The 72,089-nt window shown below is 33.1% G+C and overlaps 7 protein-coding genes across 8 annotated transcripts; 3 read left to right on the top strand and 4 right to left on the bottom strand.

Annotated features, from left to right (window-relative positions):
- The first annotated feature begins 4,421 nt into the window (after positions 1 to 4,421).
- On the top strand, positions 4,422 to 5,413 carry LOC133038539 (uncharacterized). 2 transcript variants are annotated; one of them, XR_009688059.1, is made up of 3 exons: positions 4,422 to 4,782; positions 4,870 to 5,259; positions 5,343 to 5,413. XR_009688059.1 is itself a non-coding variant. In XM_061116704.1 (2 exons), exons 1-2 carry the CDS (start codon positions 4,501 to 4,503, stop codon positions 5,095 to 5,097), a joined length of 510 nt encoding a protein of 169 aa, XP_060972687.1. In that variant the 5' UTR covers positions 4,422 to 4,500; the 3' UTR covers positions 5,098 to 5,410. The 2 variants fall into 2 exon arrangements, 1 of the variants encoding a protein (XP_060972687.1); XM_061116704.1 differs by having other exon boundaries at positions 4,870 to 5,410.
- An 867-nt stretch (positions 5,414 to 6,280) lies between these two features.
- On the top strand, positions 6,281 to 7,557 carry LOC133038538 (uncharacterized). The gene is made up of 3 exons (XM_061116703.1): positions 6,281 to 6,835; positions 6,916 to 7,104; positions 7,206 to 7,557. Exons 1-3 carry the CDS (start codon positions 6,582 to 6,584, stop codon positions 7,309 to 7,311), a joined length of 549 nt encoding a protein of 182 aa, XP_060972686.1. The 5' UTR covers positions 6,281 to 6,581; the 3' UTR covers positions 7,312 to 7,557.
- An 8,666-nt stretch (positions 7,558 to 16,223) lies between these two features.
- On the bottom strand, positions 16,224 to 17,528 carry LOC133038124 (uncharacterized). Its single transcript, XM_061116176.1, has one exon. The coding sequence runs from the start codon at positions 17,526 to 17,528 to the stop codon at positions 16,224 to 16,226; it is 1,305 nt and encodes a 434-aa protein (XP_060972159.1).
- An 8,374-nt stretch (positions 17,529 to 25,902) lies between these two features.
- LOC115717311 (S-type anion channel SLAH2) lies at positions 25,903 to 28,899 on the top strand. Its single transcript, XM_030646280.2, has 6 exons — positions 25,903 to 26,068; positions 26,406 to 26,629; positions 26,728 to 27,189; positions 27,272 to 28,042; positions 28,136 to 28,167; positions 28,264 to 28,899. The coding sequence occupies exons 2-6, from the start codon at positions 26,435 to 26,437 to the stop codon at positions 28,640 to 28,642; spliced, it is 1,839 nt and encodes a 612-aa protein (XP_030502140.2). The 5' UTR covers positions 25,903 to 26,068; positions 26,406 to 26,434; the 3' UTR covers positions 28,643 to 28,899.
- LOC115717516 (uncharacterized) lies at positions 28,869 to 40,426 on the bottom strand. Its single transcript, XM_061116175.1, has 6 exons — positions 40,041 to 40,426; positions 39,471 to 39,993; positions 34,785 to 34,961; positions 31,608 to 31,695; positions 29,101 to 29,778; positions 28,869 to 28,873 (listed from the first exon to the last, which is right to left on the bottom strand). The coding sequence occupies exons 1-6, from the start codon at positions 40,424 to 40,426 to the stop codon at positions 28,869 to 28,871; spliced, it is 1,857 nt and encodes a 618-aa protein (XP_060972158.1).
- A 208-nt stretch (positions 40,427 to 40,634) lies between these two features.
- Positions 40,635 to 42,475, bottom strand: LOC133038123 (uncharacterized). The gene is made up of 3 exons (XM_061116174.1): positions 41,766 to 42,475; positions 41,433 to 41,674; positions 40,635 to 41,275 (listed from the first exon to the last, which is right to left on the bottom strand). The coding sequence occupies exons 1-3, from the start codon at positions 42,473 to 42,475 to the stop codon at positions 40,635 to 40,637; spliced, it is 1,593 nt and encodes a 530-aa protein (XP_060972157.1).
- A 25,061-nt stretch (positions 42,476 to 67,536) lies between these two features.
- On the bottom strand, positions 67,537 to 69,086 carry LOC115715706 (probable membrane-associated kinase regulator 6). Its single transcript, XM_030644368.2, has 2 exons — positions 68,035 to 69,086; positions 67,537 to 67,945 (listed from the first exon to the last, which is right to left on the bottom strand). Exons 1-2 carry the CDS (start codon positions 68,741 to 68,743, stop codon positions 67,938 to 67,940), a joined length of 717 nt encoding a protein of 238 aa, XP_030500228.2. The 5' UTR covers positions 68,744 to 69,086; the 3' UTR covers positions 67,537 to 67,937.
- Between the last annotated feature and the right edge of the window lie 3,003 nt (positions 69,087 to 72,089).

The raw sequence follows: 72,089 nt of genomic DNA, 5'->3' as shown, positions 1-72,089 counted from the left end.
TATAAATAGAAGGCAAAGGCTTCAGAGTTGAACAGAACTGTACAACCTTTTCACAACATTATTCTGAAAGAATTTTCTCTCAGAAAATTCTCTCTGAGCCGCCACCCTCTCTCTCTCTCTCTTCCTTCACTGTTTCGAAAAGTATAAGTGCTAGAGTAGTGCCCACACACATCAAGTAATACCTCAATCATAGTGAGGAAGGCTGTGTAGAATTCAGAAATAACAAAGAAGGACTATCGGGCTCAGATCTTGATTATACTCTGCTACAGAAAGGAATCAAGGGTTAGAGATCTGAGTGGGAGGAGACATATATTCCGCTGCAATCACTGTAAGATTTCTGATACTCTTATGTGTTTAATTTCCTATCGTTTTAGAAGTTCATATTTAGGTTGTTAAATCAACATACTTGTGAGTAGATCTAAGATCCTGGTAAAATAACTTCCAACAATTATAACATAGTGATAAGGAATTTAGGTCACATAAAAAATAATAATATTCACATTTATGTAAACTTTTTAATTTTACCAACATTCTAATCAACTAAACAACCTAATAACATGATGAACTAATCTAAAACGAAAATTTGAGTAATTTATAAATTAATATGAATAAATTGTGTGAGAAACTTAGTTAGTTACATTGTGTAATTAGTAACTAGCTATAATTAGTTACTAAATACATTAACAAAATAAACATATAAAATCCTTCTTTTTTTATTTTTTTTTTCTTTCATTTGAGAGGTTCAATGTGGATTTTTATTTTTCAAAGAAAATAAAGAGCAAAAGTTAATTAAAAGGGGAAAATATTAGTTAATACCCTTATTGCTTTACCAAAAACTTTTCCCCTCAACTTTTTTTATTAAAAATATTTAACATTTTACCAACATTCTAATCAACAAAACAACCTAATAATATGAACTAAACGAGAATTTGAGTAATTTATAAATTAATATGAATAAATTGTGAGAAACTTAGTTAGTTACATTGTGTAATTAGTAACTAGCTATAATTAGTTACTAAATACTGAATTTTTTTGGATAGGATTTTTGTTATGGATAAATCATGGATGCGTGAGGAGAGAGACACACTGCGATTTCAAGTAGGGTTCGATGCAGTTTTAGAGTTTGCCTTAAAGAATTCTAAAAATTACGATCGTATTCATTGTCCGTGTGTAGATTGTTGTAATGTATCTAAAGGGAATATTACAATGATTAAGGACCATGTGTATTTACGAGGTTTCAATAGAAGTTATACTAATTGGTATTACCATGGCGAACATTTACCTAATGATCCATATCCATTAGGAAAGCGGGGGGTAGATGATATCGAGGGTAATGATTTCGATGATTATCCATTGGACTTGCTTAACGAAGCACAGGAGGAATTTCTTAATGATCCTGAGAAATTCGATAATTTTCTTAGTGATGCTGATAAACCTCTGTTCGATGGTTGTAAAAAACTAAGATTACCAACAATGGTAAAGTTTTACAACATAAAAGCAGAAAATGGAGTGAGCGATAAATGTTTTACTCAATTTTTAGCTGCTTTTAAAGATATCTTACTATTTGCCAACTGCTTCCCAGAATCTACTTATGAAGTGAAAAAAACGTTAAATTCTATAGGATTGAAGTATGAAAAAATTCATGCATGTCTGAACGATTGCATTTTATATCGTAAGGAATATGCAGACATGAATTATTGCCCGACTTGCGGTTTATCCCGCCATAAAGTAAACAAGAGTAAGGAGAATAGGAAACTTATCCCCCAAAAAGTGATGTGGTACATGCCTTTGATTCCGCGACTGAAACGATTATATCGTAGTGCAAAACATTCTGAAAATTTGATTTGGCATGAGACCAAGAGAGTGAAATATGGAAAACTCAGACATCCTGCAAATCCTGAATTCAAATCTGAACCAAGACACATTCATCTTGGTCTGTCTGCGGATGGAGTAAATTCACATAGATCTCTAAGTAGTCGTCATAGTTCATGGCCTGTCTTCCTAGTTATGTACAATCTTCCTCCCTGGTTAGTGATGAAGAGGAAATTTAACATGCTTTCTTTAATGATATCAGGCCCGCAACAACCTGGACATAATATCGATGTATATTTGGAACCATTGATTGACGATTTAATAGAATTGTATGAGAACGGGGTTCAGGTCTATGATGGTTTTAAAAAAGAATTCTTTAATCTGAAAGCTGTGTTGTTGTGGGTATCGGTGATTTCCCTGCTTATAGTAATTTATCAGGCTTAAGCACAAAAGGTTACGAAGGTTGTCCGATTTGTTGCACTAACACATCGGCTTGTCGCTTGGCAAATGGACACAAGATGTGTTATATGGGTCACAGACGATACTTGCCTGCAAATCATCTTGATAGACGGAAGAAGAAAGTATTCGATGGTACTGAAGAGGGTGATATGGCTCCTTTGCCACTGTCTGGGGAACAAATTCTCCAACAAGTTCAACTTGTAGATTTTAAGTATGGAAAGACGCAAAAAAATAAAAAAAAAAACTAATGGTTGTTTTCAAAGAAAGTCAATCTTCTTTCGTCTTCCATATTGGAAAGGTTTACTAGTTCGACATTGTTTGGATGTCATGCATATTGAAAAAAATGTGTGTGAGAGTATTATTGGTACCTTACTTGATATTCCCGGCAAAGCTAAGGACGATCTAAATAGTCGTTTAGATCTCGTTGAAATGGGTATACGACGATCTCCGGCACCTGAGAAGAAAGGTGAACGATTATATTTGCCTCCTGCTTGTTTCACTTTGTCCAAAAAAGAGAAACAAACAGTTTGCAAATCACTTGCAAATATGAAAGTACCCGATGGTTACTCGTCTAACATCAAAATTTTGGTGAATGAGACTGAATTGAAACTAATGGGTCTGAAATCACATGATTGTCATGCGTTAATGCAACATCTACTTCCAATTGCCATTAGATCAGTCTTGCCAAAAAATGTTCGAGAGTGTTTGACACATGTTTGCATTTTCTTTAATAGGCTGTGCGGGAAGGAATTAGAATTGGATAAGTTAGATGCATTAAATGAACATGTAGTCAAAACATTGTGCAACCTGGAAAAGTTTTTTCCGCCATCTTTTTTCGACATCATGATCCATTTAATGGTTCATCTAGTGAGAGAAGCAAGGCTGTGTGGGCCGGTGTGGGCGAGATGGAGGTATCCATTTGAAAGAAATATGAAGGTACTTAAAAGTTATGTGCGTAACCACTATCGGCCAGAAGCATGTATGGTTGAGTGCTACATATCTGAAGAGGCTGTGGAATTTTATTCAGAGTACATGGCTGGAGTTGAGGCAATAGGAATTAGCAAACCAAGAACTGACCCAGATGATGTTGATAGAGGATTAAGGGGGAAAGGGACAATGGTGATAGTGTCCAAGCTTGACCTAGATCAAGCTCAATTAGTCGTGATGAACAATAACGCAGAGGTTCAACCATATATAACGTAAGTACCCTTTTTTTTTATTAACATTACTTAAGTCACGATGAACAATAACTTGATTTACCTTACTTGTTTACAGTGACCATATGGAGCTGTTACAATCAATGGTTCCAAGAAATCAAAAAAATAAACAAAAATGGGTTGCAGACCAACATCGTCAAACTTTCATTGGGTGGTTAAGGAATACTATTATATCAAAGTTGAACGAACCGAATCATGGAGTATCTGATGTGTTGAGTCGTATTGCCCTTGGACCAACTTTTGCGGTTGCAAAGCATGAAGCGTACATTGTAAGGGGTAAACGTTTTCATACAAAGTCAAGAGATGATGCTCGAGAGGTTCAAAATAGTGGTATACGTATCGTCGCAGAAACTATGCACTTTGCAAGTGCAAAAGATAGAAACCATGTTTTAGGTAATATGACGTATTACGGGGTCATTGAAGAAATATGGGAGCTCAATTATTTTGGGTTCCGAATTCCACTTTTTAAATGTTCTTGGGTTGACAACAACGTTGGAGTAAAAACTGACAAGCTTGGTTTTACTTTGGTTGATTTAAGTAAGAGAGGAAGCAAGAATGATCCATTCATCATGGCTAGCCAAGCAGCTCAAGTTTCTTACATTTTTGATCCGACTAATGATAAATGGTCTATTGTTTTATCGACACCAGAGAGGAGGTTCTTAGAGACTGAAGAGGATGAGGAGAATGCTGACTTATGTTACGATGACTTCATTGTTGGACAACCAATTCATGAGCAACTTATGGGAATTGATTGTAACATTGAGGAAGACGACGTTGAATACATTATAAACGATATCAATGAGGGAATATGGGTCAATTGTGATTCAGGCAAACATAAACAAAAAAAGAAAAGAAAACATGTCTAATTGGTAACTTGATATATAGCTTACTTTATATTGTGGTTGTGAATGCTCCTGAAAACTTAACAATTTGTTTATGCTTTTAATATTTCATATACACTACTTGTTATATATATAGCTAACTTTAAAGTTTGTTTGTTAATGGTGTAGACATGGCGAACTCGGAATCAGGATCTCATTCGGGCGCAGAAAATGAGTGTCCAACCACAATACCTACACGAGGGCCGACGCAAATGAATGAAATATCCAAACTCATGGATCAGGGCAAAAGAGCGGCCCTCGAGGTTAATGACAAAGGTCAATACTGTGGAAAAAGCTATGCGAAGCTCGTATCCACTCTAGGAGTCAAATGTCGGCAGACAATAGGGTTGGCCTATAAAAACTGGAAAGAAGTCAACCCGACTCTGAAAAATAAAGTTTGGAAAGACATACAGGTAAGCTGTTATTTGTTAGAATTTTGATTTGTTTTTCTATTACTTCAAATGTTGACTCTGGCAAGTGTTTGTTTTCCTTCAAAATAGACGGGGTTCATTGTGCCGGACTCCTTCAAACATGATTGTCTCATCCTAGCTGGGAAGTTAATGAAAGACTTCAAGAATAGGATGACAAAAGACATCATAATGCCCGCGTTGAAAGAGAATGATCTGGGACGACTGGCACAAGTCCCTGAAAAAGACCCCGAGATCGACGCTGCTGATTGGTGCAAATTTGTTGAAAGTCGACTAACTCCTGAATTTTTGGTACGCTAATTATATTAACACTAAGATAAACTCTTAAATACAAGTACATGTATCTAATGTATTTTTTTGGCATTGTAGGAATTGAGTAAGGTGCAACGTGAACGTTCCTCAAAAATTCAATCCAGACATCGAAGTGGTCGGAGTGGAATGGTGAACGTACGGGAAGTTGTGGTAAGTAATGCTTAAAATTTAATGTGCTATAATGTGCTATACAATTTAATTGGTACTCATTTCATTGTTATAACGTTATGTAGAAAAAGGACCTCGAAGTTGCAGATCCCCCCCGCCACCGTGTTTGGATTAAATCTCGCACCAAGAGTAGAAAACTTGTCACGGATTACCACAAGGAAATTGCAGAGAAGATAGTAAGTATATATTAATCCTTAATTGAGTTCTACTCATGAGTTAGTGTATATAATTCATATACTAATTGCTTGAATATATGCGTGCATTAGGCTCAATTAGAGGAGAAGCTTAGTCAGGGACAAATTCAGGTCCAGGGCCAAAACGATATCCTGACGCAGGCGCTCGGGACACCAGAGCATCCTGAACGTGTCAGGGCTGCTGGGTATGCTATTACTTGAAATGTTATTTATTTAGTTACACAAATAAAATCGTTGCTAATTTTCATTTTATGATTTGTAGGTTCCTGACCAGGGCATCTCAACTGTTCGGCAGGAAGAAAAGGGAAGTGTCTGATGTTGTGGCTCGGCAAGCGAAGGAGATTGAAAAATTAAAAGCCGAAGTCCAATCCCTTAAGCTGCAGAGAAACGCTGCCGAACAAGAGGAAGAAGGAGAGGTGGCTGGTGAGGCGTATGTTCCACAACCATACGCTCATCAGGATGAGGTACAACCACAAACTTATGCTGAGGAGTTTATTTCCCTCAACGACTAAGGTATCCTGTACAATTTGGATGACCATGCGGCCCTTAATCAGCAAGTACATCTCTGCTCTGACAACATCGACAACATTGTGGCCCGAGGGTATTTGTACGAGCATGTTGGTATAATCCAAGTTCACTGCCAGAACTACGATGATTCACATGCCCGAATTATGGTTTCGGAAATCCTGCAAGAGGACGCTGAAATCCCAGTCCCAATTGAAGAGTGCAGATATGTTAGGGACGTATACCAGATGTTCCTTCCTTGGCCTAAGCACTTAATTTTAACAACCGAGGTAACTTCTCAACTTAAATTAATTATTAATGATTAGTGGAGTTTGAATATCTTCAATATTCATCCGTAGGGAAGTAGGTTCTGCGAATATATGTGTTGCGGTGGGATGGATGAACAAACTACTGTTATATATGTGTTATTTGTCGTTATACAGCCATGTTCAAAATTTTTGGGGTCATTCAATTACAACCGTTATGCTGCCGAAATTTCGGTAGAATTTGGATAAAATTTGATATATATATATTATGTTCTGTTTTGTTTAGGGTCCACTCGCTCAACCGCCCTCAAGACGTGATGCGTCAAAGGGGAAAGCTCCGATGCTTTCTCCACAAGGCCGTGGTGCACGGGAAGATGACTTGTTCACGGAAGAGAAGATGGCGTTGATCCCTAATTCGCTAAAATGGATGATTCATGAATTCCTGAGGCTCAAAGATAAACGTGATATAATCACAATTCCTGTCCCCCGAGGATTCATTGCACCGCGTACCCATATCACGTTATCTGGAGAGGATTTGCAGCAGGTTGCTACGTGTGACTACATCGGCAACCAGGGAATGCTGTTTGGAATGATGTATACTCTTCTTTAATCTAATTAACCTTATATCAAATTATAGTTAAATTATTATAAGACACTAACACTTTTTTTGGCAGGCACATATGGGAGAGCATCAACGGTCTGAGAAAATTTTTCAAGTTTTACGACCCAGAGCTTCTCATAGTGCATGGGATCAACGATGAAGAAAAGAGTCAGTCTTTTGACGATGCGGCAAGACGATTGGCTAATTGGTTATCATTAATGAACAACAACCACCAAATGTTCTTTATTCCTTGGAATATCGGGTAAACTTTATTAAATTCTTTAGTGCTAATTGTTCATTTCTATATTATGTCTTCAAATTATTTTTATACTATCTTACTTATATTCCAATATAATTTTCTAGGATGCATTGGACGCTAGTGGTGGTTACGCCAAGGAAAATTATCCATTTAAACCCTTTAAGTGGCCGCCCAATTCCCGAAGTAATAGAACAAATGATCGAAAGGTAATAATTTAATGACTTCTTATGTAACGAATTTAAATTAACTAACGAATTGAAATGCTAATATAATTTTCCAAAATAGGGCATTCATGTATATAGGGAACGCACATGAGTATCTTGGCCCGTGGCAAGGAATTAACCAAGAAAACTGTCCAAGACAACCTAAAAGCCAAGAATGCGGTTTTTATGTTTTGAAATATATCACTGACATCGTCACACGTGCCAACCCCAGCCGTTACATACAAGATCAAAAAGCTTTAAGTTTTAATTATTGATTATAGTATATAAATTCTATAATAACAAATATATAATATACATATACATAAAGTAATATAAATTTTTAATTTTTTTAACAGTTTGGGGGTAAGAAGCAATACGATCCAAAAACAGAATTATTACCACTACAGCGAAAGTGGATCGAACAATTGATGGCGGTGATTCACGGTGACGATTGAGGTTGAAAGGTCGAAGAATTTTTCTTCATTATGTAATTTTTATAGATTAACTTGTAGTTAGATTTATTAACTTATTAATATTTTGAACTAATTTTACATTAGTGTTTGTGTAATATTTAATTACTTTTATGAAATTAAATTATGTATTTTACCCAAATTTAAATAATATTTAATTTACATTTTAAAAAATAAATATGTAATTTAAATTAAATAAAATAATATATAAATTAATAAATATATAATTAAAATTTAATTAAAATTATATAATTAAATTAAAAAAAATGAAAAAACTGAAATTCGCGTACCTATGGCGTCGGTTGCTACGCCACATATGGCGTCGTTTATTGGCTAGGAATTGATGCCATAGGTACCCCTATGGCGTCGGTTCCCAGCTAATAACCGACGCCATAGGGGTACATATGGCGTCGGTTCATATAAACCCTTTAGCGTCGCCCTGATCACCGTCGGTAGCGAATTTCGCAAAAACCGACGCTGAAAGGGCTTAAAAACCGCCTCTAAAGGGGGTTTTTGTTGTAGTGAGTGAGTTGTGGTCTTGTTCAGACCATGTATGAGCTGTCAATAAGGTGCATATTGATTATAAATATACCATATAGTAGCTAGGTCATGTATCTCTTTCATACACTTTGACTTGTATTCATTTCTTAAGAAAAGAGTGTCTTTGTTTTGTAGAGAAGAGAGTGTTGAATCTGTATCCAAGTCTGCAAAAAAAAAAAAGAACAATAGTGCTACCTTCGGGAGAAGGTTTTACAAAACTTTCGGGATATTACTTTTCAAGTCTTGCCTCAGGAGGAAGCAAGCACTCTTCAAGGAGATCGAAGGGAGTTTGAGCACTTGAAGTTTCAACAAGATTCGATTAGAAGGTGGAATACATCAAGCTTGCGGCATACAATAAGAGGGAGTCTATTTATGCATAAGTCAATTACATAATATTTTTGAGATCTATCTAATAAATCTTATTTTCGGGTGTGGCCCCGTGGACTAGTAACAATCTAGAAGGATTGTTGAAATCACGTACAAAAACCTTGTCTATTTTTACTTTTATGCACTGTTTGTTTTTTTGGTTTATTCTAGAGTTACAGAGCTGTCTGTTGTAGCTATAGAAAAGCTGTTTTAGTGCCAGTTTTATTATTTTGCTATTAAATAAAGAATTTTAATTGGTATGATCAGAGCGAGTTACTAAACTCTTAGAGAGATCTTGAGATTATTTTATTTCGTATAATATGTTTTATGTGAGATGTCGTTGTTTACAGAAGGAAGCTTCATTACTCAACCACCTCTGTTGAATGATTCGAATTATCCATATTGGAAGGTCAGAATGAGAGCATTCATTAAGTCACAAGATGAGAAGGCTTGGAGAGCTATACTTACAGGTTGGTCACGACCTACTGAAAATGACGATGAAAGTAATACTAAGGTAAAACCTGAACTTAATTGGACTACTGAAGATGAAAAATTATATGGTGACAATAATAACGCTTTACATGCTATTTTTAATGGTGTTGGTGAAGGCTTTATTAAATTAATACCATCTTGTGAATCTACAAATGACGAGTGGGAAATCCTTCAAACTCAGTTTGAGGGTACCACTGATGTAAAAAGACCATGTTTTACCATGTTGCAAACTATTTTTGATGAATTGAGAATGTTAAAAACTGAAACTTTGTCTGAATTTTATGAAAGATTATCTGATATCTCTAATGAGTTTTTTTTGCCTTGGGAGAAAAATTAGATGAATCTGTGTAAGTTCTGAAAATTATTCGTGTGCTTCCTGATAGATTTGACACAAAATTACTTATTATGGAGGAGGCAAAGATTTTAGCAAAATGAAGGTTGAAGAACTCATGGGTTCTTTAAGAACTTTTGAGTTAAATCAACAAATCAAGAAAAAGAATAAGCAAAGCGTCTCGAGTGAGAAAAGCAAAGGTATTGCTTTTAAAGTTTCTGAAATTAATATTTATGATGATGAAATGCCCTTGTTGATAAAGAATTTTCAAAAATACATGAAATCTGTTGGAAATAAAAGGATTTATTCAAAAACTCCAAGAGGTATCAACCCTTCTAAACCTTTTGTCTAACAATAAAAAAGGTATTCAATGCAGAGAATGTGAAGGGTATGGTCATATTTAATCTTATTGTGCTAATACCTTGAAGAAAAATAAAAAGGATTTTAATGTTACTTCGAGTGATGACTTTGAAAGTAGTGAGGATGAAAATGAAAAAAATTACTTTAACAAGTGTTTTGTCAAGTGGTTTGTAGGAAAAAGGAATGTTCATATGTTTGAATAACACTTTGACTGATGACAAAGGGAAAAAAGATGGATCAAATTTAGATGAGTCAGAACTTGATGAAAACTCTTTGGCTGAATCTTACAAGGTAATGTTTGGTAAGTGGTTAGAAATTTGTGCTGAAAATCGTTCCTCGATTAAGTGAATAAAGATTTATGTCAACATCAAAGATCTTGAAGAGAAAAATAAATGTTGTGAATCTGATTTGATTTTAAAAGATTATGAAATTATCTCTTTCATTGAGGAACTCGAAAATCTTAAAAGAAATATCAAAATGCTAAATCCAAGTTCCAATATTTTTGAAAAGATTCAAAATTCAAGTCAAATGAGTCATGCTAGTTTAGGTTTTGTTTCGACTCAATCAACATCTAATACCAAATTTGTTAAATCTGATGTTTTTGTTTTTGGAAGTTATGTCTCTACCTTACAGGAATCTGTTAATTCAAGAAAGGACAGTACTGCTGATACAGAAAAGAAATAGCACGGTATCAGTTTTATAATTTTAAAGGGAATTCACTTCTATTTGCCATTTTTTTAGAATAAAAGGCCACATTTAACCTGAATGTGTTACTATACAAAATATATTTAAATCTAATTATTTTGGAAATAAGTATGTTTCTCGAAAACAAAAATGAGTTGTTAAAAATAAATGCTTAGTAGGGGTGTGCAGAAAGTCATCCAATCCAATTCCAACCGACCGATACAATCCTAACCGATCCAATAGAATCGGATATCCAATCATAATTGGATCGGATCGGATGCAAATTTTAAAAATCCAATTGGATCGGATCGGATATTGGATGAGACATCCGATCCAATGGATAACCGATCTAATCCAATCCAATATCATCGAATGTCCATCCAATCATTTTTAATATTTATAATTTTATATATATTTAATTATTTTATTTAATATTTTATATATTATTTTATTATCTATGTTAGATTATTAGGTTTTAAATTATATTTTTTCATATATATATATATTTTAATGAAATTAGCCTAAATAGTGGTTAAAATGGATTGGATTCATCCATGGGATCCATTGGATGGATCCAATCCAATCTAATAAAAAACCAGTTAAAGCATCCAATGGATGGAACCGATCCAATCCAATACATCCATTGGATCGGATCGGATCGGATGACTCAATTCAATTGGATTGGATCGGATGGGTCCAAATCCATTAGATGTGATCCAATGAACACCCCTAATGCTTAGTAGGCTTTTCATATTTTAAAACTACTACTTCTCACTTGTGGTATTTTGACAGTGGTTGTTCTAGACACATGACAAGGGAAAAAGATTATCTTGACAACATTAGACCAATGCATTGTGGAGAAGTTACCTTCAGTAACGGTCTTGTTAAAAAAGTCATATGAATGGGACTCTTAATTTTGAAGGTCTTCCTAGACTGAAGAATGTCATATTGGTTGAAGGACTAAAAGTTAATCTTCTTAGCATTAGTCAAATTTGTGATTAGGGTTATACTGTTAGCTTTGATGGTAACGATTGTTATGTTTATAATATTCTTGATGAAATTGTCTTGCAAGGGCTCAGATCTAGTGACAATTGTTACACTCTCACCACTTATGCTATTTGTCATTCTACCATTAATAATACTACTGATTTATGACATGAAAAACTTGGTCATATTCATTTCAAAAATCTAAAAAGATTGTCAAGTGCAAGAATTGTTCGAAGATTACTTAAATTGGGTAAGGAATATGTGGGAAAATGTGGACCATGTCAGCTTGGTAAGCAACTCAAAATTTCTCACAAAAGTGTTCCTAATGTGAATACTTCCAGAGTCCTCGAACTTCTTCACATGGATCTAATGGGTCCAATCCAGGTTGAAAGCTTGTATGGTAAGAGATTTATTTTTATGTGTGTTGATGATTTTTCTTGTTTTTCACTACAAGAAAAATGAGGATTACTGAGGACAAATTTCGTTGGTAAAAACCCCTGTTTTCGTCAGTATTGCGCATCAATGAGGACATTTCGTTGGTAAAAAATCGTTGGGAATACTTCGTTGGAAAAAACAATTATCAACAACGACTTTTTAAGTCGTTGGGAATAAAAATTATCAACAACGACAATGTCTTTGGGAATAATATTTATTTTCTTTTTTTTTTTTAGATCTGAGTGCATCAACAACGACATTGTCGTTATTGATATTATTATCAATGACGACAATGTCGTTATTGAAGATCTTCTACGAAAAAAAATAAAAAATTATATTAAAATTATTTGTAATTAATTATTTATATATATTATTATATTAAAATTATTAATTTAAATTTTAATTTTTTTTTAATTATTTAATTAATTAATATATAAAATTATTGAATTAATTAAGATATAAAATCATTTAACTAAAAAAAAAAATATTTAGAGTCACTAATATTACAATAAGAGTAAGTCATAAACATTATAGTACTGCCTACCTAAATATAAATTAGTGTTCATAAAATATTAACAAACATATTAGACCGATAGTTCGTAAAATTAAAATAGATATTCTAAAAGAAGTTTGCAGTAGCATCGTCCTCATCACTAGCATCTCGAGGAACATCCGACCCTGGAACATCCGGCATCTGTGAGTAGTATGGCGGCATTTGCGAGCTGGTCATCATCTGAGATGTCTGCTGCCCATGTAGTGTCGGCATCATTTGAGATGTCTGCTGCCCTTGTTGTGTCGGCATCATCTGAGAAGTCTGTTGTCCTAGATGTGTCGGCATCATTTGAGATGTCTGCTCCCATGGTTGTGTCGGCATCGTCTGCGATGTGTTCTGATATTGCTGCCCTTGTGTCGACATCTGAACATTTTGCGGCATCTGTGACATTTGTGGCATCCGAGGCTCTGACACATGAGACGTCTGAGGCAACTACGTCATCATATTCAACAATACTTGCGAATTGTTTGGCGACTGAAACACAAACTGCAAGTATGACTGGTACATTTGACTGTGAAATTGCTCAGGACTTAACATTCCAGGCGAAGGAACAAGAGGTTGTTGTAGTAGAGGCTGTTGTAGCAGTTGCTGAAACGAAGTAGGAGTCTGATGCGGCTGTTGAAAACCCATTGGGTTAAAACCCATTTGAGAGCGAGACGGTTGAGGACGTATGGGTTGGGCTGGAGCTGCATCATTAATCTCAACATCCATTGGTTCCCGACGTTCACGTGACATTTGTTGAGTCAACGTCTGTATTTGTTTCTGTAACTCAACAACTGTTTCCCGTAAGTCCGGTTGATCAGCAGTTGCAGGTTGTGAGCGTCGTCCTGATGATTGGCCTTTCAACTTGCGACCCACTCCTCGTTGATGGCCACGCCTCTCTCCAAGTGTTTTCCGAAGAATCTCAAGTTCTGAAACTTGTGAAGATTCAGGAGCACTATTTCGAGTTGTCAACATCTCTTCCTATAATATAAATAAGTTAGAAATCAAGCAAAGTTACAATTATTTGAAAATATTTAAAAGTTATTATTTTATATATCTTACATATTTATTTTTGGCAGCCTCATTGATGAAGGTGTTGGTGTCTTTCTTAGTATGACATTCTTTCCAAGTCTCAATGTAACCCTTTCCTTGCTGATAAATATAACTTGTTAGAAAATTATATATAAAGTAAACTTTGTAAAATAGAAATTTAATATATTAACTTACTTTTTGACGAAGAATCTCAGCCATAGTTACCGACCCTGTTGTTGAAGAGAATTTCATCTTCTGTCGATTGATAGAGTTTTGCTTCGACCGTTGAATGAAATCAGGAGTTGTGAACAATTCACATATTATTCGCCATTCGTCTTCATTAAGTTCATTGGGAGGGTTCTTCACTGCATTTTCAAAGTCTTCTGGGTTTTTGTAATATTCTCTGAAGTGTTGCAATCTAATATTCTTTCGTGTTTTGTACTTTTCGGCCATCTCAGCTATCGAAATAGCTACTAACTTTGGATGACTGTCCAACTGGTAATAATGTTGCATATGACAAAAATAAATTAAAATAACATGGTAATAATCACATTTATTAGTGTAGATAAATTAATAATTATTTACCCGAAGCTTGGTTAAGATGAGGTGTTCGTACTGCTTCGGGACATTTGCCCAACTTGGATGATGTCCAGGCACATGCAGTGCAACCTCTCGCCCTACCAATCGAGGAAAAGCTTTACTCTCCAAGCCTACTATTTTGATGAGTTTGTGTCATGTACAACATCAACATCATCTCTCTCATTAGAAGCATCCAAAATATTTTCCCAAACTTGGCGGTGATGGACATTATGAACAACTCTCCAATTACGACCTCTAACTAGATCATCCACAAAGAAAACTTGCTTAGCTTGACTGGCAAGAATGTATGGATCATCTTTGTACCATACACCACTAACATTTATGCTAGTGATATTATTTTCGATAATGATTTTTTTCTTTCTCGGATCTGTGTCGAACCACTTACACCGAAATAATACAACTGAATATGCACCACTAAAGGACAAATGCAATATTTCTTGAAGTTCCCCAAAATAGTCAAAACCTTCTGTCCCTGCAACGGACACCCCACTATTTTGAGTATTACGGTCTTTATCTCGACTGTGTACAACAAATCGAACTCCATTCACTATACATGCCGGATATGAATACACAACGAGATCAGAGCCAGCTGCTAAAGCTAGCAATTCATCACTGTGTTCTAAAGACCCGAGCTTATACAAATCAAAAATCTGAAAAAACACGCATAACAATCAAGATTTGAGAGAGTTGATAATTTAGATTAAGTAAATAGTACGAAAAGGAATACTTGCACACCTTCTTATGAAACCACGAAGGAAATTCTTTTTTGTGTAAAAGATTATGGTTGCCATTCGGGTCCCTCTGTGCGATTATTTCAAGGTGCTCTCTATTAAAAGAAAAAAAATTATTACAAATTTAGCTAGATAGAATAATATAAATTATTCATTAAGCATTATGTAATAATTTTGATTAACTTACGTCATATAAGGGTCGATCTCGCTAGAATTCTGCAATATGTACCACTCAGCTCTTTTGCGAGTCTTCTCATCGAGAGCTGTTATTGTTTGCTTACCGAGTGGACGACATTGAGATTTATACACTGTTAAATAGCGAGATACACTAGGAGCATCTTCATTGCGCTCAGGACAGTTGAATTTTGTATGCACACCTTTGAAGTACATGGAACAAAATGTCAAAGCCTCATCTATAACGTATCCTTCAGCAATAGATCCTTCCGGCCTTGCTTTGTTCCTAACATAATTTTTCAACTTTTTCATATACCTCTCAAAAGGGTACATCCACCTCATAAAAACTGGCCCGCCCAATTTTGTTTTTTTGGGTAAATGGATCACCAAATGTATCATGATATCAAAAAACGCTAGAGGATAAATTCTCTCCATTTTGCACAAAATGTGAATAAGGTCTCCCTGGGCCTTCTCCATGTCTTTTACGTTCAATGTCCTTGAACATAAAATTCTGAAAAAATTGCACAATTCTATAATGGTGCTTGATACTTCCTTCGACAAAAACTTGCCAATACAAACTGGAAGTAACCTTTGCATTATGACATGACAATCATGGGATTTCAATCCAACAATATTGTCATTAGTTACTTTCTTCTTCAAGTTCGAACAAAATCCATCTGACAATTTAACGTCCTTCAAAAATTTACAAAACAATTGCTTATCATTAGCAGTTAACACATAAGGGGCATGTGGTTTTAGCAATCTTTTACGAGCATCTTCGAAAATCCATAAGGATTGACGAATTCTCATATTTTTCAAATCTTGTCTTGCATTAGTGGTGTCTTTAGACTTGTCATTATCCAAGAGAGTGCCAAGGATACTATCACAAACATTCTTCTCAACATGCATAACATCAATGTTGTGTTTCAACTCATTTGCACTCCAATACTCAAGTTCATAAAAAATACTTTTTTTCCTCCAGTTATTTTCAGTTTCGCCTCTTTTTCGTTTCCCCGGAGCACGTTCAGATAGAGCATTCACTTGTTCTAATATTTCAGAACAAGTAAATCGTCTTGGCGGAGGTCTCTTCTCAACATTTCCATCAAATTCACGGTCTTTTCTCATACGATGATTGCATGGCAAGAAACGTCTATGACCAACATAAGATGTCTTACCAATCACTCAAATAGAAGTAGTATCCTCGTTGCATGTAGGACAGGCTTTATATCCCTGTCCACTCCATCCGGACAAGCTACTACAGGCAGGAAAATCATTAATTGTCCAAAGAAGAGTTGCGCGCATGTTGAACATTGAGTTGGTTGTAGCATCTCTTGTTTCAACACCCTGAGTCCACAATGCGTTCAGCTCGTCCACCAATGGCCTTAAAAAGACATCCATGTCCTTACCAGGTGACTTCGGTCTGGGAATAAGGAGACTCAACATGAAATTGTTATCCTTCATACACATCCAAGGTGGCAAATTGTAATTCACCAACACTACAGGCCACATACTATACGAGAGGCTCATGTTGCCAAAAGGATTAAATCCATCAGCAGCTAAGCCTAGGCGAACATTCCGAGGATCTCTTGCAAAATCAGGATGTCTGGAGTCAAAGTCTTTCCACGCGGCAGAATCAACAGGATGACGCATAACACCATTTTCTCTCACACGACCAGTACGATGCCATACCATCTCTTTGGATGTATGTCTTGAACTGTATAATCTTTTCAATCGAGGAGTCAGCGAAAAGTAGCGCATCACTTTATGCGCTACTTTTTTTCTGCTTGTCTCCTCATTAATCCATCTACTGGTCCCGCACGCCGGGCAAAAATCTTTCGAGGCATGCTCATTGTGAAACAAACAACAATTGTTCACGCACACGTGGATTGATTTGTACCCTAATCCTAATTTTCCTAATTTCTTCTTCGCCTCATAGTGTGTTGCAGGAATTTTATTCTCCTTCGGAAATGCAAACTTCAACAACTTCAACAATTCATCAAAGATATAATTTGGTATTTTTCCCAAATTTTTCAAGTGCATCAACTTTGCTATAAAGTTGAGGGAGGATATCCAATCGCAACCAGGATACAACTGTGCCTCAATCTCCTCAAACATGTCATCATAATACTGACCCCTCTGCATTTCATCATCACCAGCTCTTTCGTCGTCATCTATAGGAGGGAAGAAATCTTCAATGACACCAGCCATCTCATCCGCATCGACATTGATGTTAGCCTCGACAGGTTCATCTGGCTCCCCATGGTAAATCCACCTCTCATAGCTGCTCTCGAAACCCTTTGTAAAGATGTGTGCCTCCACAGTATTCAAAGGATGCAATCTAGTATTCTTGCATTTAACACAAGGACAGAAAATTCTTCCGTCACAATCCTTGTGTTTAGACGCAAGTTCCATAAAGACTTGGAGACCTTCCCAGTAAGCTGGATCCTTACGATTTCTCATGGTCACCCAAGTCTTATCGATTGCCATCTACCAAAAAAATTACGTTGACTACATTATAATCAAATTGACTACTGTCACACGAATTTGGTAATTTTGACTGTGTAGTTGAACTAAGGCTAATCTTATATCATTTTATGAAACTTTTTTTTAACTTTTATATTAAACTATACTTACATTAAATATTATAGTATTTATCAAATTATTTGTTAATTTTTTTTATTACAATGATTTATTAATTATAAAATTTATCACTTATTCAATTATTAATTATTTTTATTCAACTAATTAAAGTTATTTATAATTATTTAATTATTTATTATTATTTTTTATGAATATACAAAAAATCTTTTAAATTCAATTACTTAATTTTAGGATTTATTTCACTAATTTTGTTAAATAAATTTTAATTTAAATAATTGTCCATTTAAAAAATAACTTGTTACTAGTTTTATAAGACACTATTAACTTATTATAAATTATTAAAATAAAAATTTTTTTATTATCTCAAAATTTTACCCGAAATTCTTTTATTTAAATTATTTTTATTTAATAAAATATTATATTTTTTTATTAATATAATTATTTATTAATATTTTTTATTGTAAGAATTTTTTCAATATTAAATTCATTACTTATTCAATTATTAATTATCTATTCTCAACTAATAAAAATTAGTTATTAAATATTTAATTATTTATTATTATTTTTTAAACAAAATACAAATTTCATTTACTTAAATTACTTAATTTTAACATTAATTTCATTAATTTTTATGAATAATTATTAACTTATAATATTTCTTTCTAAATATCACTTTAATATTTTTTTATAAAAAAATTACTAATTTATTAAAATTTATTAAGTTAACCTAATTTTTTTTATTATCTCAAAATTTTGTTAAAATTTGGGCAGAATAACATTTATATTTTAAACTATACCCAAAAATTTAATAACCTAATTTGTACAATCTCAACAACTTTTAAATACATTACAAATTTTTAAATATTACTAATTTTCAAAATAAATCAAAAATTTATTACAATACAAAAAATAACAAAAAAAAAACACATATAAACACACATACTATTTTTGGAATATTATCTAAAAAAAAAATTCAGATTATTCACATAAATATTAAAAAGAAAAAAAAAAGTTACAATCACTTATAACAACAAAATACATACATTGTTAAAAATACATACATATATCACAAATACATATATACTTAAGCATATATCTGAAATAAATACAAATGTTTACACAATAAAATTATATCTAAACATATAAACACATATATAAATATAAAACAAACTATACATATTTAAAATGGAGTATACCTCAAAAATGGCTGCCGGAGGTGGGCTGACGAACGGTGTTGGGCTGACGCGCGTGGCTTCAGGCAGAGGGAGGTGGCCGGACTGCCACCACATTCACAAACAAACACATAAAATTTATTATAATCACAACTTCACAATAATAAATAAAAAAAATAATAACATAATCTGTTTAAAAAAATTAAAAAACATAATATATTTATTTTTTTTGTAAAAAACCGTATATGACATAGATTATTTTTCTTTTTTTCTTTATGATATAATATATATATATTTTCAATCTTTTTAAACTAAAAATAATTTAAAGAAAATACCAGTCGAAGGTTGTGGTGGTGGTAGTCGAACGTCCGGCTCCACTCCAGTCGACGACGACGACCGGTGACGACGGGCGACTGAGGATGGGCGGAGAGGTTGACTGATTAGGGGAAGAGGGCTGAGTGAAAACCCAGAAAATTGGGTTTCAGCTGATTAGGGGAAGAGAGGCGAGATGAAATGAGGGTTTCAGCTGCAATTTTTTTTTATACAGTGTTGTCCCCAACGACATGCCTCCAACGACTATGTCGTTGGGGACAGTTTTGGGGGAAAAATTGCCGCCCAATTCAACGGCTTCTTTTCAAAAACCTCTCCCACATTCCCAACGACAATGTCGTTATTGAAAAAAAGAGTCGTTTTTAATAAATATTTTTTTTTTAAAAAAAAAAATTGAATTGCTTTCCCAACGACATTAAAATGTCGTTATTGATACCTTCATTTTTAATAATGACTTTTAGGCGTTGGTAATAGTGGCGTTGGTATTGCCCATAATTCTTGTAGTGTTTCATGGGTAGACTTTCTAAGAGAAAAATCTGATACTTTTGAGGCCTTTAAATCTGTGTTTGAAATTAAGAGTTGAAAGAGATTGCAACATTGGTAAGATTGTTCGCATTAGGATTGATCATTGAAAAGACTTTAAAAATACTGTTTATGATGAGTTTTGTAAATCTAATGGTATTTCTCATGAATTTTTTACTCTTAAAACTCGTGAACAAAATAGAGTGGTTGAAAGAAAGAATCGAACTCTAACAGAAATGGCTAGAGTAATTTTCTGATCTTCATGTTTTGGAGATACTTTAGTGTCTTGGCCATCCAAGAAACAGACAGTGGTTTCGAGATTAAGCACAAAGTCAAAGTATAGAGCTTTAGCTCATGTAACAGCTGAGATTATCTGGCTTGAGTCTTTACTCAGTGAGATTAAGTTTCCATTATCCGCAACTTTTGTGGTTTGGTGTGATAACATGAGTGCAAGTGCATTAGCTACAAATCAAGTTTACCATGCTTGAACAAAACTGAACTCGATCTTCACTTTGTAAGAGACAGAGTACAGCAGAAAAAGCGCAACATTCAATATGTGCCTTCCTCAAATCAAATTGTCGATTGCTTCACCAAAGAATTATCTCACTCAAGATTTCAGTTTCTAGTTGACAAGCTTGGTGTAACACAATCACCCTCTCGCTTGAGGGGTGGTGTTAAGAAACCTGTCATTAAGTAATATTTACTTAGTATACTAATTACTCTGTATTTGCTCTATATTGGTTGTTTCACTTTGTAGCTGTGTAATGTGGTCCCAAGCATGAGTGTGTGTGTCCGTTGGACAATTCTGTTATTCCATCTTTTCATGTATGTGGTCATAGAGTCTCTATCCGAGAGACAAGTGTCCTCCTTCTACCTTTTGTACTCTGCATCTTTCCTATTAAAGGATGGCCAATACCTCAACTTGAGCTGAGTTTTATCACTTAAAGCAAAAGGTTATGTTTCTCTCCATAAGAATGTACACGTTAAAGGCTGAAGATTATTAACTAAGAAATTAACGTATCTCATTCAGGGCCGCCCTTGAGGTGAGACGAAGGAGGCGGCCGCCTTAGGCCCCCACCGCTCAAGGCCCCATTTTGAAAAAAAAAAATTAAAATATAATTAGTAATAAAATAAATAATAATACTTTTAATGTTAAATATGTATTATAACCTAGTGGTAATTTGATTAGTTTAATAACTAAAAGCTCGAGAGTATAAATCCCAATAGTCTCACTCCCCAATTTTTATTTTTGCACATAGGGACGGCCATGATCTCATTTATAATAAAATATTGACGAAAAATATTTTTATTATTACAAAATTTACTTAAATATTAATCTGTAACTGGAAAATAAATTTTAATATTTAGGTCACAAATAACTGAACAAAGAATAAATAAGCAATGTTGGGAGAACATACTAAAACTACCAACATTTAATTTGTTCTATTATTGTACGACAAAGGGTTGAACCCTAACTTTGGTAGTTTATTTATTTATTTATTTATTTATTTTTTACGTCAGAAGCCATTTTCATAGAAAATTTTGTATTGAACCTAAACGTGAGAATTGATACACTTTCCATTAATATCACAGGAACAAATACATCACAGTCCACCACGTACAACCACAAACTCAATTCTCTGATCACTATTGATTAAAGTAGAGTGTCACAAAATTAGGTTCTATGTCATAATCCCATTATTCACTTCTCAAATTTTATTATAATGGTCCATTAAAAAAAATATAATAGAGTATTATAAATGTGATGTGTATATATATATTTTTGGAATTAGTTGTGAACTATTAATTTTTATTACACATTAATTAAATATAATTATAAAATAATTTTAATTGATAAATATTCTCTTTTATAATCAAAGTACCAAATATAACATCATATAAGTTATTAAAATTAAAATTCTTAACTCACATAATGAGATCATAAAATTGAGTATAAATTAAAGAGTAATAAAAGAAAGATAAAAATTAAAATAAAAAATGAAAAGTAAGTATATCGTATAATTCTCTCTATATCTTTTAGTCTGTGCATGTTCATAAAATTGAACTTTATGGTAGTGTATAATATGATTTAAATTTAAAATTATGTGAAATTTAATATAAAATAATTAGACCAAATTTTACCGGACAATACATATATTTTTTGTAATTTACTGTTTTAACACTTAATTAATAACTTTTAATATTTTTATTTATATATTTAATATAATTTTTATTTATAACTTTAATAAAAATTTAATATTTTATTGATTTTTTTAAAATCTTTTTATAAAATAAAATTCCTTTTACTTTTAGTGTATTGAAGTATAATTATAAAACTGTTTCAAAAAAAAAAAAAAGTATAATTATAAAATATAGGGTAAATATAATTTATATTTTAAGCTAAATTTAGCATAAAAATTTATGGATTAGAGGGGTTCTTATAGTATTTCCAAGTTGCTGATATAAATAACATATTTATTGATATTGGTGGTGGGTAGCTAGAAGGAAGTTTTATTATTTTAATATTAAAATTGTAAAAAGTAAAAAAGTTAGAATTAATAGGAATAGTCTCTATACCAGATTTCAATATTGGGTGCTTTGTTCAACATTATATTTCTATTCAGTAAAAATGTCAAGGAGGTTCAAACTAGTCGGCTTCAAATTATAACAGAATTAAACCCCAATTATATACATATAACTTAATACTTACAAAAATAGCTCTTAATTAATTTACCAATTTAAGACTTTAACTGTAATGCATATATATATACACACACACTAACAAACAGAGATCAATTTAGTATAAAAAGCTAGCTTGATAATTTTTTCTCTGTTAAATAAATAATAAAAAAGGAGAAAAACAAAACCCAGAAAATTAAAATAGTCTAAATTATGAAAATGCAAGAATAATTTTCCAAACAAGAATGTGGGCATTAAGGCTGAAGATTATTAACAAGGTATTATTATTTTTCTTTCTTAATTATTTTTTCACTTTGATATGAATTATTATTTATTTTCATTTCTCTGTTTAGGTTTTTTAGATGATGAATTTATATTCATGTTATTTTAATTTGAAAATATAAATAGTTTTGGATGGTCTCCCACATAATGGATTTGGCTGATGAGATATTATTTTCCAATAAGTACATGATGTTCCCACAAGCTTTCCATAACTCTTTTGTTCTTTTCCTATACTGGCTGTATTACCTAATTATTCTCCAGTAATATATGCATTTATATATACTAGGTGAATGTACGTGCCGAGCCACGTATTGCTAGTTTTATTTAAGATTTTGGTCTTTTTAAAATTTTGAATGTATTTTATTTTTAAAGATTACAATTTTTTTTTTTGAAAAAATTAAATATTTATATTTGAAATATTATTTAATAATGTATTAAAAATAATATTAGTGTAATTATAAAATTGTAAATAAATTTATTATTGGAGTAGTAAATTATTCTATTTAGTTCTTTTTTTAATATTCTCCCAAGATATGTTTGTTAGAGAGATATGTGGCTAAGATGATTTTTTTAATTTAAAAAGAGATTATTAATATTTAAAAGATTGTTTAATTTTTTGGTTTAATTATTGGGTTTATTTGTTAACGGGAGATCAAACCTAATCGTTAAATTTAACAGAATATTCTTTTATTTTTAAGTATATTCTGTTAAACCAAGAATTGCCGTTAAATAAGCACTTTTAATATATAAAGATATATATATAGTATTTAAATGCATGAAATTATATGCTCAGAACTATTATTGTCAAAGGCTTAAATTTAAAGAAATAGAATTTGTGAGACAATTATGGTTTAGATTAAAAAGAGATGAGAACATTCCCAGAAACTAGCCTGCATGCATATTATTGGATCGATAATAATAGAAGAAATACCATATGTATACATGTATTTATAAAAATATAAATTCTACAATATTATTTTTCATTATAATTTATAATTATATTATATTTAAATGCGGTGCTAAATATAGTATTTTCTTTTTATGTCTTTTATAAAAAAATAAAATTAAAAATACTATATTACAGCGAGCTTTCTATTATAAATTAGTGCAAGCTAAGGTATATATATTTTGAGTAATTATATTAAATATTAGTCATTAATATTTTTCAATAGGGATGATATATCATTTTTTTTACTCTTAATTGATTAGTTGAGATTATTAAAATAATAATATATATAATTTAAGTGTGTCTTAGTTATTATATTATATTTTTTTATCATAAATTTGGGTAAGATATTGAAATAAGATGCATTTTACTAGTTTTTTGTTTTAATAATCTATCTTACTGTTTTCTTACATAAAAAAAAAAATCATGAGAGACGTGATGTACTAAAATTGATTGTGTAAATAAAGAATAAATATGGTACATATAAATGCCATAGCTGTATTTGTGGGGACTCGATCACGATAGTACTGCAACTTGTCAAATAGTTACAAACAAAAATCAATTTTTATATAATATATTGTACAATTTTTCATTTTTAATTTGACTTCTAATAATTCTGTATCACATGTATTTTCTCCTATATATATTTATTTATTTTTCAGTATATTCCACACTGGTGGTGGCATTATTTCCAAACTCAAATCCCACATATAATAAATTACAACATCATCTCAATTTTATTGAATATTTTTTACTCATATATAAGCATATTCGATCCTATCATAAAGTTAAAATAATATATGAAGAAAATAGGTGTGCTACTTGCTTGTTTTCATTTGTTTCAAATGTATATATTTTAAGTTTAGATAGCAACATAATTTTTTCTTTTAGGTAATTTTAAAATTAAGAGACAAAGTTATTTGATTTGTAATGACAAAGAAAGTGTTGAATTTAATCTTTGTTTTACAATATCTTTTGTTGTTATGCAATTACTATATACTTTTTAGTTGAACAACAATTCAAAATTTCATATCAAAATTGGACTTAATTAATCATGTTATTTTGCTGGCATTATATGATTATGACTTACCATATATTATATATATTATGTTTATTTTGCCAAACATTTCTTTTTTCGTTTTGACTTTAATAGTTTTTAATATTTGTACGGCTGTTTTCTTATATGTTTAACAACTATTCAAGTTTATCTATCATTTGTATCATCACAATAAAATAAAATAAAATAATAATAAAAAATTAATGATATTTATGAATGTTACGATTCCATACAAATCAAAATAAATTGACTGCGTGATTATTTTAATTTTTAAACCTTGAGATATTGTTTTTTTTCTTTTCCTTTTGATGTTCAAAATTTAATTTGTTGTGTCACTTTCATATATATTTGGACCATTAATTAATATTTCTTCAATCACATTCATTATTTACAAATTTATTTATTCTTGCATTCAATTCAATTTTGTTTTGAGAGAAAGCATTCAATTCAATTTTATTTTTCAAAAAATGATTTATTATTAAATAAAATTTTAATCATTTTGCATTTAGACAGCCATTATTTAATGAATTAATATTTTTTTTTATGATAGAAAAGAAGAAGACAGAGTGTTACTGGGCTCGATTATTCTCTTCCAAATTCTAGGCACTTTCTTTTAGAAATAAGGAATCAAAAAGTAGGTATTGTACCATGATATCCCATTTCTTTTTTTCTTTATATTTTTATAAAACAAATGTGATTATTGTAATTTATATATTAGTTTTTACAGAGTCAAACCTAATTTTCCTATCTCAAAGAATTGAAAATGGAAAAAAAAAAATGGTAGAGGAAGATGACAAATCAAACAAAAAGCTGTCTTTAACTTTTGTGTTTGTTCATACATTTTATATATAGATATATAAAAACACCTACCTAATTAATTAGAGCATTACTATTAGGCGTGTCTAACACTTTCTCGACATGTAACGTTACGATTGGCTAACGATACTCCCTAAAAATTATTATATTAAATTATGTGAGACCCGATATTTAATTGGACCAACAACAATACTTACACATAAGAAGGTGCTAGACACCACTGGTACCCTTTAGCATTTCTCAATTAAATTATTCATAATTTAAGAGGAAGAATCCTAGAATTGCATGCTTACTTATGCATAGTAGTATTGTTGTCTACGGTGTCTCATTGCATGAACGCGTCACCTTAAAGTAAAGTAGCCGTAGTCACTAATAATATTATTATCAAAAATCTTAATACATTAATCCTTGTCAACTACTGCACTGTCTTTTCTCATGGGACTATAAATTAGCTGTTTTTATAACTCTATAACGTGTCTCTCCTTGACTTATTTTCATCATCTTCTTCTCTCTCTCTTTCTCACCATATTAATTCTATTTCCTCTGCTCTGTCTGTCACTTCAATATACCACTCTGTTTTTTCATCTGGGTTTTCATCAATTTCATTGTTGAACATCTAAAGGTTAGCTCTTTTTCTTTTTCCGAAAATGTTGTTGAAAAATGGAATGTTGTTTGGATTTGTTATTAGTAGTTTGAAAAAGGGGTTGTAGAAAATCAACAGTATGTATACAATGTAATGGTAATGATGAGAAAATGTTACTTTACAATGAATAATATGTTATTGATTTGACTTGTTTGTCAGATATTTGACTGACTCAAATGAGTCAGAAATTGTCGGCGCTGATTAGCCTTTGTCCCATTTTTTTCTCCTTCTTCTGATTATGAATAATAACAAATCAAAGTAAATCTCAACATTTGTGCTCATTTTTCTCTTCTGGTTTTCTTTGATGCGTTTTCAGAATCAGAAGCTGGTTTTTTAATTTTCATTATGGAACCCAACAACAACAACAACAAGAATGTTGTGGAGGAATTTACAGATCAAAAAAGCCCTGAAACTCCATCACTCATCAAATACATTTCATCAAACCAAGTCTCTGGCTTTGATAACACTACGTATAAGCCAAGCCGGTTAAGCAATGTTCAATATCCACAACAAGAACAGCTTAATTATCTGCAATCTAAAGTGAGTTAAATGCAACAAAAATTCAATCTTTGAATTGAATCATCCTTTTTTTTTTCTAATTATTTATTTATCACTTTAACTTTAATTGTTTAAACCAGGAGATTGAAATTCCTATTGTTGAAATCCCAAGTCCTGAATTAGAGCCAAATCAAACTCATAAAAGGATTCACTCTGTTTCAATAAGCATGCCACCATCTCCTATTCAAGCTCATGTGAACAGCACCAAGAAGGTTCTCTTTGATGAAGTGACTGATTCAAATGGTGCAGCCAAGAGTGCCAGCTGCGAGTTGCCTAAACCAGCTAAGTTTCATTCCCAGCCAATGGACATAAAAACCGCGCCTATGCTGCCGGTTAACCCGAGTGCTAGAACAATTGATAGGAGGTTTGATTCTTTCAAAACATGGTCTGGAAAACTGGAGAGGCAGATCACAAACCTGCGTGGAAAGCCTCAAAGAGAAAGCCAGCCAGATGATGTTGTGTTGAAGAGTTCTGAGATTGATAATTTGCCAGTTGACCGATATTTCGATGCATTGGAAGGGCCAGAACTTGAGACTCTTAGGGTAACTTTCTTTCTTTCCTTCTTTTCTCATCTTATGGTGTTTTTTTCTTTATCTAATTTTCTTTGTATTGATAAAATCTCAGGCTTCAGAGGAAATACTACTTCCTGATGACAAGAGATGGCCATTTCTTCTAAGGTTTCCCATCTCTTCATTTGGTATATGCCTTGGTGTGACTAGCCAAGCCATTTTGTGGAAAACTTTGGCCAGTTCTTCCTCCACAAAATTTCTCCATATAAGCCTAATGATCAACCTTATTCTGTGGTGCATTTCTGTGTCTCTTGTCATTTTAGTCTTCTTCTTCTATTCCTTGAAATGTCTACTCTACTTCGAAGCAGTTCGTCGCGAATACTATCATCCTATTCGTGTAAACTTCTTCTTTGCACCATGGATTTCACTCTTGTTCTTAGCTATTGGAGTTCCACCTTCACTTACTAAGTACCTTCATCCTGCTCTTTGGTACATTTTGATGACTCCATTCTTCTGTCTTGAGCTTAAGATTTATGGACAGTGGATGTCAGGAGGCCAAAGAAGACTCTCCAAAGTGGCTAATCCTTCAAACCATCTCTCAGTTGTTGGAAACTTTGTTGGGGCTTTATTAGGTGCCTCAATGGGACTAGTTGAAGGTCCTATCTTCTTTTTCGCCATTGGAATGGCTCACTACATGGTTCTTTTTGTAACACTATACCAGAGACTTCCAACAAATGAAACTCTCCCAAAGGAACTGCATCCAGTCTTCTTTCTTTTTGTTGCAGCACCTAGTGTAGCTTCCATGGCTTGGGCAAAGCTCCAAGGCTCCTTTGATTATGGTTCGCGAATAGCTTACTTCATCGCCTTGTTCCTCTACTTCTCACTGGTTAGTCTCCTTGACACTTCAAAGAAATCTTAGTTCATATTTCCTTGTTTGTTCCTTAACTAAATCCTTCTCTTCTTTCTTGACATTTCGCAGGCTGTTCGGGTCAATTTCTTTAGAGGATTCAAGTAAGTCATGGCCTAAACAACTCTGATATGAAAGTACCTCTTACCCCTTTTGATGGCATAGTTCTCTAACACTTGTCTTTTTTCTTTAATGAACAGATTTTCATTGGCATGGTGGGCATATACATTCCCAATGACTGGAGCTGCCATTGCAGCGATCAAATATTCAAATGAAGTCACTAATGTTGTAACTCAATCTCTGGCAGTCATTCTTTCATTGGCTTCAACTCTCACAGTCTCAGCTCTTCTTGTTTCCACAATTTTGCATGCTTTTGTGTTCAGAGACCTCTTTCCTAATGATCTTGCCATTGCCATTAGTGACAGAAAGCCTAAACATAAGAAGTGGTTCCCTTTAATAAAGAACTTGAGCTCAGATTACTCAAAAGACATTGACAACTTCTTGAAGTTTACAGACTCTGAAGCAAAAGACTTGGAAGCTTCTGAGAATGTTCAGAGGTCTGATGGTGAACAACCTTAGGAAGTCTGTTCTTAGACTATATATATTTACTTAATTCAAATCATTTGGACATGTGAGGAACTCATTAATTTTTAGAAATTTATTTGTAGTTCCTGTGAGCATGTCATTTGATGAATGAGTGTAAACTTGTTATGTTTAGTAGTTCCAATAATAATGTAGAAAACAACTTGTGTGCTCTATTTTGTAAAAGGTTTTGTTATGTTAAGTAATAACAGTAATATTATGCCTATACTATATTTTCAGGCAGAAAACAAAAATATACATATATTACTTATTAAAAAAGAAATTTCAATTATAATGATGAGTAATGATCTAAGTAAACTTAATACTTCTTCAAGAATAGTAATTAACATGAAAGTTTTCATTTGTTTTTTTTTTTTTTTTTTTTGAATAGAAGTAGCAATCGCTCATTAGAATAGACATCAAATCCAAAGGAACACTATTAATAAGAAACATACGTTCAGCTAGAGAAATAGAATGCCGGGCAATGAAATGCACGGCACGATTCGCAGAACGCTTAACAAAAAATAACGAAACATTTAACAAATTTTTAAGAATGTTCTTGCACTTCTCAACAACCAAATCGAAACCAGAAGCAAAACTTTCTGCACTCCAAATAGCTTCGACACAGACCAAGTTGTCTGTCTCAATGGCTGCCCGTGTGTAGTTGTGACAATTGAGCCAGCTTAGTGCCTCTCTAATGCCCATTATTTCTGCTAATTCGGGTGAAACATTACCATGTTTAAAACCAGAAAAAACTGAGACCAGCTCCCCATTGGTATTTCTCACCACACACCCGTAGCCATGTTTAAAGTCCCGATCAAAAGTGGTTGCATCAATATTGAGCTTGATACATGTATCCGGTTTAATCCACCGCTCTGAACCATCACCTTCTTTAAGTGGTGACAGCAAAGGGATATTCCCCCTACCTTGAGCTTTCAAATATTGATCAAGTCTCGAGTTTGCAAAAACAACCACATCCCTTACTATTTGAACATGCTGCTGCCAAATTAAATCATTCCTTGTTGACCATAGAGCCCAACACAACATCACAATTTTGCACAGAGTCTCATTGTCCACACGGCTTGCAGACTCTTCTAGCCATATCAGCAGAGACAAAGGCTCCCTGCCAACAGCTGCAAAACCAGAAAATTCCCAACATGACCAAGCATTGAAATTCCGTATTTTAATATTCCCAGTTTGATTATTTAATTAAGTGATTAATTAAATGCGGAATAATAAAACTGGTACTGAAAACAGTTTTTCCGTAGTTACAGAATACAACTCTGTAACTCCAGAGAAACCCAGAAAAACAAACAGTGCATAAAAGTAAAAACACACAAGATTTTTGTACGTGGTTTCAACAATCCTTTCAGATTGTTACTAGTCCACGGGGCCACGCCCAGAGATAAGATTCATTAGATCGGTATCAAAAATACAAAGTAATTGACTTATGCATAAATAGACTCCCTCTTATTGTATGCCGCAAGCTTGATGTATTCCACCTACTAACCGAATCTTGATAAAACTCCAAGAGCTCGAACTCCCTTCGATCACCTTGAAGAGTGCTTGAATCCTCCCGATTCAAGGCTTAAAGGCTATCTCCCGAAAGCCTATACAACCATCTCCCGAAGGTTGTGTGCTTGTATCATCCCGATGCAAGACTTCAAAAGCAATCTCCCGAAAGCTTGTAAAAACCCTTCTCCCGAAGGTGTGCTTGTATCCTCCCGATGCAAGACTTCAAAAGCAATCTCCCGAAAGCTTGTAAATACCCTTCTCCCGAAGGTGCACTGATGTTCTTCTTCGTTGTAGACTTGAATACAGACTCAAGACAATACAAACAACAAATAAACAGAGTAAGAGTAGAACAACTCTTCTCTACAAAACAAAGACACTCTTTTCTTATGATATGAAAGTGAATAAAAGAGTTAACATAACAAAGACACTCCTTCCTTAAGATATGAATATAATTCTAAGTGTGTGAAAGAGATACAAAACCTAGCTACTATAAGATGTATTTATAATGAATATACATCTCATAGACAGCTTACATTCGGTCTGAACAAGACCTCAACCCACTAGAAACTTCCCTAAAATAATTCATCAATCAGTCCAGGAATTTCCGTTTCTGTACCTACAGAATCGTGGGTAGTAACTACAACTTTCCTTTTATAGAAAAAGAAAGTTTAGCTCCGGTTTTCTCTTCAAGAAACCTAATCTAAGAAAATGGGAAACTCAACACAAGATCAGATTACACAGCTGGTTAGATAAAAACGAAATGGGTAACCAAACTTACCATTTTTACCTTTTTTCCAAAAATAGGAAAGCTAGATAACTTTCCTTTCAAGTTTGAATACACCAAATAGGAAACCATATTAATGTATACCAGCCGAAAATATACAATAAATAATAAAATATTTTTGTCAATTAAAAATGCCAAAAATGGAATTAACAATCTCCCCCTTTGGCACTTTGATTGACAAAACATTTTATTATGAGAAAACCTGCATCAAGTGTTAGAAACCAAAGCAAATAGCTTTTTAAAGATACAAGAGTATAGAAAATACTCCCTCTGCATGAAAGCTCTCTAACACATAAAACATAGAACTTTTTTTTGGACGGAAAAGCTTGCAAACCGAAGAACACAACTTTTTAAACGGAAAAGTGTTAAACCACAAACAAGCAACTCCCCCTAAAACCAAGGGTCCAGAGTTGTAACAAAGAGTTCAATGAATCCAAAAAAATAAGTACTACTCCACCTTTTTGTCTATCAAGGAGCCAAAGATAGCAAAAACCATGAACAAGGTCATAATAGTTTAAGCATTCACAAATAAAAAGCAAGAGATAGAGAATTGAACCACTTATTCATCATCATTGGGTCGGAAGTATTTCATGATGTTGTCCATCTTCCTGAGAAGCAAGGCTTGACTTGTCGCTATTCTCCCTAAACACAAGTTGAATTCACCCATTTCTGTAGAAGCAGAAGCAGAGCCACGAGAGGGCTTCTTGGACGATTGGGCATTCTTAGTTTTGGCCATTTTCCTTTGAAAATCCTAGAACACAAGCACTCTTACACTTTGAAAAAAAGTTAGACCTTTGAGAGAGAAAAAAAATGGAAAGAGAAGAGAGAGTGGTGATCGTGGGTTAATGGGTAGTTGACCATATATAGCATTTGATTTTACTTACCCAAAATCAGAAAAATAATTGAAAAGGAAAGTAACCTCCTTACCTTTGACTCACGTGTGGAGAGAAAAAAGGAAACCAAAAAAGGTTTTTCAAAATTTGGTCAATGTTTCCTTAAATGGAAAAAGGAAACCAAAAATCCCCACAAAATTTAAGAATTTAAAAACCCTTACCAAAACCGAAATAGCCACCAAAAAGACAAAATCTCCACAAAATAAAGGAAACATTCTAAATAAATAAATACAATTAAAACATGTTTCCATAAAATGAAAAAATAAAAGAAAGAAAAAAAAATGTACAAGGATTCGAAAACAAAAATTTCGAAAAGAAAAAATATGCCCCCCTTTTTCTTTTATTTTTTCAAAAAATGCCCCCCAAAGAAAAATTGCAAATAAAGAACAAGAGAACACACCAAGACACAAAAAGCACTAATCACCACTTAAGAGCAAAAATTGTGTCTAAGAACATAATGAAACATAACAAAAAAATAACAAAAATTTTTTAACAAAGCTCACTTGACAACTCGATCACGAACCCTTTTTTTTTATTTTATTTTATTATTTTTTTATTTTTTTATTTTTTTATTAAAATATAGAAAAATAAAATAACCTTGATATTTTTGCAACTAGAATTCACAATGTCCATTTGTCTTTGTCCCTGATGAAAAATCAAACTCATAAGAATAATCAGAAATTATTTTTTCAAACTAATGAAGTAATAGAATGAGGTCATACCAGTTCACAGGAAAAATTGACTCCATCACCAAGAATATTAAAGCACATCAAACAGTATGTAATAGTTTTATAACACCATTTTCGAGAATAAACAAATTTTTACCACAAACTGTGTCAAGCATTAGTGTGTGAAAGTGTAAGCATGGAACATTGCCCAATTCGTCAAAAAGACTTTTTCTGATAAATTGTACCCATAGGAGACGCTGTCACACTATCTCAATGGTAGCCCTTTTCAATGGTAGCGTATCTTCTACATAACTCCTAATTACATAGTTCCAACTTACTCAGAGATGGCTTTCACACATTGAGATAGGTAGCTCTATTCATCCAATGGAGCTTGAACACACAGTTTTTGAACAGCATTATTCGAAAATGGTAGCTTACACAACACTGTTTGATGAACCTGAATATTCCTGGGAGGAGTGAACAATTTTCCTGACAAACCTGTATGACATCATAACATTACAACATTAGCAATAAAATAATGACTGAAATTCTTATAAGGTTGAAATTTTCTTCTAGGACAAAGACAAGACATTATGAACTCTAAGACAACTCAAATATCAAGGATTATGAAAAACAAAAGCATTAAACAGTACAAACCCCTAAGGATTTCCTTAGAGAAATAAATCGGATCGAGTCAAGAGCTTTAGTAAAAATATCTGCAATTTGTTTGCTAGTTTCAACATATTCTAAGACAAGAATTTTATTTTCCACAAGCTCTCTAATAAAGTGATGATGAATGTCTATGTGCTTTGTGCGAGAGTGTTGAACAGGATTCTTAGAAATGTTTATAGTAACAGGTTGTTATCACAGAAGATGGTTAAAGTTTTCAAATCAAACCCATAATCAGCCATCATTTGTTTCATCCATAACAATTGGGTACAACAACTACCCGCCGCAATGTACTCAGCCTCAGTTGTGGACAGAGAGATTGAGTTTTGCTTCTTGCTATGCCATGAAACCAGATTGTTTCCAAGATAGAAACATCCACCACTAGTACTTTTTCTATCATCTGCATTACCTGCCCAATCAGCATCACTAAAGCAAACAAGGTTAGAATTAGTGTCTTTTGAAAACCAAATCCCAAAATCAATAGTGCTATTTACATAGCGAATGATTCTTTTCACAGCAGAAAGATGGGATTCCATGGGATTTGCCTGATAACGAGCACAAACACCAACACTATAGCAAATGTCAGGACGACTAGCAGTAAGATAAAGCAAACTTCCTATCATACTTCGATACAAAGTTTGATCTACCTTTACTCCTTGTTCATCTTTGCTTAATTTCAAAGTTGTGCTCATGGGAGTGTTGGTATGTTTGGCTTTCTCAAGACCAAACTTTTTCACCAAGTTCTTTGCATACTTGCTTTGAGTGACAAAAGTTCCCTCATCTGATTGCTTTACTTGAAGACCGAGAAAATAAGTGAGTTCACCTACCATACTCATTTCGAACTCCTTTTGCATTTGGGAAACAAAAACCTGCACTTCAGAGTTAGAGGTAGAGCCAAACACAATATCATCAACATATATTTGAGCAACAATCACATCAGAATTAATGTTTTTGATGAAAAGTGTTTTATCAACATTTCCTCTCTTGTAATCATGAGAAAGCAAGAAATCAGTTAGACGCTCATACCAAGCACGTGGTGCTTGTTTTAGACCATACCATGCCTTGTCTAACTTATATACATGATCAGGAAAATGTGGATCCTCAAACCCTTTAGGTTGTTCCACATATACTTCTTCTTTTAACAGCCCATTCAAAAAAGCGGATTTGACATCCATTTGATACAATTTAATACCAAGAATGCAAGCTATGGAAAGAAGTAACCTGATCGATTCCAGTCTAGCTACTGGAGCAAATGTTTCATCAAAGTCAACACCCTCAACTTGAGTGTATCCTTGGGCAACCAACCTTGCCTTGTTTCGAATGATAGTGCCAAACTCATCACTCTTATTTTTGAAGATCCACTTGGTTCCAATGATGTTCACAAACGGTGGTCTAGGAATCATTTTCCAGACTTTGTTTCGAACAAACAGATGAAGCTCATCCTGCATAGCTAAAAACCAATCTTCATCCATTAAAGCTTCTTTTACAGATTTAGGTTCTAAAGAAGAAATAAAACATAAAAATTGAATTATATTGGCATATTTTCTTCTTGTAACCATGCTCTCATCCAAGTTTTCGAGGATGAGATCTGAAGGATGATTCTTTTTAACCCTGGAGGATGGTTCCCTCTGTATTGGATCAATGATTGAATTCAAAGGATACTCAGATTCTTTTGTTGTTGGATTTTCTGTAGCAACAGATTCCTGCACAGTAACCTCGACGACTGCTTCTGAAGCTTCGTCAAGTTCCTTTTCCTCAACAGCAGGCTTTTCAAGCAAATCTTCAATCTGTTCTTATGTGGAAAACTCAGAAAAATCTTTTAGATCATCAACAACAACATTAGCAGATTCCATAACAGTTTGGGTTCTCATGTTATACACACGATATGCCCTACTATTTGTGGAATATCCTAAGAAAACACCTTCATCACTTTTGGAATCAAATTTACCAATGTAATCACGATCTCGTAAAATATAACACTTACATCCGAACACATGAAAGTGGCTTACATTTGATTTCTTACCTTTCCAGATTTCATATGGTGTTTTGTGAGTACCTGGACGCAAGAATACTCTGTTGATGGTATAGCAAGCAGTGTTAATGGCTTCGGCCCAAAGGCGCTTTGTGAGCTTCTTGCTATTCAACATTAATCTAGCCATTTCTGTTAGAGTACGATTCTTTCTTTCAACCACTCCATTTTGTGGAGGAGTTTTAGGAGCAGAAAATTCATGAGAAATACCGTTAGCTTTACAAAATTCATCATATACGGTATTTTCAAATTCCTTACCATGATCACTCCTAATCCTAACAATTTTGCCAATGTTACAATCTTTTTCAACTCGTAATTTCAAACACAGAGATTGGAAAGCTTCAAAAGTATCAGATTTTTCTCTCAAAAAATCCACCCATGAGAATCGAGAAAAATCATCAACACAAACAAAAATATACCTTTTACCATTTAAGCTTTCTACCTGGATTGGACCCATTAAGTCCATGTGCAAGAGTTCGAGAACTCTAGAAGTATTCACATCTGGGACACTCTTGTGAGAAATTTTCAGTTGCTTACCTAACTGGCATGGACCACATTTTCCCAATGACTCTTTACCTAATTTAGGTAATCCTCGAACAATCCCTGAAACAGATAATTTTTTCAGATTTTTAAAGTGAATGTGACCAAGTTTTTCATGCCATAGGTCAGTAACATTTTCAATGACAGAATGACAAGTGGCATGCGTAGTGAGTGTATAACAATTATCACTAGATCGCAGCCCTTGTAACACAATTTCATCAAGAATATTATATACATAGCAATGATTGCTATCAAAGCTCACAGTATAACCCTGATCACAAATCTGACTAATGCTAAGTAGATTAGCTTTTAGTCCTTCAACCAACATGACATTCTTTAGTTTAGGAAGCCCTTCGAACTTGAGAGTTCCCATTCCTATGACTTTACCAGTAAGACCGTTACCAAATGTAACTTCTCCACAGTGCATTGGTCTTATGTTCACAAGAAATTCTTTTTCACCTGTCATGTGTTTGGAACAACCACTATCAAAATACCACATGTTAGAAGCAACAGTTTTAAAACAAGTAGAACCTACCAAGCATTTGTTTTTGACAACCCATTTTTGTTTTTGTAAAACATGTTTATTTCCAATGTAATTAGATTTAAATATGTTATGCATGGTTATGCATTTAGGTCGAATGTGACCTTTTACTCCACAAAAATGGCAAATAGGAATGAAACGTCTTCCTTTCCCTTTGAAATTGTCAAACTTACCGTGCTGCTTCTTTTCTGTAACAACAGAGTGCTTTGTCAAGCCGAAACAGAAACTCCGCGAGGTAGAAACACTTCTTCCGAAACAAAACTATTAGTGGTATTAGACACAAAAGTTGATTTGGAACATAACCTTGTACCAAGATGATTGGTTTGGCCACATTTTTGAATTTTTTCAAAGATGGTGGAACCTGGATTTAACATTTTAACATTCTTTTTAATGTTATCAATTTCCTTGGTTAAAGAAATAATTTTTGACTCTTTTAAAGACAATTCAGATTCACAACATTTGAGTTTATCTTCCAACTCATTAATGTTGTTACACAAAATTTTATTATCTTTAACCAGGGAGCGATTTTCAGCACTAGTTTCCAACCACTTACCAAACATTACCTTGTAGGATTCAACCATGGAATCCTCATCAATTTCTGACTCATCTGATTCGGATCTGGATTCTTCCTTGTTGTCATTGATCAGGATATTGTTCAAGCAAATGCTTTTTCCTTTTTCCTGCAAATTTCTTGACAAAACACTTGTTAGGACAACTTTTTCTTTTTCATCCTCACTACTCTCAGAATCATCACTCCAAGTAACATTCAATCCCTTTTTATTTTTCTTTAAGGTATTAGCACATTCGGATTGAGTGTGACCAAAACCTTCACATTCTCTGCATTTAATACCTTTTTTATTGTTAGATGAAAAAGGTTTAGAGGGAATGTTACCAAAAATGTTACCTTTTGGGTTCTTTGAAAAGAACTTTTCATTTCCACCAGATTTCATGAATTTTTGGAAATTTTTTGCCAATAGAACCATTTCATCATCATTTTCATCATCAGAAACAATATTTTCAGAAGCATTAAAGGCAATACCTTTGCTTTTCTCATTCGAGAGATTTTGCTTACTCTTTTTCTTGATTTGTTGATTCAACTCAAAGGTTCTTAAAGATCCCATGAGTTCCTCAACCTTCATCTTGCCAAAATCTTTTGCCTCTTCCATTGCAACCAATTTTGTATCAAACCTGTCAGGAAGAACTCGAACAATTTTTCGAACCAAGACAAATTCATCTAGTTTTTCTCCCAAGGCAAAAAACTCATTAGAAATATCAGATAATCTTTCATAGAAATCATTTAAAGTTTCAGTATCTGACATTCTCAATTCATCAAATCTAGTTTGTAGCATGGTAAATCGTGATCTCTTTACATCAGCAGTACCTTCAAATTGAATTTGAAGGATTTCCCATGCTTCTTTTGCAGATTCACAAGATGAGATTAATTTAATAAAACATTCACCAACACCATTAAAAATAGCATGTAAAGCCTTATTATTATAACCAGAACGGGCTTTTCATCTTCAGTGGTCCAACTGAGTTCAGATTTTACCTGAGTATTACCTTTTTCATCATTTTCAGTAGGTTGAGACCAACCTGTAAGAATAGCTCTCCATGCTTTCTCATCTTGCAATTTGATGAAAGCTCTCATCCTGACCTTCCAATAAGGATAATTCGACTCATTCAATAGAGGAGGTCTAGAGATGGAACTTCCTTCTGCAAACAAAGACATCTCACACAAAACAAGTTAAACGGAATAACCTCAAGATCTCACTAAGAATTTAGTGACTTGCTCTGATACCAATTGAAATTCCGTATTTTAATATTCCCAGTTTGATTATTTAATTAAATGATTAATTAAATGCGGAATAATAAAACTGGTACTGAAAACAGTTTTCTGTAGTTACAGAATGCAACTCTGTAACTCCAGAGAAACCCAGAAAAACAAACAGTGCATAAAAGTAAAAACACACAAGATTTTTGTACGTGGTTTCAACAATCCTTTCAGATTGTTACTAGTCCACGGGGCCACGCCCAGAGATAAGATTCATTAGATCGGTATCAAAAATACAAAGTAATTGACTTATGCATAAATAGACTCCCTCTTATTGTATGCCGCAAGCTTGATGTATTCCACCTACTAACCGAATCTTGATAAAACTCCAAGAGCTCGAACTCCCTTCGATCACCTTGAAGAGTGCTTGAATCCTCCCGATTCAAGGCTTAAAGGCTATCTCCCGAAAGCCTATACAACCATCTCCCGAAGGTTGTGTGCTTGTATCATCCCGATGCAAGACTTCAAAAGCAATCTCCCGAAAGCTTGTAAAAACCCTTCTCCCGAAGGTGTGCTTGTATCCTCCCGATGCAAGACTTCAAAAGCAATCTCCCGAAAGCTTGTAAATACCCTTCTCCCGAAGGTGCACTGATGTTCTTCTTCGTTGTAGACTTGAATACAGACTCAAGACAATACAAACAACAAATAAACAGAGTAAGAGTAGAACAACTCTTCTCTACAAAACAAAGACACTCTTTTCTTATGATATGAAAGTGAATAAAAGAGTTAACATAACAAAGACACTCTTTCCTTAAGATATGAATATAATTCTAAGTGTGTGAAAGAGATACAAAACCTAGCTACTATAAGATGTATTTATAATGAATATACATCTCATAGACAGCTTACATTCGGTCTGAACAAGACCTCAACCCACTAGAAACTTCCCTAAAATAATTCTTCAATCAGTCCAGGAATTTCCGTTTCTGTACCTACAGAATCGTGGGCAGTAACTACAACTTTCCTTTTATAGAAAAGGAAAGTTTAGCTCCGGTTTTCTCTTCAAGAAACCTGATCTAAGAAAATGGGAAACTCAACACAAGATCAGATTACACAGCTGGTTAGATAAAAACGAAATGGGTAACCAAACTTACCATTTTTACCTTTTTTCCAAAAATAGGAAAGCTAGATAACTTTCCTTTCAAGTTTGAATACACCGAATAGGAAACCATATTAATGTATACCAGCCAAAAATATACAATAGATAATAAAATATTTTTGTCAATTAAATATGCCAAAAATGGAATTAACAAAGCAAACTGACAAGAAACTAAGATATGCAATTCCGATTCAGCAAACACACCACACATAGGACAAGTGTTATCAACCAAAACTTTTTTGATGCAAAGATTCACCTTGGTTGCAAGGCAATTAGAAGCCGCCCTCCACACCAGGTCCTTCATCTTAGGAGGCACCTTAAGTGACCACAATTTCTTCCAAAATGTATGGCCCTCGGGGTTGTCCGAGTGATGCTTTTGATCTTGAAGCAGCTTGTACGCACTACGGACAGAGTAGAACCCATTTTTCTCAGCTAGCCAGTACCAAGAGTCATCCCCACCCGATGGTTGGATAGGGATACCAAGTATGATAGCATCGTCAGTTGGAGAAAATAAATCACACACTATATCAGCATCCCAACTTTGATTACCTACTTGAAACAAGTTGCTAACAGAGAAATTTTTGAGGCCAGGAACAAGCAGAAATGGAGAGGGTCTATCCATAACAGGAAGCCACGGGTCTAATGTAATCTGCACGGTCAAACCAGACCCAATTCTTTTTCTTAAACTGAGTTTAACAGTGTCCTTTGCAGCAAAAATACTGCTCCAAATAAATCTCGGGTTTGACCCCAAATCAGCAGACAAATAATTGTTTCGTAACCTTGTTTTCCAAGCATTGCAAGATTAAAGTCCCTTAAGTTTTGAAACCCCATATCGCCTTCAGCTTTGTGTTTGGTCATTTTATCCCAATTCATCCAAACAATGCCACTCCCATTACCATTAGAATTAGTTGATTTCCACCAAAAGCTTGCCATCATCCTCTCAATTTCTTTACAGGGACCAATTGGGAAAAGAAAAATATTCATGGCATATGAAGGAAGCGATTGAACCACAGACTTGATAAGCACCTCTTTGCCATCCCGAGAGAGAACCTTACCCTCCCACCCATTTATTTTCTTCCTCATTCTCTCTTTTAGAAACCCCAACACAGCGTTTTTGTTGCAGCCAACAATGCTTGGAAGCCCCAGATACATACTATCTACCCCAGCTTCTTGAATTTGCATCAATCCACAAATACGACTCCTAATATCCATCCTAGTGTTGGAATTAAAGAAAGCCGACGACTTATGAAGATTGACTTTTTGACCCGAAGCTCCTTCAAAGGTGTGTAGTAACGAGAGAACATGATTGGCTTCTTCCTCCGATGCTTGGCAATACACATAACTATCATCCGCGAAAAGTAAATGGGAGATAGTAGGCGCACTCCTAGCAACCTTCCAGCCCGTGATGAGTCTATTGGCTTTATAATTTAATCAAGGAGGATAGACCTTCAGCACACACAATAAAAAGGTATGGAGACAAAGGGCAACCTTGACAAATGCCTCTTGTAGGAATGATTGGCCCCATTTTCTGACAACTATTGATGACATAATAGCAAACCGAGTTCACACAACTGAGAATTAGTCCAATCCAACGCTCACTAAATCCCATCACCCGTAGGACAGATTCCAAGAACCTCCACTCGATGCGGTCATAGGCTTTGCTCATGTCTAACTTGAGCGCCATGTATCCCGTTCTACCATTAGTTTTCCTTTTCAAGTACTGCATTACTTCGAAAGCCACCATTACATTGTTTGAAATCAATCTTCCTGATACAAATGCACTTTGAGTTTCTGAAATAGCCTGATCCAGCACTCCCTTCATTCGATTTGTTATGACCTTTGAGGTAATTTTGTATAAAACATTACATACTGAAATCGGCCTCATATCACTCATTTGAGACGTGTTTTTCTTCTTTGGGATTAAAACAATGTGGGTATCATTAATTGAATCCAGAAACTTACCAGTATCAAAAAAGTCGTGAAAAATTGGACCACATCCGCGCCGACAATACTCCAATGCTTCTAGTAAAAAGCCGGGGTCATTCCATCGGGCCCCGGAGACTTATTAGGATGCATTTGAAATAAAGCACTTCTAACTTCATCCTCCGAAATAGGCAATAAGAGATCATCATTTTGCTCACGAGACACAGAAGGACGAACTTCGTTCAGAATCGTACCCAAGTCCATATTGGATGTTTGGAACAGATCTTGGAAATACCTAGTAATAACATGCTCCAACCCCGAATCCCAGTTAAGCCATCTACCATTGTTGTCTTGAAGCTGGCTAATACTGTTGTTTCTTTTCCTAAAGCTCGCAACAGAGTGGAAATATTTACTATTTTTGTCACCAGAGTTAAGCCAAAACTGTTTTGATCTTTGTTTCCAGAAACTTCTCGTTGAGCTAAGACCTCAGACAAATTTGCCTTTCCTTCCTGATGTTGTTGAATTGAAACTAGATCCCTACCCATTTAGAATTTCAAATCTAACTTTTACACTGATTAATACGCTTTCAAAAATTCCCAGTAATTTCACGACCCAACTTCCCCAACACCTCACAACACTTTGTAATTTTCCTTGAATACTATTTAAATCCGAGCCCTCCCAACAGCCCTCAAATAGCTGCTTACACAAAGGCTCGCGTAGCCAAGCGTTTTCGAAACGAAAAGAGTGCAAGGAAGCAGTCGGAAACAAACCTTTAAAGACCAAAAAGATGGGACAATGATCAGACATAGAGAACTCGAGGTTGTAAAGAACCGGTTGGGAATACAAAGCCAGCCACTCGTTGGTCACCAAGGCTTTGTCAAGCCTTTCTTCTATCAAGTCCCCACTATTTCTTCCTTTCTCCCACGTATACGGATAGCCAACAAGAGGCAAGTCAATCAAATTACAATCGCTCAAAGCCCCAATAAACCCCTCAATAAGACGGTCAGGGTAATTCCTACCTCCTCTCTTCTCCAACTGAGAACCCAAATTATTCAAGTCTCCCATAATGCACCATGGAAGATTGCTGTCATTTTTAAGAGAACGAAGAAGGTCCCAAGTCTTGAACCGCAGCTCCCATTTTGGCTCGCCATAAACACCCGTGAAACGCCTAGGAGGAGAGTTCTGAAGATGAACAGTAGCATCGATATGATTAAAAGAGAACTTCTGTATCATCACTTCACTCGCAACCTTCCACATCAACGCCAAACATCCATTGTGTCCCCGAGTATCAACCACAAAATAACTATCAAAACCCAAATGGGCTCTAATTCTCTCCATACTAACCTTACTACACAAAGTTTCACAAAGAAATAACAAATTGGGCTTCTTTTGGGACACAAGGTTTGCTATGAATTTTTTTGGCATGCGGGTTCCCAAGCCCACGACAATTCCAACTTATGCAATTCATGGCTCTGGGCGGGCCTGAAAACCAGATACTGCCAAAAACCCATTTTTTGGAGCCCCCACAATGTCCTGCTCCATGACATCCATAACATCATTATAATATTTCTCCTCTGGGCCCACGATGCCCCCCAATCCATTATCTGCCCTTCTCCTATTTGAGTCAACCACAGTAGTAAATGTGGAATCAAAAAAGTTCCCATTTTTGTTGACATTTAAAGACAAATCTTCACCATTGACTCCCAAATTCCCCATCCTACTGCTACGGTTCTCGTTAAGAGGCTGATTGGGAATAATATCAGGACCATGAATCATGCCAATCAATCCCCCCATTACCTCCGAATTTCTAGGAATTAAAATAACATTCTGATCTGAGTTGTTGTCGTGATGATCTTGACGTATTTCCCCACGCACCGCCGCTCCAGGCCGAAGCCACTGTGCCCCAAAGGTCGTCTGCCGCCTTTGTGTCGAAGCTCTCAGTTCCAGACTATAAGGTTTTTCTTGGAGATGCTTGTTGGTTTTAGTACCCAGAGCAGTTGGTGGCCTTGAGAGACAAGCTATGGAGCTGGTTCAGAGGCCTCCACCTGGCACCTGAGATGTCAGCGTACTCCCATCACCAGCTTGAGTGTTGGTGTGCCCTCAGTCTGTTGGTCAGTTGTTGTGGATCTTCTTTCAACACTTGAGGGTGGTGTTGCAACCATCTTGTAAGTGATTCTTTGATTTTAGCTGTCAATGAAAGTACCAAAATGTTGATACAAAAATCTGGATAGAGATCTCCAGGCCACACCCGCTCGCTAGATTGTCGAGAATGAATTATAAGTTAAGTATAAATATGACAAACATAAGGATTTATAGTAGTTCACTCCTTATATCGCGATAGTAATTGAGTTACGTCTACTTCGAGTTTTATTTCTCACAAGATGGATTACAGAAAAATGACTAAGCCTAGATACTCTAATGTCTAGAGAGAGATTCTTTGACCTTATGGCTACTTTTTTGAACTTAAAAAATGAGATTGTGGAGCTCTCCTTTTATAGGGAATGATGTCCTATTATAATGATAACAAAATAATCCAAAAAATATGGAAAAAAAAATTAGGCTATTTTTGACTGTATATGATGATCTAATTGACTCTGGAGGTCGATCGTCAATTTTCAGAGCTTGAGTCGCACCTATGGGACCCGCTTCGGGTAAGTTATAACTTAAATTCGTAACTCCCTTGAGGTGAAATTTGGAGTTGGTAACTTTAGAATTGAGATTGGAGTTTAAGACATGACTTGGTAGTGCATTGAAATAACTTCTAAATTCAAGTTGAATCCCATCAATCAGATAAATATTGAGTGAGTTATGGCTATTTTACTGAAGGTTATTCTGGCCCAGCGCCTAGGATGACATCCCTGTGCTCAGGTTGACATCCAACGCCCAGGTTAACATGTGACATTAACCTGAATGTTGGGTGAGTAGGAAAATGTGTCAGGGATGTATTTTTGATTCCTAAGTGATATTTGGCAAAGCTGGTCACTAGTTCTTGGAGATGTTATTGTTCTGCGGAAATGAGAGATTCGAAACTACCCAATTTCTGAGTAAGCCACTTCGCTAGAAAAACGAAAATATGAAGTTGCGAATTGGACTCTTTCGACTTCATGGCTCTCATTTATTATGGAAAACTAGATGAATGGTCGGGATGGAATCAAAATCAAATAAACAGAATCTAACACAAAAAACTATATGTCAACTTGGGCACTAGGTGATCTTTTTAGAGCTTTCGGGATGTCGTTTTGACACTTCGAGGGTTCTTTAACTTAAGGATGAGGTCTCCTACCCCATTTTTTACCATTTCAGAGAGAATGCTTGGAGGAGAATTTTGATTTGAGTGATTAAAACCAGCACACTAGGTTGATTGTCAACATGGGTACTAGCTCAGCACCAGATCAACCAGGGCACTGGGCTCAGTTTTGAAGCCTCTGTAGTTATTTTTTTCTACCCGAGTTCACTTGTATATTCATTTCCTGATGACGGAATAATGCCCGAAATACTTTTTTGGAATACTTATTGGAAATAGCCAAGGTTGACAATATGTAAACCTGGGCGTTGGACTCAGTGTCGTGTGTCAACTTGGGCGCTAGGTCGTATTTCAGGCCACTTAGAAGTTTTGTTTGATCCCTAGAAAAAGTTAAACCTTATAAAAAAAAACTCCTCAAATTAGCCAAGGTTGACAATATATCAACCTGGGTGCTGGTCCCTTATTTTGGCCTCCAAGTTGGTCTGTTTCTCCCCCAAAAACACATGTTTCCCCATTTTTGATGAAGACCAAGAACATGCACGAGTCTATTTTTTGGTTGATGCTTGGAAGTGGCCTAGGTTGACAAATTGTCAACCTGGGTGCTAGGTGCCCAGGCACCGGGTGCTCTAGGTGCTCAAAAATGAAAGTTCTCTAAATTTGATACTGATTTCTCAAATATGTTCGTGCGATGTCTAGTTCATGTCCCAATGTAAAGTTTGACCCATTTGCACTAAGACGGTCCAAAAAACTGAAACCCTGGTTAGGTTGTCAACTTGGGTGTTGAATGAAACCCTAGACTTGGATGCTCCATTTCTTCATGGTACGTATTATTGAAAGATATTTAGTTGGAAACAACATTTTAGAATCTAAACACCCATTCTGGAGTTCCCAAAGTCAACTTGGGCGTAGGGCTAGGGACCCCTCCCAGGTCGACTGCTATGACTTGGGACTACTCAACTCTAAGATGTTCTCTTTCTTACCACATGTTAAATATTGATGTCTACATCACCAGAAAATTTATGAGTTAACAATTGTGTAATTAGACAACCAATTATCCATCCATCTCTGGAAGAACCTAATGTATCATGAAGAAAGTAAGCATATAGATATAAGACTCTACTGGATTAGAGACAAGATAGAATAAGGGTTGGTTGAATTAAAAAAAGGTCAGATCAGAAGATATTCATGTTGATGTTAGGATTACGGGCTTAACAATCAACAAGTTCAAGACATGCTTAAACTTGATCAATCTTAGAAATTAGCATACCGAGATTCCTAAAACACTAACCATGATGCATGCATACTTTCTTCATCACCATCACTTTTATTTTTAAAGGAACTAGGTGGAATTTGTGGTATAGTTCCTTCAAAATAAAATGTCTTGCGAAAAGCTAGAAGTGGCCCAAAAAGGAGTTCCAATCTTGGGGCATTTCAGATGTAGCCTTCACGGAAGCTAGTTGTCCTTTGGAAAAGAGTTCCAGAAGGCTAGTTGTTCCCTCCAAAAAGGGGCTCTGGATAGTTTGCTCTAGCGGGCTTTGTATCTATCTGGAACATCCCTCCAGAGAGACGCTTCTTCTGTCTGGAACTTTCATCCAGGAAGTGTGCCGCTCATTCGGAGGCTCTCGTGTGAGCTGACGTGGAGATATTGTTACGAGGAGTTTGTTAAGTTTATTAAGTTGTAACTGACTTAACAACTTAGTTGTTATAGCCACCGACTTTGGAATCCATTTCCCAAACCTATAAACACAACCACCCTCATCTACAACAAATAGAATTAAGTGAGATAATTTAGAGAGTGAGAATGAGAGGTAGAGAGAGAGGTACAAAGAAAAGACAGAGATTGGCCTTTAGGATTTGTATGAAGAAGCTTCTTGGGCAAGATTGTTAGAGAGATAAACACTTTAAGAGAAACTAAGCAGAGAATCCTCACAAATGTATTGTACCCCTGTTCTTGCTCAATCAATAAAGACTGTTTCGTGGTGTTCCAGAACTGGAGTAGGGCCATAGATCACATCAGTCTATAGGACTTTAACTAGTATAATTCTTGGCATTGCTTTTACTGTTTTCTTGCTTTGTTTTAATTACTCTATTCTACTCTGTTATTTTTCCAATTCTTTAGTTGCAATTTCATAAATCTTGTCATTGCTAATTGTTTGTTCATTTATCTTTAAGTTTGATTTGATTCTACAGATTAGTTGTAATTTTCTCACAATATGGTTAGTTAATTTGTTGATTTGTTGTATTTACATTTGAATATGCATTTCGGTAAGTGTGGTTTCAAAATAAAGGGAGGGCATGGGTTTGAACTCAAACACCTTAAAGGCCGTTTGGTTGATGGTAATAGGCTAGAAAGGAATAGAATGGAATATTAATAGGCCTGATTCTTTTATTTGGTTGGAAATAAAAATTATTTGATATTGAATTCTATTGTAATGCTTATTCCCCCAAACTAACGAAATTGTTTTTCCATTTTTCATTTAGTGGAATTATAATTCTATTCCACTACTTACTAATTCATACCCTAGTTACCCTTCTTTCTCATTTTGCAAATCCACAAATTTTCTCTCTTCCACTCTAGCCAGGCCAAGCCCAACAAATCTTAGTCCTAGAAAACTGAAGTAGAGCTACTTACTGTTGTCTCTTTTATTTTTCTCATTTTAGCTTAACTTGCTATCGACCATTGTGAAGGTCTTCTTCTCAACTCACACTGCAAGTGCCAACTTTCCTTTGTTGCTTCTTCTTAGCTAATATCAGCTTCACCACTTACAAGGTCAATTTCCCTATTCACTATTTTTAGACTAATTCAATTTTTCTCTCATTCACAAGGTCAGATGTAGAGACTAGACAACCTTTATTTTTAGTTAACTAATTATTATATTTACTCATTTAGGTTTGATGCTTTTTTTCTGTGTCTTTTTTCTTGCTATGGATAATGATATATGACAACGATCTTGGCATTAGAATTATTTATGCTGTTTGGTGCTTTTATTTCTATGTTTTATATGACACTGTAGATGTATACATGTATTTTTTTAATTTATTCTTTTAATTAATTGTGACTAAATTAGCTATATGATATATATTTTAGGGAAATTTACAAAAATACTGGAATTTAGGTTAACTTTTACAAAAATACTGTCACATGAATTTTTTTACAAAAATACTGTGTTTTTATAAAACACCAGTAAAACACAAAGCAGAACAACTCAAAACAACAGTAGAACACCAGTAAAACACCAGTAGAACACCAGTGAAAACTTAACATAAGATAACGTTAAAGATTTAAACTTATAAAAAAACACAGTAAAAATGTAAAAAATACCGCCTGGCAGTATTTTTGTAAAAAAATGACAAAAGTTAGTATACCATGTAAATTTCCCATATCTTTTGATAATTGCTGCTATATATTTCCATTGGGTCTTTTTTGACAATTGTTTCTATATATTTTCTTTGGGTCTTTTTTGACAATTGTTGCTTTGTACTTTCTTTTGGGTCTTTTTATAGCTGTGTGGGTCAAATTAATATCTGCAATATGAATTTGGTATGCTGAATGTTATGTAGTTTTTAACAAATCAAATTTTATTATAGTGTAATATTGATTTCAGTTTTTGTTTTTCAATAAGAGAAAAGTAAAAAGTGGTTAAATAAGCTGTAATTTTATTGTGATTTTAGTTAGTTTGAGTACTATTGCATTAGGAAAAATTGTAGTAAGAAAAGAACCCAAACTCAATGAGGGTAGTAACGTATACCTGAGGATGATGATTTAAGATTAGAGAAAGAAAAACAGAGAGAGAATCTTAACGAGGAAGGAAAGAAGGGAAATATTAAAAGGTGAGAATGTGTAAGAATAATTAGCTAATTGATTTCAAATTCAGAATAAGTAAATTGAGAGTTTTGTTTTCTTTAAATAATTTTCTTTTTTTTGTTTTTTTAATTTTAGAATCAGGACTAGGGGGTGTTTCTTTATTATTTTAGAAGAAAATTTACTTGTTGTAAGAAACAAGCTGAGAGATCAAAAGAAATTATGTTGTGGATGTGATCTCTTTCTTCTCACATTAATGTGTATTCATAATAAAACTCCCTTTAATTATATTGCCTTTTCAAGTTTTCTTTAAATCTGAACGAGGCATGTTTTAGCTATATATCATTTAGATAATTCAAATTATTTTATGCAACATTTTCCAATAGGGAAATTTACAAAAATACTTACTTTTAACTAAATCTTTACAAAAATACTGTCATATGGCAAAAATTACTTTTATACTGTCTTGGCCAATTTTTTTCTTTTATATTGTAAACACCCAAAAAAAAAATGAGGCTTCCATCTTCCACACCCACGAATAGAACCACCACAGGAACACCAAAACAATCAGAAAAGAACCATTAATTTCGATGAGATTGAGAAAAAAAAAGTGAAATCGACGTCAAATAAATAATCATAACAAAACAACTGTAAAACAACACTAAAACAAATCAAACAAAAAAAAAATATGATTAAAAAAACTAAAAAATGTTCTGCACAACCTCCATACCCAATGCAATAACAGTTATATTTACAAGCTCAATCTTAAAAAGTCAGACCAATATAACTCCTAAAACAACACAAAAACAAATGTAAAACAATAAGCAGATATAACTAGGGGTGTTCATAAAATAGCCGATCCAATCCAATCCGCACGATCCAATCCAATCCAATCCGCAAAGTGCGGATATCCGCACTTGTGCGGATTGGATTGGATTGGAAAATTCAAAATCCGCACTTGTGCGGATTGGATGTTGATTGACATGTAAAAGTAACCGATCCAATCCAATCCACACATATTTATAACAAAATTAAAAAAATTATATATACAAATAACATTTTAATGTAAATAAAATAATAATTAAAAAGTCTAATATATATAATACAATTATATTGCAAAACTTAATAGATAAAATGTATATTCTATTCTTATATATTTTTTTTTCTACATACAATTTAAAATAAATTAAATATTTTTTTTATATATATAATTTTTTTTTCTTCTTTTGAATTTGTTATTTGTTATTTTATTTATTTAATGTGTTGTTAAAGACATAAAATAACTATAGTTTATTTTATTTTGTTGCTAGTTATGTAAAAAAAAATAAAATATTAAATAATTTAATATTAATATATTTTTTTTCTACATACAATTTAAAATAAAATTAAATATTCTTTTTATATATACAATTTTTTTTTCTTCTTTTGAATTTGTTATGTGTTATTTTATTTATTTAATGTGTTGTTGGAGACATAAAATAACTATAGTTTGTTTTATTTTGTTGCTAGTTATGTGAAAAAAAATATATATATATTTTTATAAATATTAAATAATTTAATATTAAAAAGTAACCAATCCAAAGTAACCGATCCAATCCGCACTTTTGCGGATTGGATTGGATTGGATTTGAGCTATTGTGCGGATTGGATTGGATCCAAAAAATGAAATCCGCACTTAGTGCGGATTGGATGTTGTTTGACCAAAAAAGTGCGGATTGGATCGGATGAACAGCCCTAGATATAACCACTTAGAAAAACATAAAAGAACCACACCTCAAATTTTTTTTTTTAGTAAGCTCGTCAAATGTATTTTTAGGAGAACCAAAATCAAAAAATAACCACAAAATAACCATAGAGAAGGAAGAAGAAATATATTTTATAGTCTCCATCTTCCACACCTACGGATAGAACCACTACAGCACCACGAGAACACTCAGAAAATAATCATTAATTTCAGCAAGATGGAGTAAGAACAGTGAAATCGACGTTAAAAAAATAAATTATGAAAAACAACCGTAAAACAACACTAAAACAAACTAAAAAAAACTAAAAAATAAACACAGTATACTGCAGTAATAAATTTATAAAAATACACAGTAAAAAAGTAAAAGATACAGCCTTAAAAGTATTTTTGAAAAAAAAAAAAGAAAGAGTTAGCATATTATCCCAATCAATATTGGTAACTACATGGGCACACATTTTCAGTATTAACATAATCGGCTACTTGTTTAAATTTCGGAACATATTTCTATAGCTCATGGGTAATTAAATACCACAAATTTTATATATCTAGTTATGCAATCTATCATTATTTACTGTTTTTAATTATGCTATACATGCACTATCTTGTGTCTTGTATAGTTATAGTAATTATATTAATTCTTCTTTATTCATTTATTTGAATTGAGTCAAACTAAGCAAAATACTTATCTTTGTTTACAGCTGAATTTTAAGCAATGTTATTCTCTAATTTTTGCTTAATTAATGGTTCAGTGAAAGATAAATTTTAAGAAAGAATAAGAAAATCATAACTCCTTATATGTATTGGACGAATGTGTTGCATGTAGTGTAATAATTTTTCAAATTATGAGAAAAAACTATTGAGCATTATTGAATCAAGTTCTTTGAGAAGATGTTGAGAATTATGGGGTTCCATCTCAAAACCAATTGATAATGGGTGGAGTATCTCATGTTCTTATATATAGCTCAATTCTCTACCATTTATTCCATGTGGGACATTGTCCACAATATTCCCCCTCAAGATGATGGCTATTTTTTTGCTCATCAATCTTGAACCGTATCAGAGTGGACATGGTCACTATCTGTATAGGTGCGGATCGGATATGATCACTTGTCCGCAAGGGATATGGCTCTGATACCATGTTGAGAATCATGGGGTTCCATCTCAAGACCAATTGGCAATGAGTGAAGTAGCCCATGTTCTTATATATGGCTCAATTGAAGATAATTATACATACTTGATATTTTTGTTAATAGGCAAATTGTGCATTAAATAGCTTATGAGAGTGATGTTATTTGTTTTGATCAATTTACGATGTATAAGAAAGCATTCTAACACTCTATGCATAATGTTTGAAACTAGGAGTAGATTAATAAATATTAGCAAGTAGATGAACAAGTGACTATATTTTACATGTAATTGTTTATCATGTGAAAATAGAGTCGTTAGATTTCGATTTATGAGATCAGACGAGACTATTAGCAAATATTTTCATAATGTGTTACATTCAATCCACTACAAGAATTACACTCAATAGCGGCGGGGGTATTAGCGGCGGACCCTGTTTCCGCCACTATTGGAAGGCTGAAATAAAAAAAATTTCAAAAATTTATTAGCGGCGGGCTGTCCGCCACTAATGCCCGCCGCTATTACTATTAACGGCGGGGTTCGCCGCTAATGAGTGGGCGGGAAAAATCCCGCACGTTGTGTTTCAAATTATTAGCGGCGGGGTATTAGCGGCGGACCCCGCCGCTAATAGTATTTTATTTAAAAAAAAAGATTTATTGCTATTAGCGACGGGGTCCGCCGCTAATACCCCGCCGCTAATAGCACTATATAAACCCCATCAGACCCCTCTTTCCCACTTTTTCCCTTCTTCACTTCAAATCCCTAACCCTAACCCCAACCGCCTCTCCCCTCTCTTCTTCACTTTCCCCACTTGGCTGCCCACCACCACTCCGACGCACCACCACTCCGATGCACCACCACCCCGACGCACCACCACCACACTCGGAACAGTCGACGGTCTACCACCGAACACTACCACCGGTCATTTTTGGTAAGTATTTTTTTTTATTTTGGATTTGATATTATATAGTTTTAGGTTTTAGATTGGTATATATAATGTGTATTTAAATTTCGAATGTTATATATTTTAGGTTTTAAATAATTTTTGAGTTTATAAATGTATGTATTTATATATAAAAGTCTGTGTATATATATATTTTTTTATATAAAATTGGGTATATTTATATATAAAAATCTGTTTATATATATTTGTGTATATACAATTGGGTATATATATGAGTTTTGATTTTTTTTTATGTGTGTATATATATTATAATCTGTTTATATAATTATTATATATATTGTATTGTATTGAATTATTTTATAAAATATAGAAACTGTATATTATATATATATTGTATATAACATATTGTGTAGTATATATATTGTATATATTAATCTGTGCATATATATATGTTTTGTTTATGTATATATGTCAATTATTAATGTGTAGAAGTTTTAAATATATATATATAAGATTTATATTTTTTTTATTTATATATATGTGTTTATAAAATATATAGTATATATTAATGTGTATATAATTTATATATATTGTAGTAGTGATGTATATTGTATTGTGCTTATTTGTAGATTTTTTTAATTAATTTCAGTAATTGATAATATGATATACTTTTTGTTTTTCAGATTAAGAAAATTTTTTAGCACTTTGGAGAAAGTGGACACAAAAGTTTTTTTATGAAATGTATGTTTTTAATAATGTGTATTTGTTTCCTTCAAAAAAAATAATGTGTATTTGTTTATTTTATATTAGATTTTATTTAAATTAAATAAATTTGTTGTTAAGTTTAGTAAAGATTTGAAAAGTAAGTTTAGTAAATTTAGAATTATGAAAAAATTTAAAAAAAATTAGAAAAAGAAATATATTAGTTTATAGTTTAATATATAAAATTAACTTTTTAATAATAATAATTGTTTTCATTAAATTATTAATTTATATTTATAAAATTGTACAAAGTATAGTAATTTGTTAGTTTTTTAGTAGATTAATAAATAATATAAATATTAAAAATTAAAAAGATTAATTAGAAGAATTAATTTATTTTTTAATTAAAATTAAAATTTAAATTAAATGAATAAAACTTTTATTTAAATTTTTAAAAAATAATTGTTATTGTATTTTTAAGGTGGTATAAAAATTAAAATAATGAATAAATAAGAAAATGGTAACTTTTAATAAATTTGTTTTATAGAGATTAATATATAAATTTAGAAATTAAGCATATAATTAGTATAAAATTTAATAACTAATATAAAATTTTTAAATAATAATAATTCATTTAAAAACTAATTATTTTATATTTATTTAAATTTAGAAAATAAATTTATTTTTATATAAATAATAAATAACTCAAAAATTTAAAAATTAAAAATTAAAAAATTAGTAAATTAATAAATAAAATTTTTATTTAAATATATTTTAATTGTTTTATTTTAATTTTTATAGTGTAATATGTAAAATGAAATTTTTTATAATAAAAATTGTTTTCATTAAAAAGTATAGTAATTTTTTAGTTTTTTAATAGCTTAATAAATAATTTAAATATTACAAATTAAAAAGATTAATTAGAAGAATTTATTTATTGTTTAATTTAAAATAAAATTTCAATTAAATGAATAAAACTTTTTTAAAATTTTTAAAAAATAATTGTTATTGTATTTTTAAGGTGGTATAAAGAATTAAAAATAATGAATAAATTAGAAAATGGTAACTTTTAATAAATTTGTTTTATAAAGATTAATATATAAAGTTAGGAATTAAGTATATAATTAGTTTAAATTTTGATAACTAATTTTAAGTTTTTAAATAATAATAATTCATTTAAAAACTAATTATTTTATATTTATTTAAATTTAGAAAATAAATTTATTTTTATATAAATAATAAATAACTCAAAAATTAAAAATTAAAAAGTTAGTAATTTAATGAATACAATAATAAATTTTATAATTATAATCAATAATAAATGGTCGAAAAGAATATAGCAATATTTCATATTTATAATTATATTTAAAAATATATCATAGCTTTTGTATAGTTGCAAATAAAATCTAGAACAAAATTGTTCTTCTCTTTTTTCGTAATATACAGGAGCGATGGTTATACATGGCATAACTTGTACTCATAAAATTTCATAACACTTTACAAATCATTCAAATATTTAATACTTCATTTGTCGCCTAAATTGTAGATGGCACAATCGATAAGTCTTGGACCAAAATCAGAAATCGTGGTTGCCATGAATTTTGAATGGTCTACAAGCCTTTTTAGCAATGGCATCAGAACATAAGGATTGTGATGGAAGAATTCGATGTCCTTGTGTGAGATGTATAAATAGTAGGTTTGTAAAAATAGATAGGGTTAGAGCACACGTATTTGATCGAGGTTTTATGCAAGGATATGAGAAGTGGATTTATCACGGGGAGCCTGAGGATGCCGTCGATGATGTAGCAGTTGGCGATGTTGAATCAGAGGATGAAATGATTCCTATTCTAGAAGACTTCTTTCCCTCGACAACAGAGGATCGACAAGGAGAAGATGAACAATCAACCACAAACCCACAATTTGATGACTTATTTGAGGAAATTGAAGCTGAATTGTATCCCGGTTGTGATTGGATTTTGTCTCTCAACTTTTGATGCAAAACATCCCGAGTTTGCAAGGGACCCGAGAAATGTTCGACTGGGGTTAGCTGCTGATGGATTTAATCCATTTGGCAACATGAGTCTTGCATACAGCATGTGGCCAGTGGTGTTGGCTAATTATAATCTACCACCTTGGTTATGTATGAAAGATAATTATTTTTTGCTATCTACCCTTATTCCTGGTGCAAAATCTCCGAGTAAAGACATGGATATATTTTTAAGACCGTTGGTGGATGAATTAAAGGAGTTGTGGAATAATGGGGTACCAACGAGAGATAGTTCGACCAACTCGATGTTCACCATGCGTGCTGCGCTTTTGTGGACAGTGAATGATTTTTCTGCTCGTAGTAGCTTGTCTGGGTGGAGTGGTCAAGGTTATAAAGCTTGCCCTACTTGTAATGAAGACAAAACGTCCATTCGAGTGATCGGGAAGACATCATATGTTGGTCATAGAAGGTTCTTGCCAAGTAACCATGCAATGAGAAGGGATACTCGATTTGATGGTAAAGTTGAAAGAAGACCTCCTCCAAGACGATTTACTTGTGAAGAGATATTATCACAAGTTAATACTCTCGACCCCCAAATTCCCGGACATCATGAAAATTTTGGGGGCGTGAAACGTAGAAGAGTTGCAGAAACTTGTAATTGGAGGAAAAAAAAAGTATTTTCTACGAGTTGGAGTATTGGAGCACGAATATTTTAAAACACAACCTTGATGTCATGCATGTTGAGAAGAATGTGTGTGATAGTCTCTATCTCCCTCTATCGTACCTTGACATTATCATACTTCACAGTGAACATTTGGACAAGATCAGGCATGAATATCCTAATGGTAATCACGATGTCTTGCATAGGCAAACTTTCCGTCCGTGGTTTCATAAGAAGGTATAATGACAAAATTGTAAAGTTTTAATTCAACCATTTATATTCCTCTCATATTAATACATTTTATGTATTTAGATATATGAGTTGCACAAGCTTGGAACTTTACAAAATGGTGATGAGTTACTCGCTCTAGCTTCTGGCTCCGATTACTTAGCAACATTTTACGAAGGTTGTGTAGTGAATGGTGTTCGGTTTATTGCGTCAAAGCGAGACCAAAAGAGGAAGACACAAAATAGTGGTGTTACTGTTGCTGGAACTGAAGGGTATAATTACTACGGCACACTTGAAGATGTAATCACTATATCTTATACTGGTGCATATACAGTGACATTGTTTGAATGTAAATGGCATAACACTAATCCATTAAGAAAGAAGACAATCACTGAAAATAATATAACCAGTATAAATACTCATGGATATTGGTATCAAGATGAACCGTACATCCTTGCTAACCAGGCGAAGCAAGTTATCTATCTTGAAGATCCACTCAGAGGTCGCGATTGGAAGGTTGTTGAAGATATTAGCCATCGACAAATTTGGGACATTAATGACAATGAAGATGAGACTGATGTTGATGTTGTTAGTGATTCTAACTCTTCAAATTTCGTGTTGACGGTTGATCTTGGAGAGTTGATTATGCAATCGAATGAACCTCCAGTAATTGTTGAATCGTCCGATCAGTTAGTGGATTCTGAGATAGAGAATAATGAACTTAATGAAAATTATATTGCTGAAGAAGTAGATGAATTACTAGTTGAACATGTGGAGGATGAAAATGTAAACTTGGTGAATGATGGAAATGATAGTGATTATTCAGTGTAACTTTTATTTTGTAAATGTTTGTTACTAAAACTTTTTACAATTAAGTGACTTTTTAATTTCTTTCGCATTAACATTTGTGTGAACTTTTAATTATGTGTTTCACATTTTGTGATTTTTTACATTTTTTTTCGTCTTCAAAGTAAAGTACAATGTCAGCTACGTTAGCGACATACCACGGTGGGGATGGTGATGGCAGGGATCCCCCTGATCCTTCTAGGGTACCCTCATCCTGCGAATCAGGTTTCTTATTTTTTTCAGATCTAACATTGTTTTGAATATAAATGGTGAATGTATGATTTACTAATAAAATTATTTTTCTCTCGAATAAATATAGTTCCACCTCCGGTCAGAAAGGGTCGTGGGGTTGCAGCAAACACTAACCTTGAAAAAAAAAAGAGAGAAGCCGGTAAGCCCTTAGCGGTGGAGGTAGATCTTGAAACTGGCAAAGTTGTTGGCACTGAAGCAAGCAATTATGTTCGATTTATTGGCCAACAAGTAAGCATGTTGTGTACGGGTGGTCATCTAAATTTTTCTGATGTACCCCAACAATATAAGGATCAAGTGCTCAATCGAATAAGAGTGAGTGATTTTTAATTATTAATGGTTGTAATAATTTTATGTCCTCATTTGTAAATTAATATAATTTTAAATTATTTTATTACACAGTACTATTTTGATATCGATGGGAATCCCGACCGAGACCTACTTATGGGGACTTTATATTCGGTGATGGCGGAGCGGTATAGTGAGAGAAAGACACTCAGACACAAGCATTTTAAACAACATTACAAAAAACCAGAAGATTGGGAGACAGCTCTCAAATTCCCCCCTGACTACTTGAATACCGAGACTTGGAAACCGGTTTGCGAATTGTTCGTTAGCGATGCATTTTTGAATCGTTCAACTAAAAATAAATCGAATCGGCAACTAATGAAATATCCAACAACGCAAGGCACAAAATCGTTGGCTTCCATACGCCACGGAATGGTATGTATTAATTCTTTAATTGTTAATAATATTTTTCCCTTATAATAAACTAACTTAATTGTTTATGTTCGTATAAGGGGGTCCTCCTGGAGAGCATATAGTTGAAGCATGGAAGGAGATCCATGTGAAAAAGCCGTCTGACACTTTCGTTAATGAATTAGCTGCAAAAGATTATGTAAGTGAGTAAAATGATTTATTATTAAAATTTATATTTTATATTAATTATATATTCTAATAATTTTGATTTAAATAGGAGGAACTGATCAAGGAGCTTGATAGGAAAAGACTTGAACGGCAATCCCAGAGCGATACTGGTACTGAATCTGAATCTGATACTGGTTATCAGTTTGACGTTTTGGAAACAGTTCTAGGCCAAAGATCTGACTATCAAAGAGGCGTGGGTAAAAGGCTCAAGGGCAAAGGAAAGAAACCAATCCCTCAAACTCAATCGACAGTGCCTCCCCCACCAACTACTGAAATGATGAGCACTGTGGCAGAAATATTCTCAGTTGTGCGTGCCACTAGGGGGGGTAATTTGATGCCTGAACAATGTGCTCATATATTTAACCCACGATTTGAGAATTTTATTCAAACGTATAGTCAATCGCAGTCGCCTGGTGGTTCGTCTTCTCAGAGTTATGTCGCTCCTCCGGAACAGCAACAACAACCTCCTCAACCACAACAGCCGTCTTCGCAACAACAATTCCAAAGTTTGTCACAGCAGCAATTTGAAAATTTTTTGCAGCAGCAACCCCAATCTTTTCCTCAACAACAACAACAGTCTGGTCCGCCATTGGGAAATCAGTTCTTATACCGAACACCATTAGAGTCTCCTCCGCTCGGCTCAAACTTTGTTGATTTTGGATTATTTGGGAGTTCATCGCAGGAGAACCAATTTTATTCAACTCCCATTTTCAACCAAGCTGAGCTCGGTAATTTAACACTGGGTTTATCATCAGACCAAGCATATGTGCCTTCTCCGCCACAGGCTTCGGGGACTCGTAACGAAAATAATCTGGATCAAGACTTTATAATTGGAGACCTTAATGAAGATGTTAATGAATAATTTATTTATGTTTTTTAATAATTTAGTTTAATTTTGAGACAATATTGTATTAGAATTAATATGTTAAAGTTAATTACCTTGGAGACATTTTTAAATTATCAATAAATTTTATTAAATTGTTATAATTATATTAATTAGATTTTATTTATTAAATATTTATATAAATAATTATTTATTTATATATAGGATTAATATATAAATAAATTTTTATAAATATTTATTAATTTTTTTTTATTCTGATGGGTATTAGCGGCGGAGCATTAGCGGCGGGACCCCGCCGCTGATGCCCTTTGTCAGTTTCGGCGGGGTCCCGCCGCTAATACTATTAATAGTGGCCAAGCATTAGCGGCGGACCAATAGCGGCCGAAGACCGCCGCTAATGCCCTTTAGCGGCCAGAAGGGACACCATTAGCGGCGGAGGAGTTCGCCGCTAATGGTATTGAATGTTGTAGTGATCATTCAGCTACATCGAGAGTTATTGAAAAGACTTAAACCAATTCTTGAAAATTCAATAGATGAGTAGTAAAAATGGTTCAAGGTATAATATATATCTCTTGAATTTCTTGAATTAAAATGTTTAGATAGAAATTGTTTATTTGTTTGAAATAATAATAATAATAATAATAATAATAATAATAATAATAATAATAATAATAAACTTTGTTTATAATGGTAGAATTACTTAGGAGCACTAGATGAAACTCATATTAGAGTGAGAGTACCTATGGATGATAAACCAAAATAGCATACCCAAAAAGGTGAAATAGCTACAAATGTCTTAGGTGTATGCTCCAAGACATGCAATTCATATATGTGTTACCTGGTTGGGAAGGCTCTACAACAAATGGTAGAATTTTATGTGATGTCATACATAGAACAAATGGTTTGTGGATTCCAAAAATGGTAAGCTTGGTGTTTTAGATTGTACATTTTTTATTTTTGATTAGTAGCTCATTTAGGAGACAACTTAATCCCTATTTTTATTTCATTTTAGGTTATTATTACCTTGTAGATGTTGGATATACTAATTGCAAAGAATTTTTTTGCTTCATATCGAGGCTAACGTTATCACCTCAACTAATGGGAAGATGGAAATCCTCCTAAAAATCCACAAGAATTTTTTAATATGAAGCATTCAACTACTAGGAATGTCATCGAGAGATGTTTTGATGCAATTAAGAATCGATGATCAATTTTTAAGAGTCCATCATTCTATTCAATAAAGACTCAAAATCAAATCATTTTGACATGTTGTTTGCTTCATAATTTTATTAGAAGAGGAATGCCTACTGATAATACTTATATGCATTCAGAGAATGAGATTGACAGTGGAGACAAAGAAGATCGATGTTGATGGATCCATAAGAAGTATTAAAGCCTCTGAATAGTAGACAACGTTTAGAAATAATTTAGCACATGAGATGTATAATGAATGGAGGGAATATAGGAGAGCAAGCTAGTTTTTTTTATCTTAAATTAAATGCACAATGTTTATCTAAGTTATTATATTTTTTTTTATTCCATTCTATTACCATTACCATTTCTATTCCTATTCTATTGTTTTTTTTTCATTACCTCCAAAGTCCAACCGAACACTACCTAAATTATTAACTATTAGGAAATAAGTGATCTAAATGGTTTTGTCATCCAAATGTTGTTAAAATAATATATATCTTTTTTTTCTTTCCTCTTCAATGTCGTTTAGAGTGTTGTACTTCCATGTTTCTCTTGTGATGATCAGTACTAGTAAATCAATACACGTATATATACCTTAAAAAACTTGACAAAAAGTATCTATATATGTCTAAATTATTTTTCAAGGGTGGAGAACATGTTTCACATTAAATATCTAAATTCACAAATTTAATTAGCGAGACATGCAACATCAATGCAATCATCAATGGTTGTAGCCAATGGAAACATACATTGATATACACAAATATGGAATACACTTTCTTTCTCAAAACTAAAAAAACACCTCGATCGCCTAGACTCTTTCTACATCAATTTATACAATTAGTTATATATTAATGTGTGTATACATATAGATAGATTTATAGGGTAAAATGGCTCCGACAAGTCACAGCAAAACAGCACATAACAAAGGTACATACTCTGTGGCCTGTTCCATTCAATGTGTCCCCAAGTCCTTCCAAATTCCCTTCTAATATACAACTTGTATGGTAATTATCACTCTCTAGGGAATTTAATTCTTTTGTTACTCTTCTATATGTCCTCTTTTTATCTATAAATATTGATTAGAACAATCTTCAATTCTTAATTCCCATCCACCTAACACAAAAAAACTAAGTATATGTTTACATTTTCTGGTCAGCATTTGTCCAAGTATATCATTATTATGTGACTTGCGTTACAATCTCTATCAACCACAAGAGAAAAAAAAAAAAAAAAAAAGAAAAAACATATCATATATTGTCTTGATCAATATTCTGAGGAGAGATTTTTCACTGAAATAATATGTACGTACTACCCTCATCAACTTGCTAAATAATAATAAAAATTTTTATTTTATTTTTGAGAGGATGAATAATGAAATTAAAGATCGTAGCTAGCTGTGACATGTGTTAGTTGCTACAGTGACAAAAAGACCAATAACATGCACAGACAAGTAGCATGTATGAGTTTTTGGTCCCCCATGATATATAATATTATATAAACATAAAAAAATAATAGCAACAAAATAATGATAATAAATAATAATAAAGGTTTGGTTATATTGGTTTTTGGTATAGCTTGAGAAAACGATGAAGTGGGAAAACTATATATATAGAGGAAGACAAAATTAAGGAGAAAGAAAGGGAAGAAGCAATGCTATCAAAACTTGTTCATTTCTGGTAGCACATTTTGTCTATGTCTCCCAAATCTTGCTTCATGACATGTTACTAAATTCTCATTGTTATATTATACCCATTATCTTGCCCAATGGTTCGTATCGGGCCACATAAACAAATATATACATGTTACTTATTGGAAATGATCGATAGCTTCAATATATCATTTTTAATTTATATTTTTTTGGAACTTCACGAAGAGATTTCAAGAATGGCCGGCCACAATGTTTTAAAGTTCAAACACACATCACAGTTTTGGACCCCATACCCTTAGGGGATCTGGGGACCATAATATTCTTCTTATCTAAGCTATTTTCACTCCTTCCATTTTTATATATAATAACAATAATTTGTTTTTGAATCCTATGGAGTAATTTTTCTGAGTATTAATTAATAAGTATACGGTAAAAATAAATAAATGAATAATATATATATATATATATCAATCTAATTTTATATGTATGATCTTGTTTAGTTTAATCTGGAACCAAAAATAATACAATTGGATAAACAAAATATTGACTAGCATATACAATTGGAAAAATCTGATATAATTCATGCAATTTAGAAGAGTATATAACTAATAAAAGAGATACAAAGTTGATCCAACAAAAGATAATTAGAAAAAATAGAGTTTGGCAGTGCAATATTAACTTAATAAGTCTTCCTTCCTTATAAATTTATAAAACATTAAAATACAATTGTGAGACATGCAATATGTATTTATAAAATTAAGGAGAAGAGACCTAACAACAAAATCCTAAATTAAAGGTAATGCAACAATTATTTTTATGTGATTCGAGCATTAATGAATCTTAGTCCACAAATTAATATTATTAAACTGGAAAAGCTATAGAGTATTCTTATACAAGTGTTCTCTCTAAAGTTCAAGAACTCTAATTTTTAGCTCCTGATTTGTGAAATAAATTTCTAACCCTAGGCATGAACGGATTATGTTTTATTTATAGGCTAAGTCGGATTGTGGGTAAACTCGGATCCACTAAGGTTTAAATGTGTCAACTAGGCCAAATGGTAGGGTAAAATACAACTTATATTCATTTTGGGTTGGTTAGGTAAGGCCCATATTATGATGTAACGGTCGTCCGTACAGAGCACTTGATGGTGATAGGTGTCATGCGTCGCCTATTGTGTATAGTAAATGTCAGAGGTACGCGCACTCCTCATGTCTGACATAAGCGACAAACTCTTGATTTGGTGGGATACTGTGTCAAAAGGATACCACGTAGGATGATTTCTAAATGTCTCCAGATGTCTCTTCAGTTGTCCCTCTCCGAATTACCCCATGAAGGTATCCAGATAGCCTTTGTTGGGCTTTTCATCTTCTAGAAAAGTTGCTCTTCTAGGTTCATTAAGGTTTGACTTTACTTTATTTGTAAATTAGACCAGTATCCAAATTCAGAGCTATGAACAAGCTCCGTTATTGGCTGACCCACTGCTTAATTGGACTTAAGAATTTAAAAATCTTAGTTAATTTTACGCCTTGGAGATACATGTGTCAATTATCTAGAAACACAGATAATATTTACTCCCAAACTTTCGGGACTTGAGAGTCACAGAGGCTTGCAACATTGAATTTGTTGTGGTATGCAGAGCCATGAACAATTCTTGCCCTTTGGAATTCTAAGGAAATTGTTTGCGAAAGCTCTCGAACCTTTCACTTTCTTGTGGGGGACACGTGTCATGAGTCATTTGGTCCATGCACATCACGCATGTTGAGAGAGCGCGTGAGGCCTAAATTGTTAAACAACAACTGGCTATGTCGATGGGAATTGTTGAGGTGAATGTTATTATTAAAGAGCCTCTCGTGTATATCATTCAATGGCATCTCTTCATATTTTCAGACTGGGCATCTCTTCATATTTCCAGACTGTAAGATCTCATTGAATGTGTTTTCTTAGAGATGATCTAAGTTATTTGATCATGAGCACGGGAATCACCATTTGTGTATAAATAAGGCAAGGATCGAATAAACACAACTTTTCCATTTTCACTTCTGATTCCAAATTTTTGGGAGAGAAAACCAGAACTGAAAACCTAAAAAATTATTCTGCTAAATGTCTGACGTACCTACAGAGCTTTATAACTGTCTTCTCCGATTGCGTTCAAGGCTGTTTACGGATGCACCCCTAATTTTAGAATGTTGATGACTTCCACTTGTCCATTTACTTTGTCGCCTGGCCACTGTCGAGAAGCTCTTGATGATACCATGCTAAGTATGAAATTTAGTGAGGTTATCACTATTGATATGGTTCCTCAAGTTGGACAATCTTGTGCGAAAGACCGTAGCAACTTTTTACTCCAAAATCTAGGGCCTTCTTGGAGGTGACTGTGTTAATAGGTTCTGCCTCCACCCATTTAGTGAAGTAATCAACGACAAGTATTTTACTCCTCCTTTTCCAGTAGAAAGAAATCTCACCAAGTCAATAACCTAAACTACAAACGATCATGGACTGTTCATGAGGGTGATTTTGATTGAAGACGCCCTTGGGACCTTGGCGTAGCTTTGACACTGCTCACATTTCCGAACATAGTTAATGCATTAGTTTTTCATGATGGGTCAGAAGTACCCTTGCCATATAATCTTTTTTGACAGGCTTGGTGCAAAAGTATGGTATCCGCAAAAGCCTTTTTGTATCTCATGTAACAATGCACTAATTTCATTCCTAGCTATTGTTGGGAATATTTTACCAGGATCTAGATTTACTAACAAGTATGTTGATTAACATCCTAAATATGAATATCTCTAAAACAATGAAATTAAACACATAAGAGTTTAGAAAACCTTACATTAGTTTCAGGGGAATATAATGACTCCTTCCGCTCAAATCTCTAACCCTTGTTCCTTTCTGTCGTACAGTATTATCAAGATCTGAGTCTGGATCTCTTTCTCTCCTTCAGGTTCAGTTACCACTGTCTTACTCACTATGATTGAGTACTTGGCTTGCTATGTGTGGGCATGACACTCTTTCACTAAGGCTCGAATATGGTGAAGAAAAATGAAGGAGGCTGAAATCACTATAGAAAGAACTCTCTCATCTACTAGTTGTCTGATAGAGAAAACTAGGTTTGATTTCGTTGAAGGCATCAAGTGGATGAGTGAGAGCATCATGTTCCTTTTATAGTGTTTTAACTAGGTCTTAGGGCTAAATTATATTAATTAAAAAAGAATAAATTATTGGGCAAAAAATACACTTAAAAGCCGGCCACTAATATGATCATTCTCTAGTTACAATTTTGCCACTTTATTTCAACCACTTATTCTTCTTTCAATAAAACTATTTCCAATTCAATCCTATAAATGTCAAAACTATTTATTTAATAATTGTAATTAATTATCAAATGAAATTTCCATTAATATTATTTATTAATAATTAGACCATACAAAGTCTCTTAATTAATAAATTGACCCCAAAACCTGTTTTCTTCACAATTAAGCCTTTGCTTAGTGAAAATTCTTAAATAAAACATAGTCTAATTTTAGAATTATAATTGATTAATAAAAATCAATTGACTGAGTCTGCAAGCAATATTATCTCAACTAGTGAGGGGACCATGGGCCTATATAACCGAGCTTTCAATAAGTAGATCTAAAATTTACCAAGTAAATTTCCTAACTTATTAATTCTGCCTTACGCCACTATAGATTTAGAATTTAATACACTCTCAATTATATAGAACGCTCTATATGTTCCACGATATAGATACGTCATGATTATCCATTGTTACAATCCTAATAGTCAAAGATCCTCTATAGATGATCTATACTAAATAGGGACAAATTTATCATTCTACCCTTCAATGTATTTTATCCTTAAAACACTTAGCTACCTATAAATGATACTTCAGTAAACTAATATAATTACTTAAATGAGGCCTCAATCATTTATCTCTATTCAGCCAAGCTCGAAGGAAATCATCGTTCCACTTCTAAATACTTATAGAAGCTATAGATTCCATATCTATGATCAACGCTCCCACTTAATTGAACTACCATGTTCCCAAGATGTAAATATCTGCCAGAACTATTGGTTAGCTTCCACGAACAACTTGAAGAACATAAATAATACAACTAAGTTGAACCTAACCATATCAGGATTAAGATCCATAGACCTAAGATCAACCATTGATATTGACTTAGAAAGATATAACGGTAAGTTTATGATATTTTATCCAAGATCAATATCGGTTCCTTCCAATGTATACTCCATACATCCGATACTGGTAAACTTTACCAATGCCCTGGAAAGGACATAACACTTATCCAAGGTGTAAGTATACCTTATCGCCGATTATCATGTCAGTCTAAATTTAGTGAACTAACAAATCATGGGAATTAAACTTTTGAACACATAATCATGATTATATTTCACTGTGTTGGCGATACTATAATCATGAACAAATATATATATATGTTCTGGACTTAATAGAATTTATACATTAAACATAATCATGAAATAAACTATGTGAACCATGCAACATAAAATGTGATTTCTAATCTTTTATTAATTAGTAAATCTGATTATATTGAAATTGGTTTTATTTAGGGCACAAAACCCAACAACTATGCACTTCAAATATGGTACAAACAACTCTCTTATGTACAACTTTCCATCTAGGATAACATACTAGGGAGCTTGATAGTGATTTTTTCTTGTTGCAGCTTTGTCTGTTGGTAATTCTCCTGAATTCAAGAATTTGTAGATGGGACCTATCCAAGAGGCGAACTGATCAATGACACTTACCCTTGATGTTGTAGTACTTGGAGAAATTAGTAGGGCAATTTGAACAACCTCGTGTGCCTTGATTTTTAGATCTATTGCTAGTTTAGCCAACATATCTGCGAGAGCATTCTAGTCATGGGGAACTGTCAGATAATGTACCTTTAGAAATTTTGGAGCATGGGTCTGAGATACGTGTGTAGCCATCTTCTCCCCCTTTTTTGGTACTCTCCCGAGGTCTGGTTCACCACTACCTAGGAGTCACTGTACACTTCATTTTTATCAGCTCCAATCTCCTTGGCAAAGTGTAAACTGGTAATCATGGTGGCAGGTGTCATGCGCCTCCTATTGTGTATAGTAAATATCAGAGAATATGGCATTGGACAAAAAGTATGTCCCTTTTGGTAGTGTACGCGCTCCCAGGTCTGACATAGAGAACAAACTATCTCTGGATGTCTCTTCAGTCACCCCTTTCTAGATTACCCGATAATGGTATCTAGATAGGCTTTGTTAGGCTTTTAATCTTATGGGCAAGTCGCCTTTTTGGGACCGTTAAGGTCCAGTTTTATTTTGTTTGTAAATTGGAGGAGTTATGACCACTGTTATTTGTTATTGAATATAATACAACTCTTATATGGAGCCCTAAAATGTCATTTAATTTTTTTCTGGTACAGAGATTTTATATATGTGAAGAAATGGGCACAAAAGAGAGGCTCTATATATGATTATGTTCACAAAAATAGACTACAGTTGGTTTTGTTGATAGTACAACTTAAGAAAGTGATTGATTTTACTAAGGTGAGGCCAACAATATATTGTAGTACAGATCATGTGTCCTTTTGTTCTATTGCTCCACTATGGAATCAAATTATTATAATATATTAACCTCAAGTAAATTTTATAAATATTATTTGATATGTAAATAATTATTTATTTCTTATGACATAGTTTAGATCGATATAAAGAATCACAGGTATATATAAGCTTGGAAGTTGATGGATCCTTAAACATATAAACTGAAATGACAATTGATTAATGATGCCATCTAATAATAATACATTTAGATTTGGACAATTACACAGTAATTTGTTGTTTCATGTTCTATTTATAATATTCTCAAGTATCATATAATAGCTTGTTATTATTATTTTTTTTTATTCTACTTTATCGTAAGCTAGGCTACTTGTGTAGTCAATTTTGATAAATTAATATGATGGTGATCTAAATTGGGGGCTCTTTCAAGAATTGAGATTCTTCTCTCTCTCTCTCTTTCCCCCTGAATTTATCATATGATGTATATATATCTTAATTAAGGACATGTGTAAGAAGCTTTGCCTAAGATATCCCTTTCCCAATAATAAGATTCTTAACTATAACAACTTTTACAGAATGTGAACATTTCTTAGACTTAATTGAAATTTACACAAGTACCACAATCATAGCAAACAGATAAAGATAATCATGAAGTTTCTACGAGTGTTTATTAATTATAACTCATAAATAAAGAAATTGAAAGATATACCCATATGAACAAAATGATCATGATCATTCACTAGATGGAAAATTTACAAGTTTATTATTAGCAAGGAAGATTCTCATCATCATAATCATCATTAAGTAGCTAGGTGCTTTCATAATTTCTTTCCCTTAAAAATTGAAGGAAAAATCTTGTTAAGTGTATGTCCATTTATTTTATTTAATTTTCTTCCTCTCTTCCTAGCTACCTAATTAAGGCCATTTTAGATAGTTTAGTAATAATAGACAAATTTACATTATCATCAAAAGAGAAAATGTAAAGAATAGTGACAAAGAACAAGTAGATATATATTATTATTGATGATGATCTTCTCTTGTCACCTCTCATTTTCTTCCCATGTGATTCTCCAAAACTGTTCCTTTCTTATTATCTTTCCTCTTCTTCTCTATGATCAGTTCCCTGTAAAAATAAGATAAAAGTATTCTATTCTATATGAGACTCTAAATAGTAATATAGATAATAATTAGTGGAATGAATCAAGTGAGTACCTATTGATCTTTTGCAATGAAGAACAGCCTCATAAATAGAGGTATCAGAATCACAAGATTTTCTATCAGAAACAGAATAAGCTACACTTATTCTTGGAGAGGCAGTCTCAGAAGAATAAACTCTGTTCTTTCCCCTTTTATTATCAACATGCACAGCTGCTTTAGCACTACTACTACTCCCCTTGTTATGACCTCGAATTCTTCGATACAAAGGCCTAAGAAAACTCAAGTACTTTTGAATTATCCTCCTTGAAACCAATCTCCTACACCTTCTCAATGATGAACAATCAGAAGAGATGATATTATTAGGTGGAGCAACAACACCTTGATTCGAACTATGAGAATGCAATGAGTTGAGAATTGATGACATGTTTTCATTAGAGGTTGAGGTGGTCTTCAAAGGGTCATGATGATCATCAAGAAAAAGTGGCATGAGATAACCGTTGGAGATGAGCTCATCAGCATGAACAAAAGTTAAAGGAGAAGGTGATGTTGGGAAATCAAATTTGAAATCTTGAGAATAATTTCTAAAGAATCTCTTTGATGGTGGCATTCTTGGGTCCATCTCAATGAAAGAGTTAGAAGCATGATCATGATACTCAGATGCATCAAGAGATGTCCTAAGAGAGTTGTCTAGAGATGGTACTTTTAGGTTAACTAACCAACTATATGAAAAGCTTTCAATGGAAACAGATTGAGAAGTTTCCATTTCACTAAAAATAACTATACTAATTAGTTATAGCTACTACACTTTTTTACAAGTTTATTGAGTAATGAAGAAGAACAATATAAAGAGAAGAAGGAATAATATATACACTGCAAGGATGAATATGATATATAATAGCAAAGCTTATTGAGGCCCCCCTCTTATTATATATGGAACATATATCTAGTGTATTTATATGTATATATGTACCTTAATATCCTCTCTCTCTCTTTCTCTCTCTCTCAATCTATATCTCTATCTCTCTCCAACAATTGTGTATGTGGTTGTCTGGCAAGAGACACTGAAATTTATTATAATTGAAAAAAGGGAAAAAGATAAAAGAAACATAAATTGCTCATGAGTCCCCACATAACCATCCATAATGTACTATTGCATCACTAATTTATTTTACCCCACTTCAATTCTTTTTAAACATGTTTTTTTAAAAGAAATATGTAAATAGTTTTATTTTTATTTAATTATTCTATATACTATTTTTTTTAACTTTTTTTTTTAATTTACGGTTTGAGTTTCTAAAGTGATTTTTTCGGTGGTTTTCATGTGGGTTGTTATACGATTTTTTGTTGCGATTTAGATTGCAGCGCTAGGGTTTTAATGTAGAATTCTGTAAAAATGTAAAAAAAAAACTGTTTTGAAGTATCAAAATAAAAAAGCCAATATTTTTTTTTTATTTACTTACATTAATTATATATGTAATTGATGACTTTCATCAATTGGGTATTATCAAAATTAATTTCCCCTTTAAGACAAAAGAAGAAAAAGAGAAATATATTCAGTTTGAACTACAAAACAAGTTAATGCATTACTCTCTTTTCTTTTCTTTACTTTTTTTTAAACTAAATTAAAAAGGTTTAAATGTGAAATAATATTTTGTGATCATCGTACCATATTTGGAAAGTAGATTATGACAAAAATTGTGTTTATGGGTGCCATGTTCATGCATGTTCTATTGTCCCTCTAACTTAGTTAGGAGAGAAATGAGAATTGATTCAATTCTTACACCAATGGAGAATGTCCTTTCTTTTTTTTCTTTTCATAAAGCTATTTGAATATAATATCATACGCAATTATGCTGATTTATGCTTAGCTTGCTCTATTTTGTCTTTATCTTTTTAATGTGATTTTTTGTTTTTCAATTATTATTATTATTATCATCAAAACTTTTTGGTTTTGGGAAGATTAATTAGTCAGTTTGAGAAGATGATTTCACCAGTCTGATGCCTACATCTTAACAACTACGGCACAAAGCTGAACCTAACAAAGTATATATATGTATAGCAATCATTATTATGTGACCAAAATGTTCTCTTAATTAATTAAACTACACATAAAAATTAATACCCAAAGTAAGTGTATATATATATAATTTATAAGAAGAGAAAAACCATGTAAGCTAGTGGCTTAAGTATCAGAATAAGACATATATTAATTAGAAGCATATATATGGCATATGGGAATATAAATATTTAATAGTGTTACGTACTTTTATAGGGTTGGGTTGGACTTTAAAGTGTTGATAACTCTCTTAGTCTAATTTAAAAGAATAATTGAAACCATATTTGACATAAGCATTAATTTTTTATATAGTTAAGTTGAGAGCTGCCAAATTAGTGGGGAGCAAAATCATGCATAAATATTGGGCTTAAGCCTTACACAATTGTGTGTGTCGACATCACATTTCCCTATATTTATTTTTATTTATTTTGAATTTATTAATTATTAAATATGATATGTCTACTCAAATTATATACCAAAATATTTCACGCATTACTAGTTCTATAGGGGTTCATGTTTGGACAGATGCGTGTCCTAGATTTATTAGTGCTCCTGTAACAGCTGATTTAAGTTGATTAATAACATACTTTCTTTCAAAAAAAAAAAAAATATTTCACGCATTACGGTTTTTTAAATAACTATTTCCTTGAAATAGAATGTGATAAATAGTATTTTATTACATATATATGGGAAATTTAATTTTATATGTATGCATTAGGTTAAAAATAATACATTAAACCTATGTTAAGCACTGAACAATATATGTATTTTATTAACATCTAAGTAATTGTTGCCAAAATAGTACTCTTCCCATAAATTAACATCATTATCCCATTTACTTTATCTCTTTTTTCCTCACAAAATCACACTAATATCTTGCTATAAAAGTAAAGATTTAAGCTACTCTAAGCTCAAATCGAAGGTGAATTGGAGGTGGGACAATTTTTTTGAGCAGCCACGGGAAGCATTGTTTCGAGCAATGGGTAAATAATTTTTTTTTTTTTTTTGGTTTCTTTTTGTTATTGGTTGATATATTTGTTTTACAATGTTATTTAGATGTTTGATTTGTACGTTGTTGATTTTTTTTGTTGATTTTTTATGTGAATTGTTGTTGTTTGAAATTTTTGCGTTTTTCTAATTTCTAGGTTATTTAAATTAAGCTCGATGGTGTTCGATATTAGTATGATAGTAGTCCAAAAGTTTTTTAATTTAGAGGTTAGGAGTGATGTCCCAATGGGGGTCTAATAGGAGGACAATAGAATCCCGATATTTTTAGGTGCGTAGAGTCAAGAATAGTGTCCCAATCTTGTCCGATGGTAGACGATAGGAGCCTAATAGTTAGCCTTGTCTTAGGCTAATGGTTGTGCATGTGATGGTGGTACGATAGTATATCGTTTTAAAATATTTTTATTTGAGGACGATTTAGCCAGATTGTGTTCGATATTAGATTTTTTCGATATTACACATGCTCGGTAATTATGTTGCCTTCATGTGATTTTTTATTTTTTTTTGTTTTTTAATTATATTTTTTCTGGAAATGATATGGTCAATTGTGTTCGCGTTCTTTGTGTATAATGGTTTTTGGGAGTGTGAGGGTAGAGATCGGGCTTTTAATGGAGCAGAGCATTTGACATTTGCGATTAATAAGAACATAACCTACTCACAACTGGTTGAACTTTTGTACGAGGAGTTGGTGGTTGAGAAAATGTAGTATGACTTGAAACTAGAAATGACTTTGGTGAAGAAGAATGTTTGTGTCGATCTTAGTCCTCCACCAAATACTGTTAAGGATACTCATAGTGAGGTTGACACTTAAGTTCCAAAAACAAATCTGGAGGTGTTGCTAGTCGATGTGTCACCTGAATTAAACAATATCATGTCGACAGTTGACCATATAGCACAAACATCCTTTCATGATGAGTTTGGTGATGGTCCAGACCGTGAGACTTATTTTGATGGAAATGATGATGTAAGAGAGAACCAAGAGACAAAGGTCCTTATTGTAGCTTTAAATTTGAATCTACCATCGTACCAAATACCCAGGCAAACAACA

Source organism: Cannabis sativa, chromosome 5 (assembly GCF_029168945.1).
Source record: "Cannabis sativa cultivar Pink pepper isolate KNU-18-1 chromosome 5, ASM2916894v1, whole genome shotgun sequence".
In the NCBI taxonomy this organism is placed as follows: domain Eukaryota; kingdom Viridiplantae; phylum Streptophyta; class Magnoliopsida; order Rosales; family Cannabaceae; genus Cannabis; species Cannabis sativa.
This window is presented reverse-complemented; position numbering and strand designations above follow the sequence as displayed.

What these genes read in the sequence shown, in the direction of transcription:
- LOC133038539 (XM_061116704.1), top strand. Translation starts at nt 4,501, where the DNA reads ATGGCGAACTCGGAATCAGGATCTCATTCGGGCGCAGAAAATGAGTGT. An exon ending in AAGTTTGGAAAGACATACAG is followed by an intron (nt 4,783 to 4,869) that starts GTAAGCTGTTAT and finishes CCTTCAAAATAG; the next exon opens with ACGGGGTTCATTGTGCCGGA.
- LOC133038538 (XM_061116703.1), top strand. Translation starts at nt 6,582, where the DNA reads ATGCTTTCTCCACAAGGCCGTGGTGCACGGGAAGATGACTTGTTCACG. An exon ending in GGAATGCTGTTTGGAATGAT is followed by an intron (nt 6,836 to 6,915) that starts GTATACTCTTCT and finishes TTTTTTTGGCAG; the next exon opens with GCACATATGGGAGAGCATCA. An exon ending in TTTATTCCTTGGAATATCGG is followed by an intron (nt 7,105 to 7,205) that starts GTAAACTTTATT and finishes ATAATTTTCTAG; the next exon opens with GATGCATTGGACGCTAGTGG.
- LOC133038124 (XM_061116176.1), bottom strand. Translation starts at nt 17,528, where the DNA reads ATGGCAATCGATAAGACTTGGGTGACCATGAGAAATCGTAAGGATCCA.
- LOC115717311 (XM_030646280.2), top strand. Translation starts at nt 26,435, where the DNA reads ATGGAACCCAACAACAACAACAACAAGAATGTTGTGGAGGAATTTACA. An exon ending in CAGAACTTGAGACTCTTAGG is followed by an intron (nt 27,190 to 27,271) that starts GTAACTTTCTTT and finishes ATAAAATCTCAG; the next exon opens with GCTTCAGAGGAAATACTACT. An exon ending in AATTTCTTTAGAGGATTCAA is followed by an intron (nt 28,168 to 28,263) that starts GTAAGTCATGGC and finishes TTTAATGAACAG; the next exon opens with ATTTTCATTGGCATGGTGGG.
- LOC115717516 (XM_061116175.1), bottom strand. Translation starts at nt 40,426, where the DNA reads ATGGATATTAGGAGTCGTATTTGTGGATTGATGCAAATTCAAGAAGCT. An exon ending in AAAGCTGAAGGCGATATGGG is followed by an intron (nt 39,994 to 40,040) that starts GTTTCAAAACTT and finishes TTGGAAAACAAG; the next exon opens with GTTACGAAACAATTATTTGT. An exon ending in AGAGGGAACCATCCTCCAGG is followed by an intron (nt 31,696 to 34,784) that starts GTTAAAAAGAAT and finishes CTTGTGTTCTAG; the next exon opens with GATTTTCAAAGGAAAATGGC.
- LOC133038123 (XM_061116174.1), bottom strand. Translation starts at nt 42,475, where the DNA reads ATGGAGAGAATTAGAGCCCATTTGGGTTTTGATAGTTATTTTGTGGTT. An exon ending in AAATTACAAAGTGTTGTGAG is followed by an intron (nt 41,675 to 41,765) that starts GTGTTGGGGAAG and finishes CTAAATGGGTAG; the next exon opens with GGATCTAGTTTCAATTCAAC. An exon ending in TTGGAGCATGTTATTACTAG is followed by an intron (nt 41,276 to 41,432) that starts GTATTTCCAAGA and finishes CATCCTAATAAG; the next exon opens with TCTCCGGGGCCCGATGGAAT.
- LOC115715706 (XM_030644368.2), bottom strand. Translation starts at nt 68,743, where the DNA reads ATGGAAACTTCTCAATCTGTTTCCATTGAAAGCTTTTCATATAGTTGG.